Genomic DNA, 68,703 nt, shown 5'->3' with positions numbered 1-68,703 from the left:
CATATAACTATAGGTAGGGCATAAAGTAAGAACTTGATCACTCCTCAACTCTACCTCTAAGCTATAAAATTATACTATCAATGACATAAAGCACTTGGTTTCTCTCACTTTTCCTTATAGAAATGTATTTGCTTCTCCAGGCTCTTTGCTAACTTCTTTTGGAATTTAGCCCACTTTAATTAGTGCTACTATTAAAATAGACTTTGCTCCATCACTTAGAGATGGTTCTAAGCCTAAAATTCTTATGAGATACTTCACAATACTGGTTTGTAACCCCAACATTGTGGAGTCTCTCTTGACCCCAATATTTGGTGGCCTGTAAGGGAAGATTATACCTTAGGATACTGATCTGGAACCACAACACATGTGCATCAAGTAATTCATTAATAATGTTTTTGTTTGCTTCCCTTTTTTTACTTTGAAAGTGATTTTTATTTTTATTTAGAGATGATAATGGATTATGGCTTAGGTAGAACCATAATGGGCTCAAACTCTTTTCCTAGGGAAAAAATGCCATGTTTCATATTGATTATTTTAAACTTTATTCATTATTGTGCAGATGATATGCATCAAAAAGAGTAATTTTCCATGTAGTTAATATTCTTGTATTTTCACTGTACTTTAATCTATTTTATATGTTTGCATCACTTAAATGAATCATGAGTATGTAACTGAGTCAAAGGCTTTGTAAAACCAATAAGGGCTTGTTCAATAATTGTTGAGTTTTTTCAGTCATTTATGACTTTTTGTGATCCCTTTTTTTTGGCAAAGGTATTATGGTAATTTGTCATTTCCTTCTTTAGCTCATTTTACAGATGAGAAATTAAGGCAAACAGGGTTAAGTGACTTGCTCAGGGTCATACAGAGAGTGTCTGAGGCCATATTTGAATTCAGATACTCCCAATTCCAAGGTCAATGCTCTATTCACTCAGATGCCTCTGGAGCAAATTAGTAAGGAACAATATTTAAATAAAATAAATGACATTAATTTCATAATTTAAAATGTGCTATTGGGAAAACTTGGGGTGGGGGATATAGTTTTTTTCTCAAACCCCCTATTCTACCTGCTCAATCAGCTGACATTATTTATATTTCTATGTGTTCACTGAAATATATTAATAGGATCACAGATTTTGAATTGAAAAATACCTAAGAAATCATCTAATCTAAGAGGCATTCTGGGAAGATGGAAAAGTCAGAAATTTCCATGCTCTCTAAATTTTCTATATAGACAGACAGAAAAGTAAAACAAACTGAATGTAGGACAGCAAAAATAAAGGGGTAATGGCAATTGTTTTAGTAGAGTATAGTCTACTAAACCCTCTAGCCCAACATCACTGAATTAACAAACAGTAGACCCAAGGGAAGCAGACTAGGCCTTGAAGAATGTCACTTCAACTTTCACTTCATACACAGTTTAAAAAAATTTTATCTGAAGAACTTTTATATCACAGCCTCAGGAACTTTAAATCAAAGAATAGCAGAAGACTGAGTGAGTGAGGCTGCAGGGATCCCCAGCCCTGTATTGAGAAGTCAGGTCTGGTTGTGCCTACCAGATGTGATCCCTCTTGGCTGTGGACTGAGAGGAGTGATGGATGGAACATTTTGGAGATAATATGGCTGGAACCCTAACTGTTGCTGAAAGGGGAGGAAAGAAGTTCCTGAGCATGAACCACTAGACAGAATTCAGAAAACAACAGTAAGGAAGACTGGAAGCCTAAGGCAATATCACTTACAAATAGGGATTAAAACTTGATACTATGATGAAGATGATGATACTTAGTTGCTAAAAATAAAACAGAATAAAAATAAAAATGAGCAAGCAAAAGAAAAAGAACCCAAGTAGGTGTTAAAGAAGATTTGAGTTTATGTTCAAAGGAAGATAGTGAGGTAAAAAAAGTTATTCCTACCTAAAAGGGTAACATCAAATGATTACCCTCCCTCCAAAAAAGAATTCAAAAATCAAATAAAAGCAAAAGCAATCTAAGGAAAATTATGAAAAAGTAAATCAATTGGAAAAAGAGATACAAAATCTCAAGGAAGAAAAACCAGAGTTGAACAAGTGGACACAAATGACATTATAAGACAATTAAAAAAACTGGAAGAGAATCTAAACCATGTCATTAGAAAAACAACTAATGTAGAAAACAGATTAAAGAGGGACAATATAATAACTGTTAGACTATCTGAAAGTTATGATAAAAAATAATCTGAGTATATATTACAAGAAATTATTAAGGAAAATTGCCCTGATGTTCTAGAATAAGAGAGTAAAATAGAAATAGAAAGAATCTACCATTCACCCTCTGAAAGAGATCCCAGGAAGAAAAGTTATAGGAATGTCATAGCCAAGTTTCAAAATTCCCAGGTTAAAGAGAAATTTTTGCAAGCAACGAGAAAAAAAAAACACATTTAAATTCTGCAGAAGATGAATCAGGATTTCACAAGACCTAGTAGCTTCTATACTAAAAGACAATAGAATTCTGAATATTATATTTCTAAGAACAAATGAGCTGGGGTTGTATCCAAGCAAAGTTGAGTATAATCCTAAATGGAAAAAAACAAACAGGCATTTGATGAACTGCAAGACTTTCAAGCATTTGTAACTAAAAGACTGAACTCAATGAAAAATTAGATATAAAAGATCCAGAAGAAATATAAAGAAATCCTTAAAGACTTTAAATGAATGAGGGAAAGGAAAAAGGAGAAGGTAATAAGGATAGTATAAAAAGAAAGGCTGAAAAGGAAAATAGTGAGTAAAAATAAGGTGGAGGGAAATTCTCAAATAACAATTATAAGTTTGAATGTGGATGATATGGACTCATTCCATAAAACAGAAATGTATAGCAGAATGGGTTAAACATAAAAATCCAACAATATGTTGTTTCTAACAAACACATTTAAGAATGAGAGCTAGAGTTAAAATTGAGAGTTAGAGCAGAATTTATACTTCAGCTGATGCAAAAAAATATAGCAATTATGATCGCAAACTAAATTATAAAGTAGATTTAACTAAAAGAGATAAACAGGGTAACTTCATTTTGATCAAAGGTACTAGTAGATAAGGAAGCAATATCAATACTTAACCTATAAGTAACACATACTATAGTATCTAAATTTTAATAAAAGTTAAATGAATTATAGATGAAAATAGATAGTAGTAGGGGACTTAAATCTTCCCTTTTTAGAACTAGATGAATCTAATAAAAAAAAAAGGAAGAAGAGAATAAACAAAATTTTAGATAAACTAGACATGAAAGCTTTATGGAGAGAATGAATGGAAATAAAAAGGAATGCATCTTTTCTCAGAAATTTATGGTAATTTTACAAAGACTAACCATATCTTAGTACACAAAAAATTTTATAGTTAAAAGCAGAAAAACAAATATTTAAAGTATCCTTCTCAGATCATAAATCAATGAAAATTAACACTGATTAAAACTAATTGGAAATTAAACAACCTAATCTTAAAGAATGAGTGTTAAGGAACAAATCATAGAAACAATCAATCATTTCCTTAAAGAGAATTACAATAATGAGATAACATATCAAAACCTAAGGGACATGGCAAAAGCAGTGATTAGAGGAAAATGCTTACATCAATTAAGTAGAGGAAGCAGATTAATGAATTGGGTATTAATTTAAAAAATTAAAAAATGAACAAATTTTAAATTCCCAATTAAACACTAAATTGGAAATCCCAAAATTAAAGCTGACATTAATAAAATTGAGGATCGACAAAAAAATTGAGTTAATAAAAATAGGAGCTGGTTTCATGAAAAAACAAATAAAATAAACAATTGGCTAAATGGATTTAAAGAAGAGAGAAGAAAACCAAATCATTGTTATCAAACATAAAAGGATGAATACATCATTAACAAAGATAAAATTAAAGCAATTATAGGAAATTATTTTGTCCAATTATATGCCAATAAATTTAACAACTTCAGCGAAATGGAAGAGTATTTATAAAAATATAAATTGCCTACATTAGCAGAAGAAGAAACAGAATATCTTAATCTACTTTAGAAAAAGAAATTAAACAAGCCAAAAATGAGCTTCCTAAAAGTACATTTACATGTGAATTCTATCAAACACAGATCAATTAATTCCAATGTTAAATTATTTTTCTCAAAAGATAAAAAAGCAATCCTGCCAAATTCTTTTTGTGAAGCAAGTATGATACTGATACCTAAACCAGGAAGAGTAGAAAAAGAAAACAAAAATTATCAATTAATTTCATTAATGACTATGAATGCAAAATCCTAAATAAAACGCTAGCTAAAATATTGCAATATATTGAAAAGATTATACATAATCTATTTACATGTAATCTAACATCTTTATTTTACAGATGAGGAAGCTATGCCCCAGATAGGTAAAATGATTTATCTAAAATAGTTTCTGGTCATCCCTGTAATCTTGAAGACTGGATAAGAATTGAATGTAGACTACCTCTACTTTCTAGGCTCACTCATCACTAAGATAGTGTGTATTCAGATGTAAGATGTCAAAATATTTTGGAGACACTGTTTTTCAGAGCTAAGGTTCAGCAAGCAGCTTGTGCCCTGACCTCCGCATAACAACAGTCTTGTGTTTTGGTTAATCTTACCCTCTGGCAGAATGATATTGCTTTAATCAGCATCAGTATTCACTAAGGTAACTAACTCCCTCTATTTCCTAAGGATCTTCATATCTTCACATCCTCACAATCCCTACTGTTTGTAACTGTTAGGTGAACTGAACCAGGCACTACCATGCTAACTCTCCTTCTGTACCTCACATCCTCCACTGTGATACAATCAACTTGGAAATGGACTCAGGAAAGCCTGCATTGTCCACATTGCTAATCAAGATCTAAGAATGATTGCATCATGGTCCAGCCCACTGTGGTTTTTTGTGGATGTAAACCCTGGCTTTTCTCCAGCATGTTAAGCCCTCTTCCTCAGGAGAACTGCTTGCAAGCATTTTTCTCTCTTTGAAATTAATTAAAACTTGTGTTAAATCTCTGACTCTCCTGTCTCTAGCTTGCTCTGATTGGCTCCAGCCACCTACAGGTTGGAGACCAAATCTGTTCTGGTTGACTTTCCTTGCAGCTCCTGAAAATAAAAGTAGGGTTCCTAACTGATAGAATTTCTGACTTCAGTTCCAGGACCCTGTCTATTAAGCTATGGTGTCTTTCAGATGCTCTAATATTCTAGCCATGGGCTTTTTGCTTTGTACCATTGCCCCATAATGCTGATGATGCTTCCCATCTGCTAGCCTTCCCCTTTATTCTTTGGCATTTCATTCCGAACTCCTTTGTTTCAAAACCTATTGTGAAACATGTTCTCTACATTTACTCTGTCTGCAAGAACATTTTTGTTTTGTTTTGTTTTTACTAGTCCAAGGGGCATAACATACCCAGAACTGACCAAACAGAAAATTCTTCAGATTTATGTTTTTGTAATTTATAATTCTAAAAAGGTCTGTTCTCCTGAATAATCTATAGAACCAATGTGCTATAAATCCATACTGCAGCTCACCTGGATTAGCTCACTGGGCTAATTTTTACTGTTAACTTCTTTCAATGTTGTTTCCTCAATTAAGAGCTTTTAATACCCCTCCTTACCCCCTAAGCCTAGTGTAATATTTAGAGACAAAACTGAAATCTCTTGAACACATTGCTCATAAACTGAGTTGTGTCCTCTCTTTTCATGTCCATTTGCATTCATGTCATGTCACTTTGAATATATAGACATAATTAAATCAAACAACTGTTTTCTTTCCATGTTTGGCATTAGGATCCAGAAGATCTATACTCTATGCACAACAAAGGGATAAAAATCTTGGGGCTAGGAAGTCACAGCAACACAGATCTGAAGCTAGAAGAAACTCACAAGCCATCTAGTCCAGTCCCTTTATTTTACTAGTGAAGAAACTGAGGTCTAGCAAGTTTGAAATGACTTGCCCAGAAGGTTGTGTCAGAGGTGGTATTTGAACTGGCGTACTCTTGATTCCAGGATCAACATTCTTTACCAAAATTCCTACATGAACAATTCAGCATGAAATCATCTTTCCAAAGCAAAGTTCGTTAAAGGAGATTAAACCATAGACAATGAAACAGTATTATGCACAATTAAGTGTCCAGTTAAATCCTACCTATTCCTCCTGAGACTAAGTTATAAAGATCAAGAACCAAATGAAGAGAAGGCTGATCCCAAGTTTGGCTCCATACTCTTTGTAGCTTCCTTTTCTTTTCCTTGTGTCATTATTCATCCTCGACATTGATTCAGTTACTTAAATGGTAAAAATAAAAGACAGTAGTGAAGGATTTTTTTTTTTTGGCAGGGGGAAGGGTGTGTTGGTGAGTCATTCAAGTTGGGAATGGCTTGGAGAAGAGAGTATAATTTTAAGTACTTCTAACTGCATTTTGCTCTTATCCATCTACTATATTAAAACCTTGATACCATCTTCAACACACACACAAAAGGAAAAAGAGAAAACAACAAATGTTACAAAATATCTGCCCCAGTGTTAGGGAAGTATGTCCTAGCTAAAGTGCATCATTTTTTATTACACTTGCTTTCAGAAAAGATTTTATAATTTTTTTCAAATAACATTATTCTGTGCTTTGACAAAAGTCTGAAATATGTGAGCCTAGTTACATTAAGGGAAATCCCTCCTAACTGTTCAATTCTAGGATTCCATGAAATACTCTTTTTCATCTTCCTGTCCAAACAAAAAATGTCCAAGTTATTGTTTTGTGTGGTGTTATGAACAACTCTATCCTGTTATCCTTTCCAGTTCCCTGTATCTCTTCCAGTTGCAGTGTCTCTGTCATCTTTTCCAGTTTCTTTCCTAAAAAAAAATTTTTTTTTTTGGTAACACTTTACCATATCCTCAAATTACCTCCCTTCTTGGTTTTCCCCTTCTACCTCTTAAGTCAAAAAAAAAAAATAAACAAGAAATTTTAAGTTGTTAATTATTCCTAAGTTTTAAGAGCAGGTAAAAATAGTATTGAAAACCATTTGTTGCTATTATTCTCTTTATTAGACATATAACTTTTCTTAGCTATTAAAAAAAAACAACTTATAATATGTGACTAAATACAGATATGGCTGGTATGTCAACATTTTTGCAACTATAGTAGGTATTTTAACCTTTTCCTGTCTATTTTATCGTGGAGTCAAAGTCACAGATGGATTTGTGGGTCAGTCAGCAGAAAATTCTATTGGAGACTTTTAAGAAAAGGCTGAGAATTGAGGTTATGATAAATGTCTAATTCCAGTAGAAGTAACCTCCCCAGAATAGGATATAAGATTTCAGATCTTCCTCTCCCTCTCTCTCTCTGCCTGTCCTTCCTCCCTCCCTCCCTCCCTCTCTCTCTCCCTCCTTCCCTCTTTCCCTTCCTCTCACATCAAAGAGTCTCCTCCTCCCCTAAAACATAGACCTACCTTTTGTCACTGGATTTGTTTGTAAAATCAGAAGGGGTGCAATTTTGATTTCAAGTTCTAGCCAGGAAATGAGACTGATCTATGCCTCATTCTGTCCGTTTCCTCCATCCTCTCCTTTGAGGGTTATGACACTTAAACTACTCCACTCCCTCTGTACAGCTCTATTCCTTTCACCTTCCTTTCTTCCCTGCCCTTTCTCCTTTGGGTGCCATAAACCTGTTGGCCCTTTGTACAGTCCATAACAGCTGTCAACAGAAAGTAAACAGCCTGGATTCATTCTTTGCTAGTTTTATCCAATCTCTTCTCGGTTCTTCAATCCATTCTCTTTCAGTGGGAAGGAAAGGGGTGGTAGTGGGGTGGCTTGTAATTCCGAATTTGATTCATGCCTAACTCTTTATCCAAAGTAGATCTATAGGAAAACCCAGAACATTGCATGATTCTGCCCCCACTACGAGTCTCGTGGCTGGGTTCCGGGCAGCACGAGCCAAGTACAGCCCTAATCACGAAAATCACAATTCCACTAGGGGAAAAACCCGGGATTTTCCAGTGACCTGCCGAAGTGGGGTTAAAAAGGCGCCTTGGGGGAGCTTCGCTTTCATTTCGGCTGAGCAGTCGGAGAGCTACAAGCAGCCCTCCCTACTCGTCGGGTGCCAGTAAAAAAGTAAGCAGGCACGGGCGCAGTGGGGCAGGAGACTGGTCTCGGTGTTGGGTGTATGGTGTCCGGGATCGGGTATTGGGCTAGGAGAGGGCGGTGGTCTGCAGGCTGGACTAGGGACTGGGCTGGAGGATGACCCGACTGAAGGGGCGGGGAGCGCCCGCAGTTTTTATCCGTGCAGGAGCTCCAGCCGGACGCAGCTCCCAGCTACCCTTTGCTACTCGCCAAGGGAGGCGCGGCCCCAGGTGCGAGAGGCTGCACCTCGTACGCAAGCCACCCCGCTAGAGCCGGCAGCTTGGAGTGGGAGAGCCTGGGCGCCGGGAAGGTGCAAAGTGCAAGGTGGGGCTGCAAAAGAAAACCAGTGGTTGGGGTAGGGGCTGCGCGGATCCGTTCGGCGCCCCGAGGTGCACGGGACGCAGTACCTGTCACGCTTACCATGGAACATGGTCTGCGTGCGCTGCAGGAGCCGGTTGCGGTCATGTTGGCGGCAGCAGAGTCTCATGGCCCATGGTGGCTGCCTGCCTCCGCCTCCTCCGCCGAGGTTCACTGTAGTGTGCACTGGGCCAGACGGGCTCTACAGCTGGCTCGTCTCACCCACGCCGCGCCCGCCGCTTCATCCATCCCGGAGGGGGGGTGAGGGGGGGCGGTGCACGCCACAAGCGGGCTTGGGCTTCGCTTGCTTTTTCCGTGACTTCCGTGTGCCAGGCCAGCGGTCTACTTTCAGTTTCTACTTTGGGTCTTGCTCTGAGGGAGTAAACTTCGGGTTTATCTCTGGGACACCTTTCTCCCGACCCGCTCCCTTCTCTCTCACACTGTTCTCTCTGCCCCTTACACCAAGAGTCTCTCCTCGCGTAGCCCGAGTACTTCTGGAGACTTTCCAAGCCGCTAACTCCAGGAGAAATTGTTGACATTGGAAAGGGATGGTCCCGTTATGAATCAGAGCGATCCGGGTCAGTCTTTCCAGATGACCTTTATCACATTAACTAAATACTACGAAGCTATAGACTTGGGGTATCTTGCTTTTTTTTTTTTTTTTTTTTTGGTGGCTAAGGAAACTATTTGCACAGCATGCAAGGGTGGGATCCGAAGTGGTACAGATGTCTACTATATCAGTCTGCTGTTGATGCTTTGGGAATTCCCAAACTGTCCAGTAAAAAGGAAAGGTTGAGTAGGATTGCATGACTGAAACTGGTTACACCCTCCTCTCCACCCTTAAACAATATCATTTTACATGCCTACTTATGTACTTGTATCCACTAATAGCTATAGTTCCTCGCAAGGATTTCTGTCTCGTTCAGAACATATGGGTGGGTTTCTTTGGTTCAAGAAGAATCTTAGTCCAAAATAACGTGAACAGAGGCAATCTCTCAAATACGAATTTATCTTAATTAACTTTAATTGAATCATTGAGATGTTTTTTTTTTTTTTTCGTTTAGAAGCTTCTTATGACTATGGATTATTTTATTCTTTACTTTACAAACCCAAACTTAGCACTCTCCTGGGCTCATAATAGGCACTTAATAAATGCTTCTTGATTGAAGTGGGGCAGAAGATCTGATTATTAAATATTTGTAACTGAGTGGTGGAAAGAACACTGAATATGGAGTTGGGCTTTCTTTATTATAATTCTAGCTATTTATTAGTTACGGGATTTAGGAAAGAGTTAACTGCCATTATTATGTGGTCTCAGCTTCCTCATCTAGCAATTGAATTAAATGTATGTAAATGAACTCAAGAAGTAAATATAACTACATAATTACCTCTGCAACTCGGTGGCTTTAGAAGTAAATGCCTTATTCAAAAGAAAAAAGGTTAGGTAAAGCATGGGAGGGGGAGCTGAGAATGATAGTATGTATTAAAATAGTCTTGTGTCAAGGCATTGAAGAACCAAAGTGGGGTAGCATTTGGAATAAGATAAATAGGGCTGGGAGGGGAGTGAGTTTTTGTGAATATATTACAGTACCTGGACCAAAAAGAGGAAAAAGATAAGGGATTTTAAAAACAGATCCCAAGATGCATGATATAAGAGCATAAGAGGTAGTGGGAATTGAGGAGAGAACGACTTCAATTACCTGGATATAAATTTTAGCTGTTTTCCTTTTTGGATGTGAAATATATTGACAGAGGAAGTGGTGATTGCTGGGATGGAAATTATGGTAACTTTAGGGGCATGGAAATGATAGAATTTGTGTTACTGAAGGAGAAGAAAACTGAGATAAGTTAAATATTCATCCATGGATGAATGGGAATGGATGGAGATTTAAAATAATTTTAGAAAAGGGATAAAAATATGTCATTGATCCAATTACACAGAACAAATGAGGATAGTAGGGATGAGAAGCTGGGCTAGAATGAACTTCTGAAAAACAAAAAAAAAAGTTTAATGAATGGACAAAAGGGAAATCATTATAGCTTTTGTTTTTTATGTTACATATTCAAATCCACATATACTCCTTCCTTCCCAGAGTACCATCCTTTATACTAAGGAATTAAAAAGATATGTGTTGGGGTGGGAGGGGAACGAAAGGGAAGGGATGAGGGGGAGTTCAACGTAATGAACCAACATATCAAAAAAAAACCCTCAGACATTATATGCGGTTTTCTTGGATATAGCTTACTTGCCTTAAAAGGACATTTAAAAAATAGGAAAGCAAGAGAATACATACAATAGAGTAGCATGATCCTTTAAATATAGTAACTAGGTTCCTAAAGCTCATAATAAGCCAAGGCTAGTAAGGAAAATTAAGAACAACAAAACTAGTAAGGAAAAGTAAGGATAATGAAAGTTTTTTTAAATTGTGTTTGGGAAAAGAGTATCAGAAAAAAACTAGTACTGCTATTGAAGATAGATGGGACAATGACATTGAATTGTGGAGAATGTGGAACTCCTCAACTCATTTTCTTCAGTTTTCTATATATAAAGGAGAGTAATCTTCAGAATGGAAAAGACAGAAAAAAATACTATTAGAGTTCCTCCCCCCAAGATAAGTAAGGAGAGAGTAAGAAACTAACTAGATTCAAATTTTCCTCAATTACTGAGAGAACTAGCATGTATGATTGCTGAACCATTGAAAGATTATAAAGAACTAAAGAAGTATAAAAAAGAAATGGGCAAGTTTTGCCTCAGTTTTCATCATAAAGGGGAAAAAACAATCTTGCAAACTCTACAAAGAATAATGATGCAGACTGCATTTTTTAAAAATAATGCTTGGAATATAGCTGATATTGAAAATGTGGATTGATTAATAGGATGTGGAAAAATAGAGATAAGGGCTGGATAGCAAGACTAGGTGGATTTAGACTGACTGAGCAGACCTAAAAAAGTCAATAATGGTTTGATATCAGTTTAACAGAATGTTTCCAGAAATCACCAGAGATGTCTGCTTGATTTTTTGCTGCTTAATGTTTTTCTTTTCTTCTTCTTCTTTTTTTTTTTTTTTAATCAATGACTTGTTTAAGGTCTTGGATGGAAAGTTTATTATATTTATAGAGGATACAAGGTTGGGAGGGAGCACTAACACAGGATACTACATTTAAGATGCAAAAATATTTTGATAACAAACATCAACACGAAATTTAATAGAGATAAAAATAATTTTACACTGAGATTCAAACTATAAACTTACCAAGTAAAAGGTGAGGGGTTGTGACTAGATAACAATTTGTCTGGTAAACACAGTTTTAAGTGAACTTCAACATGAGTCAACATTGTGCTAAAGCAACCAAAAAATCTCCTGTGATCTTAAGCTGTAGTTGGAAAAGTAGAGTAATCAGAACTGGGGAGGCTGAGAGTTTTCTCTGTCTTGGTCAGACTACATCTTGTATATTTTCTGCAGTTTTAGTTACCAAATTTTTGAAAGGATTCTGAGTTGGGAAGGAGGCAGAGGAAGATAAAGAGTATGGTGAAAGATCTCAGCATCATGCTATGTGAGGATATGATGAAAGAGCTAAAGATGTTTATTCTGGAGAAATAATGTCCGGTTTGACATCATTACTGCCCTCACATATATGGAAGAAGGATTAATCTTGATTATTTTGGTTCCAGGGGAGCATAACCAAGAGTAGTAGGCAAAATTTGTCAGAGATCAATTTAGACTTAATGTCAAGAAGTCCCTCCTTCCCTACCAACTTCCTAATAATTAGAATTATCTCCAGGTGAAATGAATGAGTTGCTTCAGGAGGTTGTAGATTATCTTTTGCTGGGTGTTCATACAAGTCTGGATGTTTATAAGCTATTTATAAGCCATGTTGGATATGATATAGAAGGGATTTTAGTTAGGGTTAAATTAAACTATTTGATGTTAAGTGCTGTTAAGGGATGCCCTGAAATTGTCTTTTTGAGTTGCCATATTTTCCAGAAATACTGGCCCCAGAGCATGCAGGAGATCCTGAATGTGTCAAGGATGATTTCTGTCACCCTACAAACTGACATAATTTGTTGTCTGAACCCAAAGCTGGGTTCCCTGTGTGTCCTTGGAAGGCAAGACAGGCCCAAGCCAGTCTGTGTCAGGCTGGGAAAATCCTTATGTACCTGGAATCCTTTGCAGATATATAGACCCTTCTATCCTCATAGTCTAGTGCAATGGTTCTCAAACTTTTGCTCCCAGTATCTTCATGTTGTTAAAAGACTATCGAGGATCTGTTCAAAGAGTTTTTTGTTCACATGGGTTATATTTATAGCTATTTACTATATTAGAAATAAAAAATGATTTTGAATTTGTAGACCCTCTGAAAGGGTTTCAGAGACCCCAACAATTCTTTGGACTACACTTTGAGGACCACTGGCTCTAGTGCCTAAGGGAAAAGAAAAAGACTTGCCATCACTTTGCCCCTCCCCTTCGGGAGGGGTTTTTGTCCTTTTTTCCACCTTCACTACACTTTTCCCTTCCTAGGTCATGCCCCTTTCTGTTTTCTCCTCCTCTTTTTTTTTTTTTTTTTTTGGTGTTGTACTTTCATAAATATGCAAACTTCTGTAAGGACTGTGAACTCTTTGGATTCCACATACATGTTCATTTCTCTTGTAATAAACCTAATTTTCACTTAAGTCTTGTGATGTTGTGCCTGTTGACAGTGATAAATGAAATATCTTTCAACTTTAAAATTTGGTGTCTATAAGATGGGATCCAAACACTTAAGAATTCTAAGAAAATGATTAGTCTAATACTTGTGAGCAACACAAAGATGAAGAAAAAGGTGAAGAAGAAGAAAATAGAAATAACAGGGAGATTCTTGGGATGATAAAAGGGTTTGATAGTGAAAGAAATGATACACAATATTAAATTACATTCAGAAGATGGTATTTTTATATTACTATATATATATTTACTATATATATGGCACAGTATATTTCCCCTTTACCTGAGTTGAACTCTCTCTTTATACCCATAAGGTCTATTGTGAGAATGGTTCTAAAGCAAAGTAAAATGATGCACATTTATAGAGAAAACATGTGGCAAAGGAGTACTTCCCTCTTTGCTCTGGAAATTTTTTTTTCAGGGAGTGGCTTCTTTGCTAGACTGGTAATTTACTGTTAAGCTAGGCTACTTTTCCATTGGGTTGGACAACTGCACTGCTGCTGGTAATATCTTCCCCATTTCTATTTAGAGGGGAAGGTACCAGCAGTTTCCCTGTGATTTCTCCAGACGGTGCAATGCAAACAAGCTACTAAAATTACTGGCTGGGTTCATCCATCTCAGAGTTGATTGTTTAGTTGCCTCCTGAATTCTGCTGCTATTGCAGTTGGCTCTGTTGGACTCTGCTATTGAATCTCGGGGTTCTTCAAATTTTGAGGGAAAAGATGCATCATTTCAAACTTTCTTCAAGTCTTAAAGGGAGAGGAAGATTCTAAGAAGAAGCCAACATGTTGGGGAAATAGAACTTCAATCATGTCCCTAATTCCAGCTTACTACACTAGGGACTTTGGGGAACTTCTTGGGTGAGATATGAAACTATCAGTTGAACTGAATTATCTTGCTCTCAATGGGGGAACTATTATCTAGTATATATACTTGATCTTATTTCTGTTTTTCTATCAAATCGATAAATGGGTTTATCTGGTACTTGCCACATGTTTATTGTGGAACTGGCATTTGATGAGAAGGAGATCAAGCTTTGGATATGCAGCTTAGGTCCTTCCTCTCCCATTAAAGGATAGGAAATAGGTATGTTTCTTGAACTTCAAAATTACTTCCCTTAAACTAATAGCATTTAAGGGAACAAATAAATATGATTCTAGTCTGTTATCCCTTTTCTCTAAGCAAAACTGATTAGTCAGTTTCTGTTCCCAGCTTCTTGTATTACTCTCATCTCCCATGCCTTGCAGGAATCAAAATCTCCTTTAAGGAAGGGGAATGGAAGAGACACTAAAGATGTCAAATCTTGTCTTCCTGCAAGTCATATCTAGACATACAATTGTGAACTCAAGTATCTAACATGAGGAAAAACATAATACATCAACATTCTATCTAACCACACACACACACACACACACACACACACACACACACACACAAATACAGAGGGAGAGACAGACAGACAGACATCAACAAAGTTCCTGCTCTCAAGGAAATCAAAGTGTAATGGATATTATCCAAACCAAGCTTCCATCCCACAGCTAATGTGCGGAGGTAGAGACAAGAGAAATTAAGTTTGGAATCTTAGAAGATGTCTTCATATCTAACAGAAGATTCCTAGCATTTCCTGTCAGTGGGATTGTATTGGATGCCCCACTTGCTCATAGATTAGGGGGATAGCTGGTACTTTTAAAACTTTTTAGAAGAAAGAGGAAGTATAGTAATAGCTTGATTCCCCAAGAAATTTGCATTAGGCCTGGGGTATTTCTCATATAAAGTAAAAGTCATGTCACCCTGCCTGCTGAGGTTCAGTTGGGCAAGATTTTGTAGCATGACTGAACACAGGCAGATGAATTTTCAGTATCTTTCTTTCTTTTTGTTCTGGCATCAACATGAACTGTTACCAGTTCTTTTTGTGAGTGAATTTCTGGTTTTATGAATGAATCATCTCAGAGATAGAATCCTGAAGCTGACATTTTAAAATTTCTTTTGGCCACCAACCTCAAAACACAAATCATCTTCTTCGACTTGTTACCAGAAAATAATTACAAATAATTTGAAATTTCTGATGAAATCTGTAATGAAAACTAGAATAAAATAAGTTATGCCATTAGAATTATATCTCAGTCTTGGAATTTAGTGATGGTGGCTATGGCTGTTGTCCTTCATTCTTGAAGAGGACCAAAATGACATTACTATGTTGGAGTCAAGTTATAGTGTGTCCAACTGTGGCTGATCAGACCAATATGAAGTCAGAAGGCTCTACCAGTAGTCAGACACAAATAGTCTGTATGAACATTTGGGGTAGACTCTATAACTTGGTGCATCTTGTTAATCTTCTGAACTAATCCAGTTCATCTTTGCTCATAGAACACAGCATCTTCTCTAATGAAGGCACACCATGCTGGGCGGTCCTGTGCCTGTGTCTTCCTTGTCATATAATGAATTCCAAAGTGTTTAAGAGAGACTTTGAGAGTGTCCTATTACTATTTCTGACCACTTTGTGAGTGCTTGCTATGTGTGAGTTCTCCTTAAAATAATCTTGGCAACAGTCAATCATGACTTTGTGAAACTTATGTGAAAACTAGATTTATAATAATAGAAATGAACATGTATATAGAACCCAAAGTGTTCACAATCCTTAAAAAGTTTGCATTTTTATGATACCAGGTCAAAGGGAGAAGGAGTATGGCTTGGGAGGGTGAAAGGTGCAGTAAAGGTGGTAAGAGGACAAAAGCTCTTCCAAAGAGGAGAAGTGAGGTGATGGCAAAAACCATATTCTTTTCCCTTAGGAACTTTTAGGGAAGATAGGATGGTATATTTCTCTACAACGGTCCCAGCTGCACAATCAGTTTCTCAGCCTTTGCTATTGGTGATTGTCTTGGCTCCCAAGGACACACAGGGATCCTAGCTTAGAAGGCAAACAACAAATATCAGCTTAGGTTGGGGCTTCATCCTTGACACATTTAGGGTCTCATGTGTACTCTGAGTTCCATATTTCTAGAAAATCTAACAACTCAAAAAAGACAGTTCAAGAGACTCCTTAACATTTCTTAATAGGGAGGGAGGTGAATGATCAGACCTGTAATTTGGGAAAATCGCTTTGGTGGCTTAAAGGAGGATTGATTATTAGTGTGGGGAAAGATTTGAGGCAGGCAGCCTTATCATTAGGTTATTGTAGTAATTCAGGTGTGAGGTGATCGAGGGCCTGAACCAGAGGGGGAAGTATTTCAGAGGTAAGAAGGGAATGTATTTGAGACATGTTGCAAAGTTAAAATTAAAAATGGGGATGGGGGTGAAAGACAGTGAAGAGTTGAAACTGATTCCTGAATTGTGAGTCTAAGTAATAGGAAGATGGTGTTGGTCTTTATAGGAATTGTTGGAGTTCAAATGTTGGAGTTCTTGTTCTTCTCAAAACATAGCCGGTTTAGCTTAGAGCCCTCCGGATGTCTCCAAATCCAAAGGTTCTGTCCTTCAGCCTCTGCCTCTGCTTTCTTCAGCCTCCAACCAACACAGAGATGGAATGAATCTCTTGTCTCCTTCACTTGGGGCTCGGCTAGCTTTCTGGTGAGTCTTTCAGACCAGCTTGGTCTCAGTGGGGAAAGTGCAGGAGCCCAGCCACCAACTCCTTTCCAATGCAGCTGAACTCTCTTCTGCGACCAGCCAGCCAAGTGGAATATATATTCTCTCTTGCCTTGCCTCGGAGAGAGGGCTTCTGGTGTAACTCCGCTGAAATCTGACCGAGAGCCTCTGTCTGTTTCTTTTATCCAAGAGGAAGGAATTGTGGGATACGAGAGAGAGGGATTATGGGTTTTCTCCCATAGTGCTCTCTGGCCCAAAGAGCTTCAAGGGAGGTGTGAACTCATAAAGGTACAAAGTGTACTTTGTGAAGCTGGCATACTTGTGAACTCCAATGAGTAAAGGTGTAAACACAAGCCTTGTATTAATTAGTCCTACTTAGTACCTTGTTTCAGGTTCTGCCCAAAACATCTTCTTGTAAGATTAGATCAACTCTAATTAGTTAGCAGTTTGTAAGGATTCCAACAAGGAATAATGAAGATAGAAAGTGAGGAGGTTTTAGGGGAAAAGATAATGAATTCAGCTTTGTACATGTTAGGTTTAAGATGTCTAGTGAATGGACTTCCACTTTGTGATGTCTGACATGCAGTTGGAGAGAGACATGAGAAGTAACAGCTATTGATGAAAACTATCTTGGAGGAAGAGTAATAATATTTGGAGAAATCAGGACAGGTCATGTAGAAAATGGTAAGTGAACTAATCCTTAAAGGAAGAGAGGAATCTGACTCTATGAGTAAGATTAAGGAGGATTTGAATATCAGGTTTATAGGGTGATCAGTATAAAAAGTGAAAATGCAAAATGGAAGAAAAGCAAAGGGCAATTTGACTGGCGGCCAGAATTCAGAACTCTCCTATAATAATGCCCAGTGATGCTTAAAAGATAGTTTGAGACTAAATTCTTAAAGGCTTTAAAACATAAATAGAAGAAGCAAAAAGAAGCCCTAGGAATTGATTAAATAAAGAAGTGACATTGTTAGAACTCAAGAAAAATTTCTTTAGTAACTGTATGTAGAATGGACTGGAAGGCATGAAACGTGTCAGAGAGATTAATAGGGAGGCTGTTACCATCATATAGATGAGAAGTGATGAGGGATTAGGAGTTCTGTGAGTGGTAAGAAGAGGTCAAATATAAGAGATGCTGTGGAGGTAGCAAGGGTAGGATTTGACAACTATCAGATCTGTGCCATTTAGAAAAAATGAGAGATAAAGGATAATGCTGATATGGTGGTGGTAGAAGAGAAGATGATTGTGGGGATGGAAAATGAATGCTGTTTGGGATATTCACTTTGAACTATCTCATAGGTAAATGATGATACAGAACTGAAGCTGGATATATGTATTGGATATTTTGTAATTTTGTAATATTGTAATATTTTTCTACATGTAAATAGTGAGTGCAATTCTAATAAATGCACTCATTATTTACATGTAGAAAAATATTAAATTAAAAAATTCAAAATTTAGTTAAATAATTTCTACTTTTCAGTAAGGTCCTAGCTGATTCCATCTAGTTTCAGAATTTATTTGTGAGAAATAACTAATGTAATGAAAAGGTCATTGAATTGAAAGGCAGGAGACCTGAGTCCTAGACCAAACTCTGCTAATAAGTAGTGGTGTGATTTTAGGTAGGGTGACTAAACCTTTCTTGTCCTCACTTTCTATCTCTGCAAAATTAGGAGGCTGAACTAGTTAGCTCTTCCACATTATGGGAGTAGAGGCATGAAGCCCCCTCAGTCTGGAAAATCCATATCAAATTTCTTTACCTTCCCTTTCAATCAATGAAGAAATCTTTTTTTTTTTTTATTTCTTACTTAATGGGGTATTTATAGTACCTTATTGTAAAATTTGAGTTAAGTATTTGTTATTTGCGACTTCTGCAAAACTTCTCTAAAATTCTCATTTAATTTCTTATGTACAGCATCACACAGTTGGTGTCTGAGGCCAGATTTGAATTCACAAAGATGAATTTTCCTACTTTATATTTAGTGTTCTATACACTGCACCACCTAACCACCCAAATAAATCATACAGTGATGATTTATTCGCATTTAAAGAAAATTGAAAACACTAATAAATTTTCTATTCCTAACTTTGTTGTTTAATATTTTCCCTTTGGCTCAACATTCTTATCCTTTTATTACTGATAAAACATTGTTTTCATATCCCTCCTCCTCATTGAAACCTGAGCAAGAAACTGTGATTTTTTTTTTTTGTCTAAAAACATGTTATGGCAACTTCTGAAGGTAATAAGTAACAAAAAAATCCCCTGAAAACTTGATTCTTAAAAGAAATGATCTGTGAAGCATTCAGCTACTACAGTAATGAATGCTACATTAACTTAGTAGCCCCAGGCTGAATATCATCTTGCTAAAATGTTACTAAGATATGTTTGTCCGTGAAAGGAAATTCTGGAGTCAATGAATGGTAAATTCCTAGTAGGGATATAGAAAGTTATATAACTAGATTGGGAAAGTACATGGACAAATATGATAAAATAGAGCAGGTGGAAAAAGATAAATAAAGTCCAATGCCAAAAAGCAAGCTGTCAAATCAAAGGCTCCTGAAATAATGGATTACTTCAATTTCCTGCTAATGGAGAATCTGAAGTGTTCTAGCAGTGTTCTAGAAATTTACTAGTGACCTGTGACCAATGAGGTTTGCCTAATCTTTGTTTCTGGATTTTTCCCTGTTGATAATAATCTCCCCTTTTCAGATAACTACTTTTGTAACTCTAATATACTTATTTTATAATATTATGTGTTACTGCTATTTTTAATCACATTCTAACTCCTATTAAACTGACAGATCTAAGTAGACAGGGATTGTTTCTTACCTAAACACATCTCCCCTAATGTCAAGTAGAGACACCCAAAAGGCACTTAAGTTAGAAAAAAAATTTTTTTTTAAATTATAAAGCCAATATTTCCTGGCACAAATATGGCTATTGCAGGATGCCAAAAGGACTTATAAACAGATCACTGTTTTGTTTCACACTGAAGTTAGAGGTAGGTTAACTTGAGCCCACTGCCTTTCCCCTCAACAAAGATAACTAATTCCTAATACTTCTGAAGAAATAATTAGCATATATTCCTTTAAAATAGCCATGGGGAAATCATTTACCTATTTACTCGGGGATTTATTTTATTAAGAAATTGCATCTGAAGCCATTCTGGGCACTATCTAAACATACAAGCTTTGACTTGTGCTTGCACAAAAATTATGCTTCTCTAGAGATCTTAGGACTGCCAATCACCAGTTGGCATGTAATGATTGTCTCAAATCTGCCCAATTTGACAAATATTTTAAATCCCATTAATTTGCGTCAAGGTGTCCTTATTGAACCATAACTGGCTCTCATTTTTCATTTTTGATTGTCTTCTTTGAAAAGAATCAAGACCAATGTGCAATTCTACTAAGAATGAATGCATGAATGAACATATGCAAAACACTGAGGTACACATATAAAAAAAGGAGAGGACAGTCTCTTCTCTCAGAGAACTTATATTTTCTACTAGATGATATGTTAGCTGTCAAGGTATTAGTTGGATTAAAAAGGACTATGAATATTAGATAGTAATCCAATAATCCAATGAATATTTATTAAGCACCTGCTATGTGTCAATCATTGTAAGAAGTGCTGGGAATACAGTTAATAAAAAGTAAGACAGGTCCTACCCTCCAGAAGCTTATAAAATAAAAGGAGAGACACAATAAAGACAATAAAGCAGAAGTAGGGGAAGTGGTAATGAGGGACACCAGAAGCTAACTGACAAGGGAGGCATCTTGCTCCATGGAATTGAAATCAGGAAGGTCATAAAATGCAAAGTTGAGTGAGTTGAGTCCAGTTTTTGCCCTCTGCTAACACCTGTAACATCTTGTTCTGAATAGTTGAAAACAGGCAGGATACAAATCAGACAGATGCAAAGTTGTAGTGACCAATTAGATAGCTATGCATTTTCTTTACTATCATTTCCATTAATAAAACCATATCTATTTCTGATGTTGATTTTGACTATACCAGAAATTTTGAGGATAAAACCATTCTTTGCTAGGTCTTTCATAGTTATGGTTACTGAGAAGGGGGTAGCAGTAGTACCTGGGGAGGCAAGTGCCAGGTCTCATATCCACAAGGGCTGCTTCCTTGGGTGGTAGTGATGGGGGCCAGAAACAGAATTAGTGGTCTGAGAGCCACTGCTTCTCTCAAGGATCTGAATCCTGGGCTAGTTCCAATTATATCTGAGAGAAGATTGGTGTTGAGATTTTGATGGTAGTCGATTCCTTTTATCATCTCCTCACAATACCTTGCTGTTTCAGCTAGGCTAGCTTGCCTGCCATCTTGGCTGTTATCTGTTCCTTTCTTTGCCATACTTTTGACTGTCTTAGATTCCACACAACACTATGTCTGCATTTTCACCCTGAAACATTCTTTGTTCCCTGCAGCCTTTTCACTTTGGGTTATCCCTTTGCTGTGCCTCTGTTATGGGTACTTTTATTCCATTCCTGATTATGCTTTTGACTTTCTGGAATTCAACACTTTATATTCTCTGTGTTCTCACCCTGAAATTTTCATCATTCTCTGTAGCCATTTTATCCTGGATTATCCCTCTGCTATGCCAGCTTCCTTCTCCCACTGGTGAATTCCTTCTGGAACCTCCATTCTAGATATCTTCATTTCATTCCAGATTGTGTTTTTGACTTTCTGAACTTCAATCCTTTCACAGATCCATCCTTTTTCTCCCCCTCCCCAACTTTCCCCCATTTAAACAATTAGATTATAAACTTCTTTAGGGAAAGGATTGTCTTTTTTTTTTTTTTTTGATATCCTCAGTGACCAGGCACAGTATCTGACACTTAATAATGGCTTAGAAAATATCTGTTTCTTAAATAAAAAAAAAGATTTGTTTCAGTAACTATAGGCCTTGCTCAAATAATAGTTAGACTTCCCAAAGTGTATGGTCAATCTAAGGCTAATCCGGGCCCCATGCAAGTCTCCTTTGATCATTGCTTGGACCCCATGACTCAGAATGAGGGTAAATAGCAATTCTTTTATTTTGGCCAAAAAAAAAAAGTCTTCCCCTTTCAGATACATACATACATACAACGTGTGTGTGTGTGTGTGTGTGTGTGTGTGTGTGTGTATTTGACTAGGTAAAAAAGGTCATTCTTTGCCTCATTTATTGCCTAACCTTAATCACTGAATTGACAAAGGTCTTAGTCAAACTAAGTTCTGGGAAAGACTTTAGCTTAAAAAGGCCAAGGTTTCCCATGGCATCTGGGACCATTTCCAGTCAATCTGGGGCTCAGAAGGAGAGAATGAAGTTGGAGACTTGGCACAGTCCTGCCTCCCTTAAATCCAATTCACTTACAAGTTATGACACCGCCTCTGTGATATCATGGTCCTCTGAGAACAAAGGACAAAGAGCAACAAAAACAACCACAACTCAGGAGTTACTGCAGTAATGGCATCACTATCTGGTGCCATAAAAAGAGGTATATTTTTAAGCCCTGAAGAGATAGATTCATTTGCTGCTACAAGAATATAATAAATAAACAGTATCCTAGAAACATGAAGGAATTATTGACACTTTTGAGTGACATTCTCTGCTCAATGTGACCAACTTCTGCTACCTCTTACCCTTGTTTGTTGTCAAGTCACTTAATCTTCTGGGGTTCAGGTTCATTGTAAAACCAATCAAAATTAAAAGAGTTGGGCAAGATTACCAAAAAATCCAATTCAGTGACTTAGGCACTAAGGAGTCTAAAAGTCTCATGGCTTTTCCAGAGATGAAAAAATAGAGTTATTTGCTTTCATTTTCTAGAGGAGGATAAAAGCCTTCAAACAATTGGGGTGATGGTGGTAGTGGTGGAAATTCAATTGAATATCTATTCAATAGCTTGTATTTATAGCCTGCTTCCTGACTTACACATAAACATGCTTATTTTGACTCATAGAAACTTTCAGATCTCTACAGGATTCATTATTTCAGGATTCTTAAAATATGGTAGGTGGAAAATAGGATAGTAGAAAATGTACTTCTCATTGAGATCAATCCTCTCTAACAATTGAAATATTTGAAATCCAAATCTTTGTCTACTAAAGGCAAATTTTCTGAGTTATTTGAGAGGTTTTTCACTTCATTTTGGCAGTCTAAGTGGCTTGTAATATGAACTCAATGAGAGGGTCCTTACAACAGAGACAAGGTTCAATTGTTTCCATGAGAAAAGAATCTCATGAAATGATTACATACATACTGATCCCATTCCAGATTTCCAACAGAATAGAATCAATGACCACATTTTATATAATTATAACTTAAAATTTAGTTTCTTCAGAAGACTCCTTGTAGGACAATACCTTCCACTACTTCTGCAAAAGGTATATTTTAAGTCTGAAATTTAAAATCAAACCTAAATATTTTCTGAATGGGTAAAGAGAATAATAAACTAATATTTATATATCACTTTACATTTTAATAGCTTTTTATTTACAAGATATATACATAGGTAATTTTTCAGCATTGACAATTGTAAAACCTTTTGTTCCAATTTTTCCCCTCCTTCCCCCAACCCCTCTCTCAGATGGCAGGTAGATCAATACAAGTTAAATATGTTAAAGTATATGTTAAATACAATATATGTATATATATCCATACAGTTATTTTGCTGTACAAGAAGAATTGGACTTTGAAATAATGTACAATTAACCTGTGAAGGAAATCAGAAATGCAGATGGACAAAAATAGAGGGATTAGGAACGCTATGTAGTGGTTCACACTCATTTCCCAGAGTTCTTTCGCTAGGTGTAGCTAGTTCTATTCATTACTGCACAATTGGAACTGATTTGGTTCATCTCATTGTGGAAGAGAGCCACATCCATCAGAATTGATCATCATATAGTATTGTTGTTGAAGTATACAATGGTCTCCTGGTCCTGCTCATTTCACTCAGCATCAGTTTATATAAGTCTTTCCAGGCTTCTCTGTATTCATCCTGTTGATCATTTCTTACAGAACAATAATATTCCATAGCATTCATATACCACAGTTTATTCAGCCATTCTTCAATTGATGAGCATCCAGTCAGTTTCCAGTTGCTGGCCACTACAAAGAGGGCTGCCAAAAACATTTCTTGCACATACAGGTCCCTTTCCCTTCTTTAAAATCTCTTTGGGATTTAAGCCCAGTAGTTACACTGCTGGATCAAAGGATATGCATAGTTTGATAATGTTTTGAGCATAGTTCCAAATCACTCTCCATAGTGGCTGGATGTATTCACAATTTAACCAACAATGTATCAGTATCACTTTACATTTTGCAAAACATCTTAGATACCATATTTGATACTTATAATAGCTGAGCTAGGTACTATTATTATTATTATTTCCAGTTTTCAGTGGAAAAAAATTGAGGCAGAGAGCAGTGAAGTGACTTGTTCAAGCTGACAGCTAATATTTGCAAGATTTGAATGCAAGTCTTCTAGTTTTAAATCTAGCACTCTATCCACTATGCCATCTGTTTGTTAAATAATGAACATGGGACTCTCAGAAAGGTGAAATTTGGAAAGGGATAGCGGGGGCACAAGGCAAATATACTAATGTTTTCCTTAGCAATGTTTTCCTGATCTCAGCCTTTCCCTGGATTTTTTTAGGTTCATAAGCCCTCAATAAACATATATTGATTGGAATTCATTTTAATAAAATCCTGTCTTTTCCTTTCTTCTCTGAAGTCTTCATAGGTTTTAATTCTATGCGCCAAGTATGGCTTAAGGTTTTATTATATGCATGTAAGAAGTTAGATGTTGCTAAAAAAACTAAGATGAATGATAGCCCCTGATCTCAAGGAACTTAAAATCTGGTTGGGAATAAACCCCCAAACAACTAGAATTCTTTTTTTTCCTGTTTTTTTTTTATTTTTATTTTTAAATACCTTTTTATTGATAGAACTCATGCCAGGGTAATTTTTTACAACATTATCCCTTGCACTCACTTCTGTTCCGATTTTTCCCCTCCCTCCCTCCACGCCCTCCCCCAGATGGCAAGCAGTCCTTTACATGTTGAATAGGTTACAATATATCCTAGATACAATATATGTGTGCAGAACCGAACAGTTCTCTTGTTGCACAGGGAGAATTGGATTCAGAAGGTATAAATAACCCGGGAAGAAAAACAAAAATGCAAGCAATTTATATTCATTTCCCATTGTTCTTTCTTTGGGTGTAGCTGCTTCTGTCCATCCTTGATCAACTGAAACTGAATTAGATCTCTTCATCGAAGAGATCCACTTCCATCAGAATACATCCTCATACAGTATCTTTGTTGAGGTATATAATGATCTCCTGGTTCTGCTCATTTCACTTAGCATCAGTTCATGTAAGTCTCTCCAGTTCTCTCTGTATTCATCCTGCTGGTCATTTCTTACAGAACAATAATATTCCATAACGTTCATATACTACAATTTACTCAACCATTCTCCAATTGATGGGCATCCATTCGTTTTCCAGCTTCTAGCAACTACAGACAGAGCTGCCACAAACATTTTGGCACATACAGGTCCCTTTCCCTTCTTTAGTATCTGTTTGGGGTATAAGCCCGGTAGAAACACTGCTGGATCAAAGGGTATGCACAGTTTGATAACTTTTTGAGCATAGTTCCTAATTGCTCTCTAGAATGGCTGGATGGATGTGTTCACAATTCCACCAACAATGTATCAGTGTCCCTACAACTAGAATTCTAATCAGGAAATATTATAAGAATGATTAACAACAGCAATACGAGATTGTAGGAGATTAGACGTGGATCAGGTCATTTCTGGGGATTGAGGGTAGGGGATCAGAAAAAACTGCATTAAGAAGTGAATATTTGAAAGAGAACTTCAAAGATGACTTTCAAAGAGATCTTTATTTTTATGAGTAGAAGTGATGAGGCAAATGTTTTAGTAGAGAGATCCTCTGAGAAAAGGTACTGATCAACATTAAGCATTTGGCATATTAAGCTAATACTGAGTTTGACTGGAGCACACAGTATATACAGGAGAGTTGTGGGGGAAGACTAGAAAAAAATTGGGATCTAGATGGTCTTAAGTATCAGACTGAGGCAATGAGATTATGTGGTAGATAGTTGGCAGTAACTGAAGGTATTTTAGAAAGGAATTGATAGGATCTCAGTCATAAATTGCCTGTGCTGGTAAATTGGAAAGTGTGACTTTTTTGTGGTCTTTTTTTTCATTGTTTACATAAGACTCTTCCCATACTTGGTATCAGCAGGTAAAATGATCTGGAAAACTGCCTTGCTTGGACTGAATAAGACTAGCTCAAACAGTGCATATTTCCAAAGCATATGCCTCCCAGAAAACATTCATGGCTACATGGCATAGTCTGTTTGTCCTGGAGGTAGAGTGTTGTCTGATTAAGATAAAAACCACATGATGGATTCATTTTGCAGAACCAGCCCACTGATAAATGCTACTATTAAACTGAGGAAAAAAGCTTAATGAGAGCCAATTCTCTACAAATGACTGTTTGTTTCACTTATGGGTGATAATAAGAAAAATCTAGTTAATCTTGCCTGGCCTTCTATCAGCTGGAACTCTCTGTTAACCAGGCATTTTGGTGAGTCATCAATACAATCTGGTCTAATGTTGGGCAAAACTTCTTAGAAAGGAGGGTTGGGTTTATTATCCTCTAAGTTATCTTTTCCACCTTCTGCATTGTCCAGACAGGATTCCTCTTTTACAACTCAGACTTTTAGTGCTCTGATTCTATTTATTCCCTTTTCAAAACCATTAATATAAGCCTTCTTTTTTCCAGTACTTCATATTCCAAATTGACCCGACATGCCCTTTTGCTCCATAGCTTCTCACAATCAGAACTCTCATTCCAGCTTTGTAGATTTGTCCATATTAGGCCTGGGGAGAGTATCACTTAAATACAGATTAGGATGTAAAGGTTTAGGAGGGAAGCATTTTGATTTATCTTTGATCAGAAAGAGTAGGGTCCGGTGTGAAGAGTATAGTAAAAAAAAAAAAATTTAAAGAAGTTTTGAGATTTATTTTAAAAGCTATATTGGGACCAATTAAAACTAGCATATCTATCTGCATATATATTTATAGATATACAAAAATATGCATGAATGTGTATTTATGTACATACATTATATATACTTACATAATACACATATATGTATTTTTTGATGATATCCTTTACTTCATTTCTCCCTTGGTAGTTGCTTCTTTATACACACATATATATTTCTGGACAGATTACTTAACTGTCATAATATGAAAAAAGTATTCCTTTATCCACTTTGTTTTTCCCTAAGCTGTTAAGTAAGTTGTTTGAGGTTCTAGGTTTTAAGTCTTATGAATTTCACTTGATCTTAGCCAAAATGCCTAGAAGTGATAAGTCTAGTTAACTTCAGCACAGCTTTTAAAATAAATCCCAAAGCATTCTGTCTCTGTCTGTCTGTTTCTTTTGCCTTAGCCTTCATGAGCAGATTCTGCTCATTTTGATAGAAGATAAATAAAAATACTTTCCTGCTAAGCGTTTGATAGCTTACTATGTTTTCATGTAATAAAATTGCTCTCTTCAACCCTAATTTGGAAAAATTTATACTAATGGTATTAGAGTTTGAGGAAAAGAAGGTATAGAATGAGTTTGGAGCATGGAGTTCTGATGAGTACCTATACCAGGCTGGTGGCGATGTGAGAAGAAAGGAGCTATGTGGAAGAAATGTTGCTGAGGTAGGACCTAATAAAAAATGGATATGGAGAGTGAGAAATAGTGAGGAGTTAAGATTGCAAACTTGGGTGATTGGGAAGATTGTGATATTCTCAACAAAACATAGAGTCAGAAGAAGATAGGTTTTGAGGGAAAGATTATTAATTCTGTTTTTAACCTGCAGAGTTTAAAATATCTGTAGGACATCTAGTTTCAGATGTCCAATAGTCAGTTAGAGATATAAGATTGAAGATCAGAAGGTTTGAGCTGTATAAATAATTCTGAGAATCATTAAAAGAGAGATAATTGAATCTGTGAGGATTGATGAGAAAATCATGGGTAATAATATAAAGGAAGAAGAGAGAAGAGCCTAGGAGAGAGCCTTGGGGGATATCCATGCTTAGTAGGTATAATTTGGATTAAAAAAAATTTGTAGACTGAGGAGGAATGGGCAAGAGATGAGTCAGGGGAAAATAGTGTCATAAATAGATTAGGAGGATGATCAAAGAGAAAAGGGTTATTAATGGTATCAACGGCTACAAAGTGATAAAAAAAAGATGAGGACAGAAAAAAAGGCAATTGGATTTGGCAATGAAGAGATTAATAATATCATTAAGTCCAGGGTTATGCATTTTCTCAGTTTTGGGTCTTATACTCATAAATCCAGAAGTGAATAGGATTTTAGTGATGATTTAATCTCATCCTATCATTTTGCAGATAAGGAAATAGAAGTCTAGAGGAGTGGTATGATTATTCAAAGTCACACAAGCAAGAAAGATTTGGATCCAGGTTTTTAATTTTGACTGCAAAGACTTGCCACTATACCACACTTCCTTTAAACTGAGTCCAATTATTGTTGGACTTCAGTAAAATATGTTTGTAATACATGCCACTTTAAGACCAGCATTGGAATGAACTAAAAATGTACTTTTTTTTTTTTTTTTTTGCTGAGGTATTTGGGATTAAGTGACTTGCCTAGGGTCACATAGCTAGGAAGCATTAAGTGTCTGAGGACAGATTTGAACTCAGATCCTTTTGACTTCAGGACTAGTGCTCTATCCATTGCAAGAAATGTACATTTTTTTTAAAGCTATTTGCAAAGTGTACAAAGCATGAAGAAATAATGAACGTACTGGACAATAGATTTAAGTTCTAAAAGGACTCCACAGAATAGTATAATGGGATGAATAGTTTTCAATTAAATGAAATACAATAGCACTGACTCTAATGTCCTATATGTTAATTTACAAAACTAGCAACACTGGTGTAGTATAGGAAAAGATGAGGTTAGATGATCATTCATATAAAAATTGTTGGGGGCAGAGATGGAAGGGGGAGTACATAGGGGTTAATGGAGCTTACAATATGTCAATAGTACCACATGGTAATTATATAAAAATATAATTCTAATCTCCTTTAACTGAAGCATAATATTTAATTAGATTAAGGGAGCTATGATTGTCCTTAGCTCTGGTTAGAACTTTCACAGGGAATATTCTGTTTATTCTTGAATATAATAAACTGAAGCATATCAGGAGGAAAATTACTAGGATGGTGAAGATTCAAAATCTTGACATGGAAGAATTGATTCAAGACAGAAGAGGAGAGGGAAAGGAGATTGATTGTTCTTTTGAAATATATGAAGAATTGTCAAACAAAAAAAGGCTTTGCAGTTATTACCTTGTTGGTAGAATTAGGAGCAAAGGGAAGAAACTACAGTGGGCATGTTTGGGATCCATGCAAAAGTAAAGTTTCCTAATGATTAGTCCTGTCCAAAAATATTATGGATTTCTTGTAAAGTCTTTTAATGGACATTGTCTTCAAATATTTGAAGGTCTATAGTTTATAAAACAAATTCTTATTGCTTCCAGAGGGCAGCATTAAGACCACTGCTTGAATGTCAAGTTAGTCTTGAAATCAGAAAAAAAAAAAACACTACAAAAGTAAAATGGATAGTCTTGCATTAATGAATGTCTACTAGATGTCTTCAAGGAAAGACAACTTTCTTTGCATAACAACTAGGGGATTCTTATTCAGATAGGAGTTGGACTAGAGGGCTTTTCTACTTTGAGATTCTGTGATTCTGTTATGATTTTCTGGGTAATGTTAATCAGAAACTAATGTTAATAGTTATTTTCTTGTTGACTAAATATAATAGGCAATTTTCTTAAAACTTTGGTTTTATAAATTTGGAAATATTTGAACATTAAGCTTAAAAATGGAAAATGCTGTATTTATAGCACTAAAATAAATATTGGGTTGAACATTTTAAATTTGCTTTTATAGAAAATTCATTGGTAAAGTAAAAGTTGTAAGGTATTTTTAATGAATAGGAGTTTTTAAGCAATACTATAATCAAAGGGTTGCCATATTTTGTCAAATGAAAAGTTATATTGGGTAGAAATGAGTAAATCAAAAATTTTTTTAGCAGCAAGTGTGGGAGTTTAATTATAGGGAGTTTTGGAAATCAAGAAATATTTACCATTTGGGAGCTACAAGCTGATTTTTATTTTTTTTAACTAAAATTCTATAAATGTATTAATATATAGCTATGAGAAAGGGACTACAAGAATCTTCAAAGAATTGAAAACAAATTATACACAGAATATAATGGAAAAATACATGATTGCTATGAGAAGATTGTGACATTTATATGTTCAGCGGAAAACGTTAAAGAACAGATGTAACTAGTATCACCATGGAAATGTGTGAGATGAAAGCAAAGATGGGATAGTCTCATGTTAAAGATAAGAAAGAACAGGTGGACAATTTGAGCATACAATTGGTAACCTCTCAATATAGAAAGAAGATAAAGAGTTTGTTCAACACATTTTGATATCTTCTTTTGGCCCACTTATGGGAAGCTATAAAAGCATTGAAAGGCTTGGATAAGTCACAATCTGCCTCATCAGAGGTAATAGGTAAATTAGTGAGATTCATGGATTCATTTGGAGTATCATACTGTTAATTCATGTTTTGTTTTCACTAAAAGTACTTAACACAGTGCCTGGCACCTAATAGATACTTAATAAAGACATGTTCCTTTCTTTCTCTTTCTTCCCTATCCCTCTTCTGCTCTCTCTCCAAGAAGCTCTGGATCTACTTGCATTACTTAAATAATTACTCAGCATCATAGCTGAAGTATAGAAAATATTCTTTGCTTGAGCAAAATCATGATTATATTCCTTCTGTAGGCTGAAATTTTTGTAGTTCCATAATAAATTATCTAGGTTAAGCTTGAAACCTGTAATTACTTAACACATTTTAATGTTTTAAATAACAAGGAGTTATTTTTTTTTTGGCTTGCCAAGTGATCATCCTACTTTACTAATCAAAATAAAAGATAACTAAAATTGAAATAGACAAAATACAAGTCAGTCGTTCCATAAGACATCAAGAAATATTACAGAAAAATCAAAAGACTGAAAATAACAGAAGAAAATGTGAATGATCTCATTGAAACACAACATAACAACAACAACAACAACAACAAAAAAAAAAAACAGTGACCTAGAAATCAGATTAGGAGAACAAGTTTAAGAATTATTGGACTGGGGCAGCTAGGTGATACAGTGAATAGAGCACCAGCCCTCAAGTCAGGAGGACCTGAGTTCAAATGTGGTCTCAGACACTTAACACTGTTTAGCTGGATGACTCTGGGCAACTCACTTAATCCCAATTGCCTCAGCAAAAACAAACAAAAAGAATTATTGGACCATCTGAATGCCATGACCAAAAAGATCTTTGACATTTTATTTCAAGAAATTTAAAAAAGTACCCAAATCTCTTAGAATCATAGGGCTCAGTGGATATTCAAAGCAGCTACTGGTTGGATATTTCCAAGTGAAAATTACTAGGAACATTATGGTCAAAATCCATAGCTTCCAGGTCAAAGAAAAAGCAATCAAAATAGCTAGAGAAAATAATTAATGTGCCAAAGAGCCACAGTAAATATTCCAAATGATTTAGCAACTAAGTAGATAGCTTACAATAACATATTCTGGAAGACAAATGATATAAATCAAGAATATTTTACCCAGAAAAACAGTACAATTAAAAAAAAGAACCTTTAATGAAATATAGAACTTATTAATGAAAAGAGCAGAACTGAATGGAAATTTTAAAGTTATAAGTTAAGTAAACATAAAAAGTAAATATGTATAGATAATCACAAGGGATTAACAAGAATAAACTGCTTACATTAAAATATGAAGAGATGTTGTATTGTCTCCTCTAAAACATTATCATCAAAGTGTTAGAGGGAATCATTAGACAAAGTCAAGCAAATCTAGTAATAATACTATTAATAGGCTCTCCTATAATAAATAGCTTAATTACAAGCATTAGTGTATATGCATGAGGGGCAAGGTCTGGTAAAGGGCTTTTAAAAGCCAAAAAAAACTTATACTTGATTCTAGAGAAAATGGAGAGCCCTGGACTTTACTGAATAGGCAACTGAGTGACTTACATTTAGGAAAGATCATTCTGTCAACAGTATGGAGGATTGATTAGAGTAAGAAGAGATAAGGTAAGGAGATCATTTAGGAGGCTATTACAATAGTCTAGGAAAGAGGTTGTAGGTCTTCCATCTAGGAAGATGATCTCCCCAAAATGAAGCCAATTCATGGAGGAAAGAACAACTTACTTGTTTTGCATAAAACAAAGTTAAACTATAGACTAGGTTTTAAAAAAGCAATTACTATCTCTAGGTTAATGGTTCTTAGCCTTTTTTTTTTTTTTTTGTCATGGCTACTTTTAGCAATCTGATGAAATTTAATACTATAGTAATTTGTTGCCTACAATTGGAGGAAGTATTAAATTTTTGTTAGAGGTTAGTAAAAATAATGATATTTTCTCCCATTCATATGCATGTTTCTTCTGATATTTATCTGCAGATTCCTTTCAGGGGGCTCCAGATACTCCAAGCTAGAATTACAACCACAAAAATAATGTGGTGGGAATAGTATTGGAGCTGAAGTTAAAGGACTTGGTTTATCCTGGCTCTGCCCAAATAACTTTGAATAAGATATTGTCCTGTGCTTTGATTTCATGAGAGGGTTGGACTATGTGGCCCATTGAGATTAATCTGAATCTGTGATTCTGTGATAATTCAGCAATAATGAAAATCTTCCCAGAATATAATCAACCACATTTGCTGACAAAAGGCAAAAAAGCAAAAACTATGAAAATATGAATAGAAACTCATCAGCAAATCAAAATTGTTTAAGGAATTGAGAGAATTAGGCAATGCTTTTTGAAATGTCAGCTCTTAACAGATTAAATAGTGCTAAAACAGTCCAGAAAATTTATGTCTTTATTCATTGATAGATTTCTATTTTATTCTTGATGTCTAAGAGGGATACCTATAAACATATATTTACACATCAAAGGAGTCAAAAGGTAGCGTTAACTTAAATCAAGCAATTAGCTTGGTGATTTTACATATCTGAGATTGGGACAGTTGATTTTGGGTCACCTCAATAGTTTGGCCCATGCCATATATTAACACTAATACTAGATAGTGAGGTGGTGCAACAATAATGACAACATTTAGATAGCACTTATTACATGCCAGCCACTGAGCTAAGTTGTTAACGATTATTGTCTCCTTTGATCCTCACAACAACCCTGTAAAAATTCCCTTTCTGGGATGGCCCTAGCTGTGAGTTATAAAATTACCCCCAGCAATACTTGGAGACTGTTGCTCCCCAAAGATGTTATTATTATACTTATTTTACCAATGAGAAAACTGAGACAGAGGATAAGGTCACACAAGTAGTAAGTACCTGAAGTCATATTTGAACGTAGGGCATCTTAACATTAGACTCAGCATTCTATCCATTGGGTTGTCTAGCTATTCCTGATAGTGGAGGTGGGGGGCTGGTGCGGTGTGAGATGGGGAATTGGCAGCTGGTCCTATTCCTCAACCCTGGTTTCCATGTAGTCACAAACATATGACAATTAAAACATGTTGTTACTACATAAATATGATAGGCAGTTTAAAGCTGCCTATTCTCTTTCCTTGTCTGGGTAGTAAATAAGCACTGACCTTCAGGTGGATGTGCAGAGGTTTAGAGGTGACTTTGTGATTCAATGTGCTTTAAGCGTTATGTGCTTATGACTTACAGGAGAACCACTGCTGAGGAATAAGGCCAGCTGCCACTTTCTACCAGACTCTTATCAACTGCACAGTTAATGCATAAGTTTTGGAGCTAGGATCCCAAATATAATTAGACTAGGTTTAACCTAGGGACTCCTGAATTCTATTATGAGAATTTAGGCTACTTTTTTCCCTCATATTCATTAGCTCCTTAAGTTCTTTGCTTCATGAGCTACTGAGAACAATTTTTCTTATGACTCACTACAAGGTCCTTTACAAAAAGGGGAAGTAGAAAAAGAATTCAACACTCTTGGTGATGTGTCATTACATGATTAGAAGTGGCCCTTTACTCAGTTAGTTGCTGTGTGGCTACCTGGAACCAGGAATAATAACTCTGAGCATGCTCTATGGCAGAGGGGTGGTGCTGAGGGGAGTATTCCCACCAGGGTCATTTGTGTGTGTATTGTTATTATTATTACTATTTTAAAATAAGACCTGTGATTTCATTAGTATGGGAAGCCTTCAGTGCTAGTTAGCACCTTTTTTGCCATTTGGTTTTTAGAGAATGATCTAGGGACACAAAGAGATTAAGTGACTGATATACTTACATTTACATATCAGAATTTGGCAGAATTTCTCTTCCTCAATCTTGTTTACAAAATAATGAGCATTTTGGCTAAAGGCTTTGTTAAAATCTGGGTAACCTCAGTTCACATGATTCCTTTGATTTTTACCAAAAGAAAAAGAAAATGAAGTTAGTTTGGCAGGACCTAAATTATAGAAAAGCACTAGACGAAGTTTATCTTGTTCTACTTATGAAAAAGATAAATATGAACTAGATGATGCATGTAGTGCATGGCTTCGGTGGTGGAGTGTAGCTTCAGTGAAATTGCTAGACTTGAAGAGTGATTATTAATGCTTTGGTATCTGGTAGGAAGGAAGTGTTATACAGCTCCCCAGAGATCTGTGCTTGGCTTGTGTTTTTAATATTTTTACACTAGGTAAATCATTTAACCTTCTAGTAAGGTTAAGTTGTACTTAGAAACTTTCTAAGATGATAAGATCTCAAAAAGTTTCTGATCTATGTTGGTAGAGGAATTTTCTTCCCCAAGGGAGTTAGAAATAATAAGGTAATTACCCATCTAGTCCACATCCCTATTTTTAATACAAGACTTAAGGCATTATTGTATAGTAAATTAATTACTGCACTAGAAATCAGAGGAACTCATCTCTGATTCTTGCTGGCTATGTGGCTATGGACAAGCCATCATGTATTTCTTAATCTTAATGTTCTTATCCGTAAAGTGGGAATAATAATATTACCTAATTCTATATCATAAGATTATTGTAAGGATCAAATGATATAAAATACTCAGTGCTTATAAATGTGAGCTATTATTACTATGAAGGTATAGCTAGAATATTTCTTAATTTTCTCCATGACACAAAGCTGGGTGAGAAAACCATACACTGGATCACACAGGCATGATCCAAAAAGGTCTCACTGGATTTATTTACTGAACAGAATCTAGCAAGGTTAATTTCAATAGGCATAAATGTAAAGCTTTATACTTGGGTGAAAAGAATCAACTTTATGGATGCACTAAATGGGGAGACATGGCTAGACAAAAATTTATCTAAAGAGGGTCTAGGAATTTTAATACATGGCAAACTTGATATAAGTCTAATGAGTTTTACAAGGCTAACCCCCCAAAAATTATGCTTAATATAAGAAAAACTTTTTCCCCTCCTTCTTCCTCTCTTTCTGTCCCTCTCCTCTGTCTCTTTCTCCCTGACCCCTCTCTGTCTGTCTCTCTGTCTCTGCCTCTGTTTCTTGGTGTCTCTTTCTCTTTGTCTCTCTGTCTCTTTTTCTCCATCTGTCTGTCTGTCTGTCTCTGTCTTTTTTCTCTTTCTCTTCCTCCTTTTTCTCCTTTCCTTCCAACATTTAGAGCTATAGAAAAGGAAAATGAGTTAGTTTGGGAGGAAGTAGGTTTCTCCTCACTAAATGCCTTCAAGCAAAGGGTAAGCTATTTGTCTAGTATGTTGTAGAGGAGATCCCTCAAGTTAGGACTGAACTTAATGACCTTTGAGATCCTTTTCAATTCTGAGATTCTGATCCCTTCAAATTCTGAGATTCTGATGCTATGGTGATTTACCACCTTTCATCTTTGACTTATCACTTAAAAGGGAACAAGCTAATTTAGTTAAGCAAATGAAACTATCAAACAGATCCTTTATAGAACTAGAAAAAAAATAACAATTCTCTTGGCAGAAAAATAATCTAGAATATCAAGTGAAATTGTCTTTTAAAAAGTAGGAAGAGAAGGGGGAATAGCATTTTGAGACTTGATCGTATAATAAAATGGCAGTCATCAAAGTCATTTGGTGCTATTAAAAAACAAGATAAGGAAGAATGAGAAATAATCAAATTCAGTAACTCAGTGTTCAATAAACATGAAATATAAATTATCTTGGAAAGAACTGCTTTGATAAAACAAATTGACAAGGACCTTTGAGAAAACTGGGAAGTAGTTGATAAAAAAAATTAGCCTTAGACCAACATTTTATACCATATTCCCCAATAAATTAAAAATGGATATAAAACATAAATATTAAATATCATACAATAAATTAGGAGAGAAGCAGATTATATACCCTGCATAGATATTGAAGAGAATTACTTCTTAATGAAACAAGTGAGAAGCAATTAAAGACAATGAAATAAGGTATATTAGGCACAAGAAATTGAAAAGCTTTTCCAGAAACAAAAATGATGCATTTAGGATAAGAAAGGAAGCTGTCAATTAGGAAAAAATTTTGTATCAAATTTCTTATTTAAGAATTTGATATCCAAGATATAGAGTAGCTAACAGAAATATCAAATCATAAGCTATAGCCCTTTGGATGATGAGTATTTTGTGGACAAGGACCTTGTCCTTGTATATTTTTTGTATCCCTAGGGCTTGGCATAGTATCTGGCACAATAGTAAGTTCTTAATAAATACCTGTTGTCTGACTTACAGCATGATTAAAGATTTATGTTTTTTTTTTTCATGAACTGATGCAGAAGGAAGTAAATAAATACAGGAAAATAACATGCACAATGATTGCAACAATATAAGTAGAAAAAACAATTGCTGCAAAACATAGAAACTGAATATTGAGAAATAATATAAGGAACAAGCTTCTGCACTAAAAAGAGTTATGAAAAGAAACCTCTTTCAGTCTTTGGTAGGGATAGAAAGCTTGTGAATATAGGATATGGCACATCATATTGAAAGTTTTTCTAATATATTCATTGATTCATCCTTTTTTCCCTTACAAATACTCTGAAGGAAAATGGGTAGAAGGGATGTAGGGAAAATCTAGGTAATGTAAAAATGAAACATCAAAATTTATTTTAAAATAGTTAAATAAGTTGTCAAATTACTTCTCTCTGTTTCAGTTTTTTATCTCTTACTAGATGGAATGTGATTATTTATAAAGGGAATATTATGAGAATTACTGAGCACATATTTAGTTTGCTAATTAGTCTGAACTCTCTGAAATTTAAACTGATCTCATCTCTTGTATTTGAGAGTTCATATGATTATACAACATAGGAAAAATCTGTGACCTTATTAAAGTGCAAAATTTCCACTCTTTCCATGAATACATATTATGACCCATCTACAAATTAAAAGAGCAGTCCTAAACTTGAGACACAGGGAATATAAGTAATTTGTCCAAAGCCACATAGCTAGTATATGTCAGAAATTGAATTTGAATGTTGGTCTTCCCAACTAGGCCTAGATCTCATTGACTATGCTTTAGTGCCCTGTTTAAGAACTTAGCTATCTGAGAATTTTTTTGTTGTTGTTTTGTTGTTGTTGGAGTACTTCAGTTCTTCAAGAATGAGTGATTTCATCTTTGGCAGTTTTTCCTCTATCAATGCAGAACACAACTTCCTACTGCCTTAGCCATTAATTGATAGTTGATATGAATAAAACATCCATCATTGCTACAATCAAGATGAAGCATTGGAGTCAAACTTGGAACATCTATAGTATTACAATGAAAAGAAATAGTTTGCTGATCCCTCAATTACAAGTTCCTTCCCTCTCTATTTATTTTGCATTTATTTAGGATATGAATACTACCCAGAAATCAAATCTGGAGCAATTACTTAAAACTCCATATAGTGATAGAAAGAATGTGTATATGGGGTGAAGGTACTGAGTTTGAAACTTCCAGAAAGGACATGGAAACAAGTGGGTAACTGGAGAGGCCCCAAGAGAGAAAAAGAGTGGAAAAATCAGGCACATAGAAAATCTAGCATCTTAATTAATCATAGATTCACATATTTATTATATATACAGATGTGTTTTACATACACATATTCCTATACATTACTACACACATAGGTACATATACATACATACATTTGTATCCTCCTATACAATATAATATTATTGAGGGAAGATACTTTTCTTTTTTAGGGAGAGAGATAGAATTTATATCCTCATGCTTACAGAGTGTTTGGCATATATCACATGTTTAATAAATGCTTGCTTGCTTGATTAAAATTTACACTGAAGTATAGTGAAATATAGCATTACAAAAAAAAAGTACAAAAACTTTACTAGTCAAGGAGGATCACAAGAAGCCATGAATCATCTTTTTTCACTTCCTACATAATCCATTTAACTCTTTTTGGAAAAGAGAAATATAGAATTCAATGTATGTGAAAAGGTGAAGAAGGGAACAGTTGACAAACTATCTCATTTGTTTCTCATAACAACTTCAGGAGATAGATGTTATAATTGTCTTTATTTTTCAGTTGGAGAAACTAAGTAATGAGTAATTCAGAGTTCCACAAATAAATTTCTGAGGCTGTATTTGAGGCCTTTCTGATTTAAGGCACAGTGTTCTAACTATTGTGCCATTGAACTAACCCCTTTCAAAAAGAGGAATGGACCAGCTCAGGAGAAATGGTTCTTCCTTCTTGAGGGCTTCAAGTGAAGAGCACATGGCTATTTGTTGAGGATTTCTATTTAGATACAGTCTGAACTTTTGACTTCAAAAATCCCTTTCAATTCTGACCCTGTGATTCTAGATGTAGAATTTGTTTGTGGGGGTGAGAATTTGGGAAAAGGTAGAAATAAAAAGTTTTGAAAGAGATACTCTAAACTTTAAAATTTACTCTTTATGGGGAAGCAAGAAGTAGAACTTATTTTTCCCTAACCTATGCAACTTTTCAGAGGATTTCTCTGTAAGTTTATGATAATTCCAGTCTTAGAATAATAGAATCATACATTTGGAATGATAATGGACCTATTTTATGCCCATTTTACAGATAAAGAAAATTAGGACAAGAGGGGAATGCAATAGAAGTATTAAAATCAGGATGTTAAATTCTCTTCAAATACATCTTTCTTTCCACTTTATCACAGAGCATCATTAGAATCAGAAAGGTATTTAAGACCATTGCATAGTATTTTTTGTTGTTAAGAAATTGCCCTTTTAATATACTAGTAAGTTGTTCAACTATTAAAAATTACTTTCAGGTATTGTAGTCTTTTCATGGGGTAGAGTGGAAAGAACCTGTGTGTTGAGAGACTCGGACCAGAGCTCTATCTCTCCACTGAACTGTGGGAACTTGTCAGGGCACAATCCCAAATTCTGACCATGTCTTCTCAGATGTATGAAATCTAGCTAATTGTTTTGTAAGGTTCTTTCCAATTCTGATCTGCTTATGGAATGCTGACAATTTTTTATTTAATATAACCACTAGAGGGCGACCAAATGATTCTTGCATTCCAAAAGGGAAAACAAAATGAATAGGAAATTCTATGGATTGAATTGCTGAACAGCAAGCAAGAGTTCTACCAGCAAGTATTTCATAATTCCAAAGGAACAAAGATCAGATCAGATCCATGTTACATAAAATCAGTTTTCTCTTCAGGTGATTGCATTAATGATAAAATAAAAGTAAACTAGCATTTATTAAGCACCTACTATGGGCCAGGCACTGTACTAACTACTTCTTAAATACATCTTTAAGAATGTTTTTTTTTTTTTCCTTCTCGAAAGCTCAGAGTATTATATATGTTTTAAACCTAGTTAACCTCTTCACATGGTGGACAATACTAGTAGAGTACTCTTCTAGAAGGAAAGCTAAAAGGATATAGTACTTCTTGAAGGTAGGTTAAGACAAAATATGTTAAAATGTCCCTCTACAGGAGAGTAAAGTGGGACAACTGGTCGTGTTTCAAAGAATTGGAAATATTTACTAGTACCTTGTCATTATCCTCCTTTATCTTGCTCTATGACCTGAGAATACTCAGTGGCACAGTACAGCTTGTTACTTTTATATTTTTGTCTGTACCTGTGATTTTCATTAGTTTGGGGAACTCTAGCAATGTAGATTACCAGAGCAGTAACTAAGGCATGCCAATGAGACTGAATCAGGGTGAGCTGTTGTCAAATAAATTTTGTATCTAGGTGGGAGACTTATAGGGCCAGTTGATGAATGATTATAATTTTTTAAAATAGTATTTTATTTTCCCCAGTACATGTAAAGATAGTTTTCAACATTCATTTTTGTAAGACTTTGTGTTCTAATTTTTTTCTCCCTTTCCTTATCTTCTCCCTCCCCAAGACAGTAAGCAAACTGATATAGGTTAATTATGTACATTTTTGTAATTCTTAAATGAAGAAAACAGGAGGGGACCTTAGTGATGTAATGAAGCCTGGTGGTAAGGTCTGGGGAGTGGAACCTGATCTTCAGGTAAAGAATTATGTTAGTAAGGTTACTGGGATCCAAGTTTTGACCCAGCCTACGAAGAAATCTCATGGCCTATCCTGGCTCAGCAAATTGGCTTTCTTACTTACTGAATCCATTTCTGCAGTGCAGACAGAGATGGTCTATTAGGGGCCATTTTATAATAAATTTTCTAGTGAGGGAGAAGGATAACAGGGGACCACTAATGAACAGGAAAGGGCTCATCTCCCTCAACCATGGTTAGGCTGCAAACAAAGGAACTCCCCATTTTCTGAAGACTTTTGTTTTCTCCCAAAGTCATTCTTTCTTTTGCATTTCAAACTTTGCCAATCTCCCTCCACTTAGAATTGGGCAGCGGGTTGAAAGTGTGGTGGTCTGTACTGGAGGAGACTAGAGGAGATTTTAGGGATTCTACACACCCATAGAAACTTTACTGTCCTAAGGAGAGTGAAGTACTTCCCCCAAATTAGGAATTCTCTGCTCTCTGTCATTGTGGCCTGCCCTGAGAGACTTGAGAGGAATGGTATGTTGGAGATGTGAGAATTTTAAATAGGGCAAGAAAGTCAGTTCCCAAATCCATATTGGAGTATTTTGCCCCCGTAAGAGTCCCACTACTATCTCATTCCCTTGATGTTCGCTTTGATCTTTATTCTTTAATCTTTGACTTTCATGAGCATTTTCCCCACAACAACCTATGTGAAATATCTAATACCACTTTACAGAGTAGGATACTGGAGTACAGAGATTATATAATTTGTTCATAGCCATTCATTTAAAACATATCTGAACCACAATTTGAATGCTTTTTTCCCTGAATCCAACTTTAACTCTTCCCACTGTTTCTCATCATATTGAATTTGTTCATAGGATCAGAGATCAGATTATTATAAGCATAGAACTGTGTAGAACCTCAAAGACTGGTACATTTCTTTTGTTTTACAGCTGAGAATCAGAGGGATTGTTATAGGAGATGATTACCATTTGAGGTAGGATTTGAACCTGGATCTTTAAACTTCAAAGCCAATTCTAGTCATGTTCAGCTGTTTTAATAAAGAGCTACTTTTAAAAATGATGAAAAATGGCTGAATAAGTTACAGTATGTGATTGTGATGGAATATTATTTTTCTATAAGAAATAATGAAGGGGGATAGTTTCAAAAAAACCTGGAAAAACTTTTATGAATTAATTGTTACAAAGTAAAGTGAGTAAAACCAGGATAACAATGTATACAGTAATAGTAATAATGTAATGATGATCATCTGTAAAAACTTTAGCTACTCTGATAAATATAAAAGTTCACAGCAGTTCCAAAGGACTCGAAATGAACATGCTGTCCACCTTCAGAGAGAAAGATGGTGAACTCTGAGTGCAGATTGAAGCATATTTTTAAAATCTAATTTTTCTTATTTTTTCCCTTCAACATGGTTAAATATATATTTCTATATATTTCCTTTGACTTCATATGTATGAGTAACATTGCTTGTCTTCTCAATGAGTGGGGAAGGAAGAGAATGTGGAATTCAAAATAAAAAGGAATGTTAATAAATAAATGTTTTTTATTGTTTTATTTTTATGGCTATACTTGTACATTAATTTTTTAAATACAAATTTCTTTATGAATAATGTTGGGAGAGAAAAATCAGCAAAAGGGAAAAACCACGAAAAGAAAAAAACAAAAAGAAAAAAATTGAACATAGCGTGTGTTGATTTACATTCATTCTCCATGGTTCTCTCTTTGCATACAGATGGCAGTTTTCTATCCAAAGTTTATTGGGATTGCCTTAGATCACTGAACCATTGAATAGAACCGTCTTTCTTTCTTAGTTTTAATAACAGCTTTTTATTTTCAAAATACATGCAAAGATAGTTTTCACCATTCACCCTTGCAAAACCTTGTGTTCCAAATTTTTCTCCTTCCTTTCCCTCTACTCACCTCTGCTAAATAGTAAGCAATCCAAATACATGTTAAACATATGCAAATTTTCTCTGTATATATTTCTACACTCATCATGCTGCACAAGAAAAATTCAATCAAAAAGGAAAAAAAATGAGAAAGAAAAAAAGCAAGCAAACAACAAAAATGGTGAAAATGCTATGTTGTGATCTACATTCTGTTATGAGCCAGAACTTGAAACAAGGTCTTAAGTCACTAGAATTGATAGAAACAATGCTTAAGTTCACACCTTTAAGAATTCATACATTAGCTCACACATTAGTTTATAAGTTTGGGAGATTCACAAGTCAGAAACCCACAATCCCACTCTCTCGGAGGAGGAGCAAACCTTTGGGTTCACACCTTTAAGAGATCATATATAAGAAGCTCTTAGAGCTTCAGTCAAGAGACTTGAAGAGATTGAGAGCCAGAGTTCAGTTGAGGGGATTGAGAAGCCAGGAGTTAGAGTTGAGGTAGAGGCAGAAGCTGGCAGAGGCAAAAGATTAGCAACAAGAGCTCTCAGAACCAAAGAAAGCTAAGTGGGCTATTTTGGAAGAGACATTATAAAACTGTACTTTAATCCCTGGCTGCATTTGAGGTGATTACTTTGAACTGAAACTAAGGCTGCCTCCCGAACCTTCCCAAGAAACCTGCTTCCAGAGAACGATCATATTCTAGAAAAGAAGAACAACATTACATTTTGGCATCTGAACATGAGGCTGACAGGACCCTAATTTCAGTGGGAAAATTCCGATCCTCATCTCAGTGGAAAAGCCTCTGATCCTGATCCAGTGGAAAAGTCTCCTCAACCCAGAAATTAGGGTGAGTACAACAAACAAATTTGTTAAAAGAGTTAAAGTAGAATTTCAGTTAAGATGGGACAGATGTTTAGAAAACAGCCTTCTGTTTCTGTTCAAGGAAAATGTTTAGAGAGCATTGCCAAGGTTATGAAAAGCCAAGGTTTGATTATAATTTTGGAGCAGATCACTGAACTTTTAGAAACTGTAAAGTACATATGTCCTTGTTTCTCTCTGCAAAAAGAATTGGATCTAGAGGAGTGGAAATTAGTAGGAGAGGATCTTTGTCGATTCTACAATAAAAATGGACCTGACTCAATTTCCAAAGACATACTTAATACATATAATTTAATACAACTGGCTTTAGGAAATTATATAAGTGTTAGAATAAGGAAAAAGAAGAAAGAGCAGGAGAGGGAGGTGCCAACTAAACTAGGTGAAAAGGAGAAAGAATCAGATAAGAATGGAGTTAAGTACAAGTCTGAGTGTGATACTTCACAGCAGGAGAAATTAGATCATTCCACATCTCATGACCTTCCTCCCTCAATTAACCCTTCATGGGTGGAAGGAGAAGGAGGAGGGAGAAAGGTAGAAACACAATCAGCATTTCCTGTGAAGCAAAATATGACTAGATTAGAAAAGGCATTAAGGCAAAAAATGAAGGACAAGATGTATCTGATTTTATAAATACATATCCTGTGATTGAAGAGAGTGATTCTTGTGGTCAAAAAAGGAGAAGATACACTCCTTTTAATTTGGAAAAAATTAAGGACTTGAAAAAGGGTTGTACTCTTTATGAAGCTACATCATCTTATGTTAAGATATTACTAGATAATTTGTCTTATGAAATCTTAACCCCCAAGTGATTGGAAATCCAATAGCAAGGACATGTTTAGAACCTGGACAAAACTTGTTGTGGCTTTCGGAGTATCATGGATTATGTAGGATTCAAGCCCAACAAAACAGGCAAACAGGAGTTAATGTACAAATAGCTTTTAACCAACTAGCAGGTGAAAGTCAATATGGAGAGAATTCAGAACAGATTTATTATCACATAACAGTGTATCAGATTTCTAAGGCTGCAATAAAAGCTTGGGGTTCCCTCCCAGGACAAAAAGATCAAGGGGAAGCTTTCACAAAAATAGAGCAAGGTCCCAATGAACCTTTTGCAGATTTTGTGGGACGTTTGCAGACAGCTGTAACAAGAACCATTGGAGATAATACAGCTAATGACCAGACATCTGGCTAAGGAAAATGCTAATGAGATTTGTAAAAGAATTATATGGAGACTAGACAAAGATGCTCCTTTAGAAGAGATGATAAGGCGCTGTGCCACAGTTAGCACAAATGCTTATTATACTCAAACTATGATGAACATGGGAAGACAGGGTTCCTCTTGGCAAGGGACTTCTAGAGAAACTCGTAGATGCTTTCAGTGTGGAAAAGTTGGACATCGTAGAGCTCAGTGTAGATATGGAGATAGAGTGAGAAGACAGGCTGAGAGAAGACCTAAAACCCCATGTCCAAAATGCCACAAGGGTTTCTAGGGCCTCAGACTGTAGATTGACCCAGGGAAATAAGAGGCAGGTCTCAGCTCCAAGACATCATACAAAAGACAAATGGGGCATGCTGGCAGCTGAGGTTACACCCAGAGAGTCGTTAGAAGGTCAGGACGCTGATGTGATTAATCAGCCTAAAAGTAATCACATGACAGAAAGAGATTACAGTTGAGGAGAATACAGGCTTTTTAAACTAACAGGGCAATATCCAGTGCAAGCAGCTCCAATGTAATTGCCAGTTGATAAAGAGAAATCCTAAAAGTGGTAAATAGAAGAGAATTAGATAGGTTAACTGCCTGGGAGAGAGGGTTTGCTTGTGTCCCTACAGATAGAGAAGGGAACAGATGGAGAAGGAATCAGATGGGTGTCAACGAGCCGTATTCACTTTGTCCATCAGAGATAAACAGAAAAAGAGAAAAACCTCAAAACAAAGGTGAAGATTTAAGAGCCTGAAAGAGCATGTCTGATAATAAGACTGTTAAAAGAACTTTAAAATCTTCAAGAATCATTGGATTCCCTAACACAAGATGAGACTCTTTCAGTTCTTGAAAACCAGTAGGAATCACTGGATTCCTTAAGATGAAAAATTGTTGATGAGACTATTGCAATAATTCAAAGCTTGCAGGAATTATTGGATTCCTGGCACATGGACTAATGGACAATGAATTCCTTTTGGACTATTTCTAGGACTTATGGACATGTATAAATTCTCATGTTGATTCATGTTATTTGTTACATTACTACTAGCCTGTGTTATATTGCTATGTGCTTGTGTAATTTATGTAATTATATGTAATACCTCCCATATTGATGGATTTATGTATACCTGTTTCAAATGAGCCCCTGTAGAAACCCACTAATCTGATTTGATTTCCCATTTCCTTTGGTGTTTTCATCTCCTTTCCTGAGAAGTCAGGGAGGGTGTGACCACCTCCTTTTTATGGTGTTTTCACTTTTTTTTTTGAAGTCAGGGAAGGCATGATCACCTTTTTTGGGGTTCTCACCTCCTTGAGAAGTCAGGGAGGTCATGACCACCTTATATTCTAAAATCAAAAGAAAGTGGGAGATGTTATAAGCCAGAACTTGAAAAAAGGTGTTGTCACTAGAATTGATAGAAACAATGCTTAAGTTCACACCTTTAAGCATTCACACATTAGCTCACACATTAGTTCACAAGTTTGGGAGATTCAAAGTCAGAAACCCACAATCCTGCTCTCTCGGAGGAGGAGTCAACCTTTGGGTTCATATCTTTAAGAGATCATATATAAGAAACTCTTAGAGCTTCAGTCAAGAGACTTGAAGAGACTGAGAGCCAGAGTTCAGTTGAGGGGATTGAGAAGCCAGGAGTCAGAGTTGAGCTAGAGGCAGAAGCTGGCAGAGGCAAAAAACTAGCAACGAGAGCTCTCAGAACCAAAGAAAGCTAATTGGGCTATTTTGGAAGAGATACTAAAAGACTGTACTTTAATCTCTGGCTGCATTTGAGGTGATTACTTTGAACTGAAACTAAGGCTGCCTCCCGAACCTCCCCAAGAAACCTGCTCCCACAGAATGATTACATTCTAGAAAAGAAGAAGAACACTACAACATTCAGTCTCAGTTGTCTTTCTTCTGGATGCAGATGGCTCTCTCTGTCACATCTATGGGAATTGGCCTGAATCACCTCATTGCTGAAAAGAATCACATCCATCAGAGTTGATCATCACATAATATTATTTTTGCTGTATACAATGTTCTCTTGGTTCTACTCATTCACTTAGCATCAGTTCATGTAAATCTATCCAAGCCTTTCTTAAATTATCCTGCTGATCATTTCTTATAGAATAATAATATTCCATTATATTTATATACCATAACCTATTCAGCCATTCTCCAACTCCAATCCACTCAGTTTTTTTTCCCATTATAAAAAGAGCTGCAACAAACATTTTTGCACATGTAGGTGTTTTTTCCCTTTTTATTACCTCTTTGAGATACAGACTCAATAGAGAAACTGCTGGATTGAAGGATATGCAGTTTGATAGGCCTTTGGAAGTAGAAGAACCAAGTCTTTCATAGTTGATCATTGCAATTCTTGTTGTTATTATGTACAATCTATTCCTGGTTCTATTTGTTTTGCTTCCCATCAATTCATGTAAATCTTTTCAGGCCTTTCTAAAATTAGCTTGTTCATCATTTTTATAGAATAATAGTGTTCCTTTACTTTAATATACCATAACTTATTCATCCATTCCCCAATGTATGAAGTCTAGTTGTTTATTTCCCAGTGATATGATCAAGTCATCATAAGTTACTTGACAAGTTTCAGGTATGTTTAAAAGTTTAATTATATTTATATGGTTTGAAATGTTAATTATTCTTAGAAATTTTTGTGTGGAAAACCATTTATCATGCTGTTTTAATCCCCATCCAAGCATCACATAAATAAGCTTAAGTGGAAAAATGCTTTTGATTTTTAGGATGAGAGAAAGAAGGAAGAAAAATATTTGATTCTGATAGTGAGCCTATGGAGCAGGAAGAGGAGGTGTTATCATTTCTTATTTTTAAAATGATGAAACTAAGGTTCAAAGAAATTAAATAACTTGTATATTTACACATACTATTAGGGATAGAACCAGAATTAGAATTCAAATGGTGTAAATGGAGGCAAAGAAGGTAGAGAATTCAAAATTTATAATATTGGCTGTTCCACAAAGTCTAAGTCATTTACATAGACTGGACATTTGTTAAAAAACATATTCATTCCAAGCCAGTATAAGTTCCACACTTCTTTAAACTCCCATCTGCTCTAGGCTTCCAGTGACAGCACTAACATATGGGGTGAGAAACTTATTAGAAATACAATGACCATTTAGCAGTTCTTGGTAAAGAAAAATCAACTTGATTATTCTATTTCATGTATTATAAACCTCTTGTTATTATAGTTCTACATTTAGAAATATTTGGTTCCTAATAACTTCAGGCTATGTGCATAGTTGAAAAGCCTTATGCAAATAGAAGTACAAATTAAATACATAAAAATCCTAATGTTGCCTTATACTCTTCTATACACCTTAATTCATACCCAGTGCATGAATGGGCTCTTTAACAAGCTATATGTTTAGAGGAGGACTATATCATTGATTTAAAAAAAAAATAATAAGCCTTTTCCTGTTCTTTGAGCTTAGGAGGGTGAAAGAAACATGTCTTTTTGATATGTATAGTAAACGACATTGATTGCTTGTAGTCAACTATTCCCTATTTAAATCATTCTTACATAAAAGAGGGATTAAACCTCTCTTTCTTTTTTTATTTTTTATTATACCTTTTTATTTACAAGTTATATGCATGGATAATTTTACAGCATTGACAATTGCCAAACCTTTTGTTCCAATTTTTCCCCTCCTTTCCCCCATTCCCTCCCCCAGATGGCATTTGACCAATACATTTTAAATATGTTAAAGTATAAATTAAATACAATATAAGTATGCATGTCCAAACAGTTACTTTGCTGTACAAAAAGAATCAGACTTTGAAATAGTGTACTATTAGCCTGTGAAGGAAATAAAAAATGCAGGAAGACAAAAATATAGGGATAGGGAATTCTATGTAATGGTTCATAGTCATCTCCCAGAGTTCTTTCGCTGGGTGTAGCTTTAATTACTGATCTATTGGAACTGATTTGGTTCATCTCATTGCTGGAGATGACTATGTCCATCAGAATTGATCATCATATAGTATTGTTGTTGAAGTATATAATGATCTCCTGATCCTGCTTATTTCATTCAGCATCACTTCATGTAAGTCTCTCCAGGCCTTTCTTAAATCATCCTGCTGGTCATTTCTTACTGAACAATAATATTCCATAATATTCATATGCTACAATTTATTCAGCCATTCTCCAACTGATGGGCATCCATCCACTCAGTTTCCAGTTTCTGGCCACTAAGAAGAGACCTGCCACAAACATTCTTGCACATACAGGTCCCTTTCCCTTCTTTAAGATTTCTTTGGGGTATAAGCCCAGTAGAAACACTGCTGGATCAAAGGGTATACACAGTTTGATAACTTTTTGAGCATAGTTCCAAATTGCTCTCCAGAATTGCTGGATGTATTCACAGTTCCACCAACAATGTATTAGTGTCCCTGTTAAACCTCTTTCTTCTTGGAAAAATTAGAATAATGGTGAAAATATGTAGGATATATCAAAACCAGTGCATTTTTTAAGTAAGCAGGGCTTAAGATAGTATTGAATCTTTGGGGACACATTGTTTGGTAAGGCATCTTTTGGCTAAATATAAGGAAAAGTATCAAAACAATTAGAGTGATCCAAAGAGGGGATATGAAACAAATGATATAATGCTAATAAAGGATTTTGCAACCTTAAAATGCTACATATGTTACATACCAGTGATGATGATGGTGATGACAATGAATATCCTCATCACTGGAAGTTCTCAAGCCTAGGATGAGTAATTAGTCACCTGGGGAGATGTCATGTTATAGAACTGTGGATTTTTGATCAGTTGACTTAAAGAATCTTTGAGGACCTTTCCAACTCTGAGATCTCATAATTTTATGATTTAATGTTTCTCAAGAGTATCTGTCATATATTTGTTGAAGTCTTAGTTCCTTAAAAGGCACATTAAAGAAAGAGGTAACGATAGAGATTACTGTTTGTTATAGAAAATATTTTATGTCTTTCAAATTCCATCTGTTACCTTTCAAAATTCATTCCTAAATCCTTTTAGGATGATTTTTCTTAGTGGATCTCTTCTTAGGCTTCTAAGGCTTATTTCATTTTCTACTGTTTTGTTATTTTATAAGACAACATGTAATATTTGGGCTAGCTTTCTGGAGGTCCTCCTAAAGAGACTTGGTCTCAGCAGGACAGACATCACAAGAATGGATAAGAATAGAATCCAAAGTCTTTATTGTCTCTTACACAGTCTATGTCTGTCATAGTCTGACCCAGTCTCGGTCTGACCTAGTTTCATCCAGCAATATGCCAGTCTGCCAGTCTCAATCAGTCTCCCTCTCAGTCTGACTTTGTCCCCAGTTTAAATCCCTATTATAATTATGTCATTAGAGTATACTGAATATGTGTGAATTAGAAGACCATTACATCACCATACTAAGTAGTAAGTATATATGTGAACTAGAGAACCATTATCTCATCAATTCCACTGATAAACTTCTCCAGAGTTATGGCCTTCTACAACAGCATTTTTATGTTGATGCCTTTCCCTTTATTTCTTTTCCATTCAACCAATCAATCAACAGAAAACATATATTTAGTGCCTACTATGTGTCTGGCACTAAGCACTAGGAATACAAACATAAAGAATGAAACAATTCATACTTATAAAGAATTTTCATTATAATGGGAGGGATAGAAAGGACATATATAAGTATACAAACAAACACTACCACTTTTGTATCATATATTCATCTTATTTTTGTTCTTTTTTTCTATTTTAGTACTAATTTTGATTTTTCCTTTAAGAAGTCATCTGACTGTACATAGATGACTCAGAATCACCTTTCACATCAGTAAATTAGTTTTTTGCTTTAAATATAACAAATTTCATTTTTTGTAATGGTAAATGTATTTGTATATGCATATATGTAGTTCAGTCAATCAAAAAATTTTATTTAATACCTGTTATAGACTAGGAACGGGATTATGGGATGTGAAATTAAAAAATGAATTTCTACTGCATATGTATTTGTATTTGCATATGCATATGTATAATTTAGTGAATCAATACATTTTATTTAGTGTCTTTTATAGATCAGGAACAGAATTATGAAATTTGAAGATAAAAAAATTAATTAATTTTTTTCCCTCAAGGAGCTTAAATTCATTTAGAAAAGACAGCATGTATATCTATATATCTATAAGAACATATAAAATACAAAATAAATACAAGATATTTTTTGTAGGGCTCAGTAACAATCTCTAGGAAGGTCTCCTGAAATCTGCTCTCTAGAATAACTATTCAATATGCAACTTTCATTGGCTTTCAACTTAAATCTTTTCCTTTCCTGCTCATCCCATCTTTTGACCTGGATATCTCCTAAAGAAACAGCATCCTTGGCTTTCATATCCAAGAGTGGCTATAATTTCACTCGTTCTCCATAACTCATTAATCAAGGTGGCAGAATTGGAATATCCTTTGTTCCTCATTGTTACTTTCAAGTCTCTCTCTCCCTCCACCCCCATTTTTGTCACTTAGTGACTTCTCCTAATTTGAGATTTATGGATTCCATAACTACCACCTAAATACCCTGGTACCTATTTACAAATTTCCAGTATGCTCCATTTCTTTCATTAATGAGATCAATACTTGGCTTACATGTTTTTTCTCTTCCCAACTTCTGCCTTTATACTAAAGGACTTCAACATGCATACTGATGTTTACTTTAAAAGTTTAGCTTCTTAATTCTTCAACTTAATCAATTTTCATGATTTATTTTCCCATCCCATCCCAATTCAGCTACATGGTGCTAGCCTTGATTTTCCACCCACACAATCACACTACTATCATGTTAAGAATGCTAAAAATTAGCATCCTTACATGATTACAATATATTAGCATTCCACCTCTCTCTACTTTGTCCACATTGTGATCTCAAATCCCTCAAATCTTCAGGTCTCTCTGACACTATCACTCCTGTGCTAGCTATACCCTCTAAATTTCCCCATTTTGACCCCTCAGTGAACTAGTTAAATTTTATATTGTTCTTTTTTCGAGTCTCTTGTCCCCTTATCATATCTTCAGTTGTACCCTGCCAAACCTTACCCTTGGATTTCTCCCAGCATTCACTTCCTTTATTTCTATGCACATTCTGTAGAATGAGAACAAAAATATGCAGCTATCCTAATTGAGTCCACCAAAAATCTATGTTACATGAACTTAATTGATCCCTCACTTCTATTTGGCAACACTTTTATACCTCCTTAATTAACTTACTATCTCACTCACCACCATGACTCTCTGAAACCTTTTCCATCCTTCCTCAAATCACCCTCATCTTTCAACTAAATTTGCTCTCTACAATATTACTAATGACCTCCTAATTTCCAAATACAGTGTCCCTTTTTCAGTTCTCTTCTTTCCTAATCTTTCTGCAGCATTTGAAACTACTGATCACCCTCTTCTCCTTGATACTTATCTTCTCCTTGGGTTTTCAGGACACCAATTTCCTGGTTTTCTTTCTACACATTTGGCCACTCCTCAGTCTTCTTTGCTGGATCTTCATTCAGGTCATGGCCACGCACCATGGATGTTCCCTCTCCTGGTTGCTCTTCTATTCCCTTTCTGTACTATTCCACTTATTATTCCTATCAACTCCCATGGATTGAATTATCATCTTGGTGCTGATGATGCTTTAATCTACTTATCCAGCCATAACTTCTTTGCTGACTTCCAGCCTCACCTTTCCAGATACCTTTCTAGAATTAAGATGTCTTATAGACATCTTCAAGTCAACTTGTTTTTCTTTCCAAACTTCTCCCCTTCCAAACTTCCCTACTACTGTCAAGGGAACCAATATTCTCCTGTTCCCCTAGATTTGCAACCTAAGTGTCATCTTCAATTCCCCACTCTCTCTCATCCCCCCATATCCAATCCGGAGGCAAGTCCTATTGATTTACCTTTGTAACAACTCTTAAATTAGCCCTCTTTGCTCCTCTGATATTGCCTCTTCTCTAGTGCAGGCACTCATCTCCTCATACCTGGACAATTAAAATTGTCTTCAGGTTGATCTCCCCTCTACAAGTTTCTCCCTACTTCAGTCCATCCTTCACTAAGCTGTCAAAGTGATTTACCTAAAGGATAGGTCTAATCATGTTAACTTCCTACTTAATAAGCTCCAATGGCTCCCTATCACCTCCAAGATCAATTATATAATCCTGTTAGGCATCCAAAGCCCTAAATAATTTAACTCTACTCCCACCTTTCCAGTATTCTTATACCTTTGCCCTGTTCTTTGTGATCCAGTGACTGACTTCCTTACTGTTTTTTGAACAACACACTTCAGCTTTGAACTGAAGATATTCATTAGCTCTCTCCCTCCTTATTTCTGCCTCCTGGCTTCTTTAGAGTTCTTTTAAGTCCTATCTAAAATCTCACCTTCTACAGGAAGCTTTTCCTCATCCCTCTTAATTCTAGTACTTTTCCTTTGTTTATCCTGTATGTTTCTTGGTTGTACATAGTTTATGGCCTATTGACTCTTCCATTAGATTATGAACTCCTGAAGGGTAAAGAAGGGTAAAGACTGACTGTCTTTTTCCTATCTTTGGATTTCCAGTACTTGTACTTGGTGCTTAATAAATGTTTATTAACTAACCGATTCTAAAAGATGGCACCTTTATCAGAACTTTGAGAGAAACTAGTTTAATCTAAGAGATGAAAATGAAAAGACAGTGCATCCCAGATGTGGGGGGCATAGTCTATGAAAATAGGAGATGAACAAGTGAATAATGAATGAATGTGTAAGAACATTTAATTAAGTATTTATAATAGTCCAAATACTGTGCTGTTTTCTGGGGATAAAAAGGATAAAAAAGAGACATTATCTCCCTTCAATGAGTATATATTTTAACAGAAGACAATACATATAAGGGAGAACTCAGTAGAGAAAATAATTTTGTCCTAGTTCCAGTGTGGAGAGTGCTGATCTAGTTGGTGAGGTATAGGTCATTGTTGGAAGACAGATGGCCTGGAGATAGCCTGGAGAGATAATTGTATATGGATAGGATGTATAACCTAAACACAGCTGGCTTTTAGGGCCAGTCACTAAATATGGCTGGCTAAACATGGGAGTAACAATCTGACTGAGAGTTACCAATCAACCATATTGGACCATAGAGTGGAAGCTCCAAGATGAAAGAATTCAATTTTTTAGACACAGATACATAGATTTAGGAAGAGAATGACAGTCCAGGTCTCAGGTATTGAATATGAATAATGGCAAGAAGGCAAATTTAACTGTACCATAAAATTATTAAGGTGAGCAATGTGCAAAAAGTCTGAAAAAGGAAGGTGGGCAACATATTGTGAAGAGGTTTATATACCAAACAAGATAGGGTTTGCATTTCATCCTAAAGATATTAAAGGGGTTATGTGAAGATGGATTGGAGGAGGGGAGAGAGGTTTGAACTAGGGAGACCAATTAGAAGGTCATTGCAGTAATGCAGGCCATCTGAGTGGAGAGAAGTAGATAAAAGCAAAAGATGTTGTAGAGTTAGCATCAAAAGAAAAGACCATTCACTAGATATGTGGAGTACCTGAGAGCAAAAAGTTTGGTTGGTTCTGGAGTTTTGATCTTGGATGATTAAAAGGCTGGTCTTGCCTTGAACAAAATAGTGAGGTTAAGGAGAGAAATGATTTGAGGAGAAAGATACAAGTTCTGTTTTGAATATAAAATTTAAGATGACTAATTTTAAATGTCCAATAAGTAGTATGGAATTGATACTCAAGAGAGAAATTAGGACTGAATATATTGGTCTAGAAGCCATCTAGATAAATATGGAACATGCTAGGTGCATTCATGGTCGTGTTGCCAAGCTTTGGTTATTCAGATCTAACTCCTTTCCCTATTTTCTCTGGCCATGCATTTGGTGAATTATTTAATTACTTAGCTACTTGGGGATTATAGTATAGAGTTTTGCCATCAGCTATTGAGTATTCTCCTATATAAGCCAGTGATTAATCACCTACTTCAGAAGGTAGTAAGTGTAGATATGGGAGTTTTTCTCAGTGTCTGCAGTCTCCTTTACATCTCAAAAAATGAATCTCTGGCCACTTGTACTGCTCCTGTAGGCCTTTGCTCTCTAAAGCAAGGAGATGCATTTGGCCCCAGGTTCTATATAGATCAAGAGGTATGACCTGAAACATGCTAAAAATTGACCAAACTAGGCATTCCCCTTCATCTCTGCTGCAAGAATCCATCTCCCACATTTGGAAACTTATTTCTCTTTGTTTTCTTAAACCTAGACTTATTTTTTTCATCAATTAAAAAGAGGGCTGTCTGTAATTGAGAAGTTTAAAAATAAGGACATTTTATGAGATTCTCTTACTTGTTTTAATGGCTTTATTTTGGTGTCAAATATTTCTCTAAATTAGATATTGTGGGAAGACTCAGAATTTGTCCTAAAAAGGAAAAAAGAAAACCCATATATCATACTTACTTATCTAAAAGAGGTTTATTAATGGATATTTCTTGCAACTGGCTAGAGATGAGTGGAATGCTGTTGACCTATAAGTCTGTGTCCAGTTTGAGGGGTGCTGTAGTTTGCTGTGGTGATGGTGCAGGTCTAACTATGGCTTCCCATCTTACCTATCTTCCAGGAAAAGTTTCATCTTTAACCTGTGTTAGAGGCAATCTCCTCTTTTCAGACATGCCAAGAAGGCGTGATAGAAAACAAAATATTCTTTGATACTTAGTGTTTCAGATCTATGCTTTAGGATCTTTTAGTATGTTAATTAGTTTAAGGAAATTGTAATAGGAAATTGTAATGTTTTACAATTAGCTCAAGGTTAGCTAACAAGGGGAGTTTTATCTATGATGCCAGTTGCTATGGAGATATTTGGGTCCAAAAGGATCCATATGTATGAAGATATAATTGGAAAAAAAGAGGGAGAAGCATTTTAAGCTTGTTTTAAGGGAAAAAACAAAAGAAAACAAGAAAAAATTGAAACTTGTAAGATAGTAGCCAATTGATGTGACAATGAATCTTCCTAGGGAATTTTGGCTCTTTAATGACTTAACCAGTGCTTACAGAATGGTATTAGATATTCCTTCAGAAGGAACATTTAATGCTTTGTGGAATTACAGATAGCTTTTTCACACTTGAGATTCTAAGTATGAATCCTATTTCAGATTATACAGGAATGAGAATCAATTTCCAATGAGCAATGATATTGATGAGGGGAAATTTTAATTAACATTTCTCTATAGAAATTTATTTAAGCTTGTATATATTTTGTCCATATGTTCTAGTAAGCAAAATCAATTTATTTACTTTTCTAGGATGAAGAAGGCTATTTGCAATTACAAAATTCAGAAAAAGAAACATATCCTAATACATTTAATAAGAAAGGGTAATAGTAACCATAAGCAAGTTACTATGAAATGAATAAAGCAATCATAGTTTAACAAGTGCTCCAATAAATTCTTATTATTTTCCCTCTCCTGCATAGTTCTTTGGTTTGTTTTGCTATGCTATCATAGTAAAACAAACCAAAAAAAAAAAAAAAACTATTAGATAAATGCAGAATTAGCATTATTGTGATTAGTCCCTCTTTCTTCCTTTCTTTCCCAACCCGTAGAAGGGGAAAAAGAATAACAAAAAAGGATTTGATAAGTCTGAGAGGCTGCTTGAGGATTCCTTGGCAACTGCTCTGAAGAAACACAGGATTGGAGAAGGGGCTGGAATTGATTCAACTTGGAAAATAGCATATTCATGTCTGGAGAGTCCTCTCCCTATTTCCATTCTGCTTTTTTCTGTCTATTTTTTAGTTGTAGTATTCCAAGACTCCACAAAGATCTCCCTATTCAACAAGAGGGATCTCATTTCACACTTTACTCCTTCTGGTTGTAGTGGCAAAGCTGTTTAAATGAAGATGCTTCTTCATTTAAACATCTAAGAGGGAAAACACCAAATAGAGTCCAAAGTGGGACTCTTTTCTGCCTTAAGTCTTTGACATTTGTGGCAGGAAGCATTTTCAGAAGTGAAGAAAACAGACACATAAGGACTGAGAAATACATTTTCTACTTTCCACATAGCCTCATTAATCCCTTAGGTTTCAGTCATTTCTGGGAAACATCAGAAAAGCCTTGTTTTCATGCAATATATATTGCAGAATCACAAAATCTTAGAGTTCATTCTTGCAAGCCTTCTCTCATTAAGAGATCCTTCTACAACATCCTTGTTTGTTTTTTGTTTTTTGTTTTTTTAGCCCAACTTCTTATGAACATCTTAAGCTCGATGTCTCATAGAAAACTGAAGCCTAATATGTCCAAACTGAACACATTATCTTCCCCTCCTCCACCAAATCCCCACTGGCATATTTGACTATATGAAGACTGTATGACATTAAAAATTCCATCAATTGTTATTTTTCTTTAGAAGAAATGTGACTGTGGATGGGATTAAAATATTTTCTGATAATTCCAGAAACACAAATGTGTGCATACATTGAATATCAAGTCTCTTTGTTGTGTTAGAATACTTCCAAAAAAACACTCTGTTTCGTAGAAAGCTTTATCCCAGAGAGAAGATTCTGGGAAGATGGCAGAACACTTTTGGCTTTCTAAATTCTCTTAACAACAAAAACTATAACAACCATAACCACAACCACAATAGCATCAGACAGAACATCACCTCTGAGGTGATGTAGAGCAGCAGAAATAAACAAAATGAATAAAAGGGATAAATAGTTGTTTTCCTAGAACAATGTGAGAAGTCCACAGTTAGAATCTCATCTCCAGGATCAGAGGTTTAGACTGAGTGAAGTACAAATACTTCCACAGTGATTGCAGAAACAAAAAACAAGCCCTGGGGACTTCTGGATTGGGAGACATCCTTGGCTTTAGAGACTTTTATCTCATGGATTATGTGGGGACTCTGATAGTTGAGTAGGATAAAATTGAAGAACCTTCTATTTTGGAAGAATGACAAGCACAGTGCTGACCAGATCTGTCCCAGACGGTGGCTGCCAGCGAGAAGGAACTAGTTCACATCTGATTGGTGTAATAGCTGACTGTGGGCACTTGCTGGGAAGGAGAATCCTTGGTTTTAATACCAAGGCAGAGAATAATTAATACATTCACACATCCATATATAAATAGTTAAATACATAAAAAACAAACAAATAAATAATATAGTTTGCAGCCATCCAAGGGACTGCAGGAAGCACGATCATTTGTGGGACAGTGTGGTTAAGGGCTCTTGCTATGGTTTAAGAGAAGAGAGGATAGACTTTGCCCTATTTCTTGCAGCTACAGTCCACTTGGATCTTGATGGTACTTCCCTCATGGTCTCGCTTTGCTCCATGCTTTGGTTCTTAGGGAGTGATGGGGGCCTGGAGTCTAATCTCAGCTTACTCTCGTTGGCAGAGCTTTGGGCTACAGACAGTCTTTTTATCTCCCTTTCTTCCATTCCATCCCTCTCTTCCCAGAAACCCGACTATCTATAGAGAGTCTACATGAGAACTACTTGGGAATTTTTGCCAGTTCATCACTAGCAGCAGAATATTCCCTTTTGGCATTTTTGTCTTATCTGCATAACTTCCACAGGCTCCATAATGTCAATCAGAATTCTGGATGTCTGTCTAGAGAAACATCTGAATGATCACAGTCTTTAATGGCATCTTTGTCAGATGTGCCTACTATTGATCATACTATAGGTATGTCTTCTAGGCAAGAATTGGAATGTATCATTGGGCTTACAGTTATGATGATTTCCTGGAGGATCCCATACTGATAATTTCACCTACATTTGACATGTGCAGTAAGGTTCCGGGGAAAAAGCTGGTCATCTCAAATTGGAAGTACCAACAACTTTTCAAAGATAAGGAAGAAGAAAATGATTTCTCTATAATCCTCTCACCTTCCAATAACCATATGAATAAGGTTCCAGTGGTGAAGGCCAAGGATATTGATGTCATCATAAATTCTCTAATTACAAAACAGGCCCAAGAGAACATCCAGGTCTTTAAGCATCAGACAGGGTTGAGAGTTATACTCTTCATAAAGGCCTCACTACAGAAAAAGCCAAGTACCACTATATAAAGGCAATCCATAAATTGAAGTTACAAGATGGAGACATGACAAAAGAAGATAGATTGTTTCAGCCCAGTCTATTCCAGGTAGTATACCTGATTCTTCTCCTAAGCAAAAGTTCAGAGGCTGATTTATTCATAAATTTTCCACTCCCTTACCTGGTCTAGATGTCAGCAGTAAGAACTCTGGAAATGGCGATACAGATAAATCCTCACTGAAAGATAGAACCCTTTTGGACCAAAACTCTTTTATAAGTCTGACTTGGGTCCATCAGAGGTGCTCAGAAGCATCATCAGTGGAGCTCATCTGATTTCAGTCAACTAGAAATGCAGTAGATGCAACAGTTTTCAAGCCACTGAAGATGACTCTTCCAGTAATGGAAGGAAAAAAAAAACAATGTCTATGAACTTATAACCTCAAACTAATGGACATGAATGTGTTGATTCCTACAGGGTTCTAAAGCTCACTTTTCATATGAGCAAAGTTGCTTTCCTTGGTGAACCACTGTTATATAGAGAGAATATTTTAGATTTTTCTTCCTTCCCACCCATCTTGCACTTAACATAGGAAAGATATCATCCATTTATAATTCTGCTAAGGATAATATTCCTGGGGAAGTACTGATTGTTTCTTTAAATATTTATAGCAAAGCTTGAATCTTCCTAATGCAGGACAACCTATTCTGTAATACCTTAAAATTGGTCTGAATAACTTCTTCAAGTTCAGTCAACCACAATCAATTATTGTTCTATAGAAATATTGTAGCATGCAAGGAAAATAATTAAAATCTAGTTGACTTTGTTCAATATATTTATCTAAGATATTTGTTTGGTGATTCTTTTTTTTTTTTGATAAATAACATTCCTATTTTCCGTCTTCATTGCTGGAACTAGCAACTTTTTCTTAGAGAACACTGTTTGTTACTATAGAACTGGTTCCAGGACCCTAGTTCTATCCTGGATAATAATAAAGAGACAGTCTAACAGGGAACGTCTGTTGGAAGTGTGACACTGAACTCATGTAAAAGATATTTAAAATGTATTAGTTCTTTGGTTAGGAGCTTCAAATGGAAGATTTGATCTGCTCTGCCCTAATGGAGGACTTTTCTTTTCAAAAAGACTTAACAGACCCAAATAGTAAGAATTATAGTCTGTCAGTGAATGGCAAAATCATTGCTGCTTCCAGTATATGAATAAAGGATCTTTGTTCACTTTAGCAATAGGTGGCACACTAAGCTCATAGAGACTAATAACTGATTCTGTTAAATTCTTGAGAGATTCTATGCAGTGGTTTTTGTTGTAGAAGAACAGCTTGAAGTCACTTACTTTTTAAAAACTTGAAAAGTCAAGGAAGCTCAGTAGGCTCTTCAGTGATCTGAGGTAAATCATCCTGTGACTTTTAATACCCTCCCTAAGCATTGGTGTGAATCCTTTCTTATTAGAAAAAGTTTAGCTGCTAGGAGACATAAAAGCTTTTCTCTTTGAGAATGTAAAAAACAAACAAAAACATGTATTAAGTCAAGCCCAAGGTTGAACCCCAGGATAGACCTCAGAAAATAACAGTAAGAAGAATCTGAGGCATGGGACATTATTCCCCATACTTTGGTAATAGAGCTTAACTATACTAATAGCTGCTAAAAACCAAATAAAATAAAATTAAAATGATTAAACAAAGGATAAAGAACATAACATTTTATAGCTTTTTTGGAGATGAAGAAGGTCTGGTTTCATATTCAGAAGAAGATAATGGATCAATTTTTCAGTGAAAAGCATCAGATGGGTCCAAACATAGAAAGAGTTCTTAAAAAGGACTTTGGGAGGGTGGGGTGGTTGGAGCCAAGATCAGAGTAGGAGAGAGAGAAGAGTAGACACATCATTATCTGAGCTTCGCCTGATCAAACCTCTAAATTGGCTTTGGAGTGACATACCCTACAAATATTTGGAATGTAACAAATTTCCACCGAAAGATACTTGACAGAGGTCAGATCCAGGGATTGCCAGGAGCCAGGACATTGTAGCACCCTGGAACCTACTGGGAGGCCCTTAGGCTACTCTGTCCTGGTTTTAAGACAATGGATAAGCAGATTATCTCTGAGATATCCAAAGCAAATACAAAAAGCAAATAGTGAGCCTCGAACCCTAGAAAAACAAGGGATCTGGTCACTTCAACCCAGCACAGGAAGTTAGTCAGCAGCAACAGTCCTAAAGCAGTTGTCACTTCTTTGCCCTAAGAATAGACCTCAGCCTTTAAAAATGAGCAAAAAAGAGATCTGATCATAGATAGCTTTTATGGCAAAAGAGAAGAACAGACCTCAAACCCTAAGGATCCTAAAGCATTAAATCATTTCCAGATGAAGCCCCAAAGGGTGATATAAGTTGGTCCCCATTTCACAAGACTCTCTTGGAAGAATTAAAAAAGGATTTTAAAGGATAGTTAGGAAAAAATGGGGAAAGGAAATGAGAACTTTATAGGAGAATTTGGAAAAGGAAGTGCTTTTGAGTTTCTTAAGAAGGAAACTCCTTAAAAATGGATTTGATGAAATAGAAAATACATATAACTCTTTATAAAAGAAATATGAAAAAGAAACTAATTCATTGAAAAAGGACTTTAAAAATCAAATAAAAGAGATTGAGAAAAATTAGAAAAAAGAAATCTAAGAGAATCAAGAAGATTATGAAAAGAAAATTAACTAACTTGAAATAGAAATCCAAAAATGTATGTCAAAATAATTCTTTGAAAACTAAAATTGAGTAAAAGGAAGCAAATGATATTTTGAGACATCAAGAAATAATAAAAAATCAAAAGATTAATAAATAGAATATAAAGTATCTCATCAAAAACAACTGGAGAAATAATATAAGAATAGTTGGAATACCTGAAAATTACAATATAAAAAGAATCTTGATACAATATTACAAGAAATTATCATGGGAAATTGTCTTGAAGTTCTAGAACAAGAAGATCAAGCAGAAATAGAAAATTCCCAAAGATCATCACCTAAAAGAGATCCCAAGGGAGAAACATGCAGGAATATCATTATCAAGTTTCAGAGCTCCTAGGTTAAGGAGAAAATATTGGAAGCATCAAGAAAAAAAGTTAAATATCATGAAACTACAGTAAGAATTACAAATAGGTCTTTGAAGGACTGTAGTTCTTGGAATATTATATTTCATAAAACAAAAGAGCTGGGGTTATGACCAGAGGCAACTTAACCAGCAAAGTTAACTATAATCCTGAAAGGGAATATTTAATGAAGTAAGAGACTTTCAGGTATTTGTGACAAAGCAGTAGAACTTAAGGAAATTTTGAACATATATCATGCAGGAGATATATATGATACCATTAAAGACAAATTATAAGGCCAAATTGTGTACTCCTTATAGGTAAAAATATAATTAGTAGTCTTATGACTATCATCATTATTTGGTTAATTTGAAAAAAAAGTTTGCACTATGCTATATATGATAAGATAATTCTAAGAAAATAAATTGTATAGGGAAGGATAAAAAGGAATAATTATCTCATACCAACGAGGCATAAAAGGAATAATTGATACAGAAGAAGGTATAAAAGTGTTCTAAATACAGAAAGAAATAAGAAATCTTGGAGGAATGGGTAGGTTTAGGAATAAGAGAGCAAAGTAGCAGGTAGAGATAAAGCAGATGAGTCAGCAGAGATGGGAATAGGGTAAGTATAGTGAGGAAAAATAGGAAGGAGGAAAACATACAGTAAGTAATTATAACTTAGAATGTGAATGAAATGAATTTACCCATAAAATGGAAACTGAGAGTAGATTAAAATTTTGAATTCAACAGTATGTTGCTTCCAGAAAATGCTATAAAAATGAGAGATACACAAAAAGGTAAAATAAAGACCAGGAGTAGAACTTATTATGTAAAAAAGGGGGTAATAATCATGATCTCAAAGTTAAAGCTAAGATAGATTTAATCAAAAGAGAAAAATTAGGGAGACTATATTATGTATCAGTGTAGAAGGCTGAAACAAGATCTTGAGTTGTTGCACTGAGGTTGGTTCAAGCACTTAGGGCTAATTACCTATTGGACATTACTCTATGGGCATGTGCTTGGGGAATGGCCTTTCCCACTATCCTGTGCTGGCTCAATAATTGGTGTATACAGAGAATTGTAGGAGGGACTAGGGAGTGGAGTAAGACTAGCCAGAGTCACTTTGGTGGTGGATGAAGAAGGAGGTTGCAGAGATCCTGCTTCCATCCTTTTTACTTCTACCCCTAAAGACCAAGAATAAAGACTGAGGACTTTTGCTTATCCTGCCTCTGGCTGATTCTAAGGTATCCTGGGTGCTAACACGGTCATTACATATCAGCAATATTATTTACTATTGTTTTAGACCATTTAAAATGACTCAATGGTGTGAATACCTGAGTGTATCAGAACAGACACAGGAACCATATAAACAAACATAAAACATTTTATGCAAATAAAGTCAGATCTAAATAATTGAAGTAATATTTATTCTTCACAGATAGGTAAAACTAATGTGATGACCATGTATTTAAAATCAGCCGGAGTCAGGAATTCAGGTTAAGGGAAAAATCTTCAATCTTTATTCATTTTGAGGTGAAGGGGGATTGCGATAGCAATATGGGCAGCTGCGACAGGAAGCCAGCCAGCAGAGGTGAAGGGGGATTGCAGGTGAAAGGGGGGGGGGTCACGATAGCAATGCGAGCAGCTGTGTCAAGAAGCCAGCCGCTTCCCTTTCCACTCCCCTGCCTCCACCCACCAAAATCGTCATTTCCTATACAACACATCAGTACTTGCACAGAGTGGGTGGGGCCATTCTTTCTCCAAGCATATATATTAATAGAGTATGATCCAATTACTATTTAGCCTCACGTGCTTGGGACCTCAGTGCATCAACTCAAGCCTCAGCCCATTACATATAAACATAAACATAAAACATTTTATGCAAATAAAGTCAGATCTAAATAATTGAAGTAATATTTATTCTTCATGGATAGGTAAAACTAATATAATAAAAATGTGAATTTTACCTAATTTATCTATTTATTCAATGCAATTCCAATTAAATTACTAAAAGATTATCTTACTGAGTTAGAAAAAAGAATAATAAAGTTCATATAGAAGATCAGGGACTTCAAAGAAACTAGGGGGAAAAGATGTAAAGGAATCAGATTCAGTGTTTCAAACTTTAAAAAAAACATTATAAAGTAAAAGTATTAATCAGTATTAAATTGATAATTTTGAAAATAAAATCTACGTGTCCAAGAATAGAAAGAATGCAGAAAATTGGTGGAAAAACTTTTACAGACAATCTCTCAGATTTGATGTTATTGGGTTGGAATATTGCTATGGTGTAAGAAATGAGGAGCTAGTTGATTTAGAAAAACACAGGAAGACTTAGACTTATAAAGGAAGATGTTATCTACCATCAGAGAAACAGATGACAAGTGGTTATAAGTATGGTACAGTCTTACATATATGTGTAGTATGAGTATATGTATATGTTTATAGATATTCTGTTTTTATGTGTATATATTTATGTGTATGTATGTTTAATTGAATCCTTTTGTAGGGAAAAAGTGGGAGGTTTTGAGGAAAAAGGGAAAAAATAAAGTTAAAAGCACACAGCAGAAAACAAACGAAAACCTATAGAGAAGCAAAGAAAAGCTAGGCAGCTTTGAAAACAGGGTGTAGTATTTATTATATTTTCTTGAAATGGATATTTATTGCTTTCTATTGAATGTTGTCATGTTCCATTATGTATATGACAATTTATTTTCTTGTTTTGTATTTAATTTTAAAATACATAATACAATTTACTAAAAAAAAGGAAAAGAAAAGAAAGCCTTATCTTCAAGATGAGATCCCCAGTATAATTGCTTTAACTTCCCTCTTGAGTTTTTATTTTTCATTCTTTGACCATCTTCAAAACCTTGAGCAATGGGTTCACAATATTATGCTATATTAAATTTGATAAGGAGTTAAAGAAAAATTTAAACTCAGATGAATGAATGAGTGAGTGAATGAAAAAGCATTATTAAGAGCTTACTATAGACACAACATTGTACTTGGAAAACTTCACAAAGATTTTTTTCCCTCTGAATTAACATGCCTTACTTGTACAAATTGGATTTAATATATTCATTAATTTTCATATTCTCTCAGTATTTTCTATGGGCCATTCCCCCCACATAACTGGCCAGATCTATTTGTTTTTCCAACTTCTGAAGAGTTTCCTTTGTGTTCTCAAAAATCTTGCTTGATAAGTCACACTTCGTTAGTCATATACTTTCTCATAGAAGCTTTTCCTTTGTTTTCTAATGAAATACATCCACAAAATATAAAATTGCTTTGAAAAACAAGACATTTTCACAGAAGTGGACACATTTATTTGTTAATAGGGTCTAAATGTGTTTTTGTTCCTTGTCTCTCAGGTTGAAATTAGACACAACTACCCCTGTTTCTATAATTAAATGAAAGACCCCATGTATAGCTTTTCTTCCTGAAATGCACCATGATGTCTCCTGGGATTTAGAAGTTGATTGTTGATTCAAGCAGAAAGAAAACCTGCCAACATATTGATAATTACTTTCTATTTCCTGGCAAAGTCTTAGAGAAATAAAATCAATGTTTACTTGAGAAAATACAGAGCAGAGCTGACCCCATTGGACTTCTCTTTTATATGTCCTATTCAATTGGCAGCATCATTACCATTCAAGATGTCCTTGATTATGATCACCAAAATGAAAAAAAAAATCAGTGTTCATTTAATTCTGAGGAAAAATTGTATGGTATAGTTGCTTCCTCTATGAAAAGGACACCTAGTTGGGAATTCTGACAAACTGTGCTGGAAATTAGTCCCCTTACTTGTACCAAAAGTCTTTGACTAAGAAGAGTTTGTATCTTGTCTTTTCACAAAAGAAATTAATCATCTACAGATGATTATGAAGAATGTTTTGAAGAATTTCTTTGATTCATAATATTTAGTAATATTCTAAGTTCCTTTGCCCTAAAGTGCCAGAAGTAACAGTGTCCCATAAAATACTGTTTCCACCCTGACCCAATGGCTATCATCTAAAGGATTCAATTTCTGTGGAAAAGGATCCTTCCATCTTCATCAGCACTCTTACTAACTACTCCCCAATTGCTACTAATAAAATTATAATACCATGATCCCTAGAGATAGCAGAAAATCCCTAGAGGTAACCACCCTGATTTCATCCTTGCCCAGCGACTAATATTTAAGAAAGGAACCTTTGTGTTGCCACAGCTACTGAAGACTTGAAAAAGAAAGTTCTTAATTCCCAAATCCTTAGTGCTGTCATGTGGTTCAACATCAAAAACAGTGACAGTGGAAATGATATCAAAGAACTAGTATTACTATCTACTTTTGCTGAGAACAATTGGATTTCTCCTTTTGACTGGCAATTGAAATCTCCTTCCTGCCTTTAAAATGTGAGCTTATTGTCCAAAGAGAATTTCCTTTTAATTTGTATCCGTAGCATTTATGACAGTGCTTTGTGTATAGTAAGCACTGAATAAATGTTTTTTTTAATTATTCATCCATTAATTCAAGAGAGTAAAAGAAACATAACTTTTGATACATGTATGTTAATTGAATTCTTTAGGCTGTTTTCAAAGTGGGGCTTGGGCCTGACCCTAAAGTGTATATGATTAAACAACTAGAAGATGGGAAGATGAGTCAAATCTTCCTCTGCTTTGGTAGAAATCATGGGATTTATTTAATGACACCTACCCTTATCTTCCAACCATCTGTCATTCTATCCTCTCTTCTCCCCTGTTAGCTTGTTGTTAGACTGTCAAGGCAATGCTAGCCTAATTTCTACTTAGGCATTTATAAAAATCGCTGTGGCTCTCTCCTCACCCCTCTAAAAACACCCAGCTCTTCCCCAGATCACTCTGTCTATAATGAAGTTCCCCTCTGAGCCCCTTTTTTGTTTGGTATTGAACAGAGAGAGTTTCACAGAATGAGTTAGCATGGATGACTTTTGAGTTGCATCTCTTGATAGCTTTCCCCTCAAACCCATCTTACTTTAAACTTTCCCTGTTATTTCTATAGTCAATTGTACTCCATCATTTTTGGTATCCTATGTTCATAATTTGGTGTTATCATCCATTCCTCACTCTTATTTTGCAAAGTGCTTAGCATGGTACCCAGAAAATACCAGAAAACCTGTCTTCTTCTTTATTCCCCATCCTGTACTATATGCTATCAGCTGCCAAATATTGTCATTGATTCTTCTGTAATATCACTTGCTCTTGCATTCAAGTTCAAGCTCTCTATCAGATTTTTACAATAGCCTCCTAATTGATCTCCTTAGCTTTAATGTCTCTACTCTCAATTCATCCTCCAAGTAAGTGATAAAGTGATTTTCCTAATGTATAGGTCAATCTCCTCAGTTTCTTCAGCTGTAAAATTGTGGGAATAATGTTGGTCAAAAAAGACCAATGACATCATAGGTGATGCCTTGATTTGCACAGTCATCAACCTCACTTTCTCTTCCAGAGTCATCGAAGTCCAATGGCAAGACAAAAATAAAGATGACTAATGATGGCCCAGAGTGCATTGGATGACCTTGGAGTCTTTGATGTCTGACCAATCTCTAAGCAGTTCATAATACCTCCTTCAGCTGCCTTTCTGGACATTAGAATAAACTGTTCTTATTTGCCCTTTCTGCTGGGGATATCTTCATATGTTTGGTGTAGATATCCCCCTAACATAGCAATGAGTTTGAGGACTGTCCAGTTACCTTCAACCTGGTTTAGCCCAAGATGATTTTATTGAGGTATTTTGCCAGTGTGTATGCTGAAGTTTCTTGGAACCATAGGTGAAGGTTGGGTGATAATGAGGATACCAAAAATTGATGGCAAGACCTCATACCAGAAGTGCTAATCCTCCCTGAATACTCCATACACCCTAGTGGAAATAATAGTACCTGTTTTGTAGAAATGTTTATGAGGATCAAATGAAATGATATTTGTAAAGTGCTGAATTGAGTGCTTAGCACATAAAAGACACTATCTAAGTGCTCATTCCCTCTGCTACTTCCCTCCAATAAATACTAGTAACTAAAGGGTCAATCATTATTTCATTTTTGCCTCATCTTTTTTTCAATTTTTACTTTTATATAAGATTTTAATATATAATCAATACAATATGGATATAAATAAATAAATAAGAACACATTGGGGGAGCATGCCCCAGAATATTTTAGTGATATTTTAGGGTGGCATTTCAAAAATGTTTGGAAACCATTGCTCTAGGTTACAGAATTTTCAGAGTCAGTTCATTTTTTTCCTTTTCTATTTATCTGCATTATTTCTCCCCTTTTTTTCTTTTTAGTGTTGAGTAAAAATGTCTATTGAGAATTTTCTCAGTGCAGCTATCAAGATTCACCTAGAGAAAGGGGAACAGAATTACAATGAAAGATACCATCCATAGACTTTAAATTTAATGGACAAAAATAAATTGTGGTCAGTGAAAGTAGCTAATAAAAAACTTTAGAGCTCAAATATAGATATTTGGATTTGAATCAGACCCTTAGAACATCTCTCACTGAAAACAATGTGATATTGGTCTCAGGATCAGGCTAGCTTTAATTAGATAATATAATATTTTTAATCTTTGAAATCATCCATGTCCTCATGTAGAAAACAAATAAAAAAGCTATTTGAATTTTCATCTTCCCCCCTCTTAAAAAGTCACTTTTTATGTTAGCTACTTATTTTTTCCAATTATTGCCACCAAGAGCTACACCTACATGTTATATAACATTTAGGTGTTACATGGTATAAGGAAAATATGAGAATAATCTCAAGATATGAGTGTATAGAAAAATATGAATTTTAAAGAAAATAAAGGAAATTAAAAATCTTAGTTATGATCTTAAATTACTACAAATAGTACTATACTTTTTACCCTTTCTCAAGTATAAGGTGATAAAGTCACATCATTTAAGCAGAAGTAACTTCCAATATCAATACAATGCAGCCTGTCTGCATTAGAAAAGCAGGTTGTAGCTTATTTTTCTATATGCCTCATTAACATGAAATTGACAGCATCTTTTTCTGATATATTGACTATGGCGATGTGGTATTAAATAGAAAGAACAGAACATAGTATTTCAGCACTTTTGGAGGGTGGGAAGACTGAACAATTACTTTTATCAGAGTAGGGAATTCATGGTAGGAACATTTTTTCCACAGAGAAAGTTAACAATTGTTTTGTGATTTATAGTCTTAGACAATTTCACAGGGCACTAACGAATTAAAGGACTTTACCAAAGTTACAGTTAATATGGCT

General features: G+C 35.4%; 1 pseudogene; it reads left to right on the top strand.

Annotated features, from left to right (window-relative positions):
* The first annotated feature begins 8,591 nt into the window (after positions 1-8,591).
* On the top strand, positions 8,592-58,837 carry LOC127546490 (putative monooxygenase p33MONOX; annotated as a pseudogene).
* Positions 58,838-68,703: the final 9,866 nt, after the last annotated feature.

Source organism: Antechinus flavipes, chromosome 1 (assembly GCF_016432865.1).
Source record: "Antechinus flavipes isolate AdamAnt ecotype Samford, QLD, Australia chromosome 1, AdamAnt_v2, whole genome shotgun sequence".
NCBI lineage: Eukaryota > Metazoa > Chordata > Mammalia > Dasyuromorphia > Dasyuridae > Antechinus > Antechinus flavipes.
Note: the sequence above shows the minus strand (reverse complement) of the source record. Positions and strands in the feature narration are given on the sequence as shown.